At 51.8% G+C, this 68,883-nt stretch overlaps 4 protein-coding genes across 8 annotated transcripts in view; 2 read left to right on the plus strand and 2 right to left on the minus strand.

Annotated features, from left to right (window-relative positions):
- Positions 1–4,269: 4,269 nt before the first annotated feature.
- On the plus strand, positions 4,270–18,037 carry ALAS1 (5'-aminolevulinate synthase 1). Its single transcript, XM_060022626.2, is given in 13 exon segments — positions 4,270–4,383; positions 5,352–5,575; positions 8,730–8,764; positions 8,766–8,817; positions 8,820–8,957; positions 9,725–9,874; positions 10,285–10,507; positions 11,592–11,776; positions 12,601–12,780; positions 13,113–13,277; positions 15,362–15,630; positions 16,348–16,510; positions 17,729–18,037. Coding segments are annotated over 12 exon segments (1,920 nt in total). The 5' UTR covers positions 4,270–4,383; positions 5,352–5,376; the 3' UTR covers positions 17,890–18,037.
- A 5,503-nt stretch (positions 18,038–23,540) lies between these two features.
- On the minus strand, positions 23,541–41,073 carry LOC132432354 (twinfilin-2). Of its 3 annotated transcripts, none has more exons than XM_060022628.1 (9): positions 40,858–41,073; positions 37,071–37,148; positions 34,635–34,813; positions 34,137–34,232; positions 33,799–33,903; positions 33,525–33,650; positions 32,676–32,826; positions 32,438–32,559; positions 23,564–26,708 (listed from the first exon to the last, which is right to left on the minus strand). In XM_060022628.1, the coding sequence occupies exons 1-9, from the start codon at positions 40,880–40,882 to the stop codon at positions 23,619–23,621; spliced, it is 3,972 nt and encodes a 1,323-aa protein (XP_059878611.1). In that variant the 5' UTR covers positions 40,883–41,073; the 3' UTR covers positions 23,564–23,618. The 3 variants fall into 3 exon arrangements, with proteins under 3 accessions (XP_059878612.1, XP_059878611.1, XP_059878613.1); XM_060022630.1 differs by lacking the exon at positions 23,564–26,708 and adding an exon at positions 31,390–31,997 and having other exon boundaries at positions 40,858–41,048; XM_060022629.1 differs by lacking the exons at positions 32,438–32,559; positions 32,676–32,826; positions 33,525–33,650; ... (3 more) ...; positions 37,071–37,148; positions 40,858–41,073 and adding an exon at positions 27,593–27,670 and having other exon boundaries at positions 23,541–26,708.
- A 9,250-nt stretch (positions 41,074–50,323) lies between these two features.
- PPM1M (protein phosphatase, Mg2+/Mn2+ dependent 1M) lies at positions 50,324–55,150 on the plus strand. Of its 3 annotated transcripts, none has more exons than XM_060022631.1 (10): positions 50,324–50,621; positions 51,295–51,418; positions 51,572–51,826; positions 52,283–52,395; positions 52,768–52,852; positions 52,942–53,060; positions 53,225–53,288; positions 53,517–53,624; positions 53,737–53,885; positions 54,231–55,150. In XM_060022631.1, exons 1-10 carry the CDS (start codon positions 50,398–50,400, stop codon positions 54,373–54,375), a joined length of 1,386 nt encoding a protein of 461 aa, XP_059878614.1. In that variant the 5' UTR covers positions 50,324–50,397; the 3' UTR covers positions 54,376–55,150. The 3 variants fall into 3 exon arrangements, with proteins under 3 accessions (XP_059878614.1, XP_059878616.1, XP_059878615.1); XM_060022633.1 differs by having other exon boundaries at positions 54,686–55,150; XM_060022632.1 differs by lacking the exon at positions 53,517–53,624.
- Positions 55,151–57,333: 2,183 nt separating this feature from the next.
- Positions 57,334–68,883, minus strand: part of WDR82 (WD repeat domain 82) — a 19,629-nt gene continuing 8,079 nt past the window's right edge. The window contains exons 4-9 of the mRNA XM_060022634.1: positions 63,463–63,562; positions 62,937–63,053; positions 62,537–62,692; positions 61,653–61,722; positions 60,960–61,102; positions 57,334–59,966 (exon numbers count right to left, since the gene is read on the minus strand). Of these exons, the coding sequence (XP_059878617.1) occupies positions 59,937–59,966; positions 60,960–61,102; positions 61,653–61,722; positions 62,537–62,692; positions 62,937–63,053; positions 63,463–63,562 (616 nt within the window). The 3' untranslated portion in view covers positions 57,334–59,936. The remainder of the gene's footprint in view (positions 59,967–60,959; positions 61,103–61,652; positions 61,723–62,536; positions 62,693–62,936; positions 63,054–63,462; positions 63,563–68,883) is intronic.

Here is a 68,883-nt window from a genome sequence, read left to right on the forward strand (position 1 = left end):
GGGTTAGGGCTACAGACACACACTCAGAGGTCTGCAAGGCCAGACAGTTGTCACTGCTTGGACATCACATGTCCGCAGGGTTGGGGACCCACTGAAGGGAGCGCTGGTGGAGAAGTGGAGAGAGCACGTCCTGCCTGGGCCAGCCCAGGGGCTCCAGGTCTGCTGAGTCCTCAAGAGAAGCTGGAAATCTGAGTTTCAATTTAACGATCTCCTGACTGCAAAATCTTGACAACTAATTCACATGTTTAAAAGCACTGTGTGGGGACTTCCCTGGTGGTGCAATGGATAAGACTCCACGCTCCCAATGCAGGGACCCCGGGTTTGATCCCTGGTCAGGGAACTAGATCCCACATGCATGCCGCAACTAAGAGTTCGCATGCCACAACCAAGGAGCCTGCCTGCCGCAACTAAGACCTGGTGCAACCAAATAAATTAATTAATTAAAAAAATAAAAGCACCGTGTAGGTCAAACAGAACATGTCGTCTGGGCCACAGTCTGTGGGTGGTAGACTAGAAGGCTAGGTTCCAGGGCCCTCTGGGGCTCTCTGGAAGGATAGTGTTTGCTCTGGGGGCATTTCCTGCTCTCATTTGGCAAGAGGGTGGCGTGCTGTTCCTTGTGTACCACCCCAGACCTGCTTCCTGGAGCATTTGATGGCTTTGCTCCACTCTGGCCTCTTTCCCCGACTAGTCAATCGGAGTCCACCCCTTGACCTGTAGATGGCTTCACAAACACAGGCCCAGGCCTGCCCCAGCTAGGCCAGAGCCTGAGAGGGTTCCAAAGGCAGGGCCAGCATAAGGCAGGTGTTGGGGGCCTCAGAACCCTCTTGCCCCGCCCAATCCCCAAATTCCTATCATAACTCCCAGGCCCTATCACTGTAAACCCTGGAGCTCATGTTTCCAACCCTCAGGGCGGACCTGAGCTGTTTCTAGAAACTCTAGCCACTCTGCAAAGCTGGCCCCTCACCCACCACTATTCAGACAGGGACTGACACCCCAAGGAGCACTGCTGGGCCAAGGCCAAGGCCACACTGACCATGAGCAGCACAGGCTGGAGGTTTTGTCTGTCTCTAAAACTGTCTCGTGTCCATTCGGGTCTCCTCGAGGTGAAGGCTAGCAAGATTTCTCAGCTGGCTGGCAGATGTGGAAAATGAGGCCCAGAGGAAAGCAGTAAGCTTGCTCAAGGTCCCTGGGCTGCGTGATCCTTATAGAGGGGAACTGCTAAAAATAGTTCCTGGAACCCAGAGTGGAAAAGGATGAATTCTGGGGCTAGCGTCAACGTTTTTCTTTTGCCTTGATCCCTGGGCAGATGCTGTATGCAGCAGCCCCTGAGGGTGAAGATGATGCAGACGGGGCAGAGAGTGGGGAGGAAGGAGAAAGTCAGGGAGGCCAGATCCCAGCATCATCCCCAGAACGGAGCCTGACCTTGCCTGAACTCCGGAGGCTTGGGCTCCCCTGCCCAGGGCCAGGGTGATAAGATGAGTTTATATCGCAGCTCTGAGGAGGGAGGCAAGACAGGATTGAGGGAGAGAAAAGAGAGGGAAGGAAAAATCACGGGGGAGGGAGAGGGGAGTAAGTATGCTAAACCCAGGAGAGGGACGACAACTTTGCCAGAATGGGGCCCACCCAGACTCATCACTGAGGCAGGAGGGGCACTCCCACTTCACAGATGCAAAATCTGAGGCTTAGGGCATGGGGTAATTTGCCCAAGATCGCAGAATCAGAAAGTAGCACAGTCAAGATTAGAATTCATGGCTTTAGCCTTTGCCCTTCAAGCAAGGTCTCAAACTGGAAACCACTCAGGCAGCATTTCCCAAAATGTGGCCCCAATATACCCTACCCCTGCATTACCAGGAGGGAGCCTGGTTAAAATGCAGATTCCTGGGTCAGAATCAAAGGGGCATGGTCCAGGAATATGCATTTTGACCAGTGCCCTGCTGGTGGTTCTTTGAGACCTAACACTGGGAAGCTCTGTGGCTCTCTTTTGGCTTTTCTGGTCTGACTTCCTAGCCCTACATCCTAGCTGCACCCCTGCAGCCAAGCTATTCAAACTGAGTCACCCTGCCCTCCAGGACAGAACTAGGCCTTTCCCATTCAATGACTCGCCCACCAGTCTCCCAGTCCCATATAGACCCACCCTTCCAGCCAGTACCTCTCTTCTGGAAGCCTTCCTTGTGGTTGGGATTCCCCTCTCCTTCAGCTTGTGTTGAAGTAATATTGGGTTGGCCCAATAGTTCGTTTGGGTTTCCCATAACATCTTACGGAAAAACCCTAACGAACTTTTGGGCCAACCCAATAGCCTCCTCCTCCCTCTGGAATTATTTACAACATCCTATTTTACTTTCCGGGTGGATCTGCTTTGTTTCCCAACCTTTCCCTCTATTAAACAGGAAACTCCCAGAGGACTAGAAACTTATTGGTTTAAACAATAAGCCTCTGAAATCCATGACTTCACTTGCCCCTCTGCCAACCACAAGTGGCAAGGCTGGGAGAGCTTTACAATGAGGAAATGGAGCCTTAGAGAGATTGTAGCCTACCTAAGACCAAATAAGATTGAGCCGGGGTTAGAACCCATGTCCAGCTCCGATGTCCAGTTCTTTCTGCTTCTGCTTTGCCTCTGATCACTCAAACAGCTCTGCGACGCGGGCAGGACAGGGATTATGATCCCATTGCTCAGATAAGGAAAAGTGAGGCCCAGAGATGGACAAAGCACTCAATACCATCTTTACCCTGTTTTGGCTGCACCTGGGTCTGACCTTTTCTCTTACCCTCTCTCCGGCTGTTGGGCACTGCCCAGGGCCCCTCAGCAGGACGGGGCAGAGCTGAACTTTGGGTTCCCAGGCAAAGCCCTCATCCTGGACCCCTGGAATGGTCCCAGTGCCACTCCAGACCCAGGTGCCTCCTCTTCAGGTGGAGACTCGCCTCACCTGCCTTGCAGCTGGCTGGAGATTCAAAGAGAGGGAATTGGGAAATACCTGGACACACCTTGGTCACCATCACTCTAGACTTTGTCCCTCTTATTAATGCCCAGCTGAGGAGGAAGCAACCTGGGTGGTCCTTTCCTGAAGAGTGGAGGAGGGCAACTCTGAGCCTGGCACGGGCCCAACCCAACCAAGCCCAAGTTAAGCTGGGAAGGGTGTGGAGCAAGGAGGCCAGGCTGGCGTTCCTGAGAGGGGTTTGCCAAGCTGAACTCCACAGGTGTGGTCTAGGGGAGACTCAAAGGAGGTGAGGGCAACTCTGAACTTTGGGAGAGAGTACTGAGTCACCCAGCTGGTGCCCGGCCAGGGTGGCCAGCAGGGACTTTGGACAGCCCACAATGGAAAATAAAAATAATAATTGGGCTTCCCTGGTGGCGCAGTGGTTGAGAGTCTGCCTGCCGATGCAGCGGACACGGGTTCGTGCCCCGGTCCGGGAAGATCCCACATGCCGCGGAGCGGCTGGGCCCGTGAGCCATGGCCGCTGACCCTGCGCTTCCGAAGCCTGTGCTCTGCAACGGGAGAGGCCACAACAATAAGAGGCCCGCGTACCGCAAAAAAAAAAAAGTAATAATAATAATAATTAATATATGTCAACCCCCAACTATGTGTCAGGCCCCATGCCTCCACCCTCACCTCCCACCCAGTGTGTAGTGTGTGGGTTCCATCCAGCCCTGTTCCTTGTGCTCCTTCTCTGCATCAGGTTAAGTCCCTTTATTTCGGACCAGAAAAATGCCACGGCTGGGTCTCCGTCTGCTTCTCCTCGTCCTCCTCACTACGGATCCCTCCCTCCAGCTCCCTGGTCATCACCCCCAGGACCACTCCATCCTTGGTCAATCCAGCCCCATCTCCTCCGGGAAGCCCTCCGCCATGAAAAAAGCCCCGGGTGGGTCAGATCCTGCTTAAGACCCTGGTCCGGAACTCCTCGTTTCCCCTGCCTCCTCTATATCCAAGGCACCCGTTTTTGCAGCCCTATAACCCCCTGGTTACCCTAGAGGCGCTTCCCCTCCGACTCTGCCCTTTTATGCTCCACAGAGGATTCTGAAGCATAGGGTAGTTAGGGGAAGCGGCAAGGTGGTGCAGCATGAAGTCATCCGTCCCCAGCCTTGTTCTTCGTCCTCCCAGCAGGCCGTCCCGGTAAGCCCAGGTCCCACCAGCACAAACCGAGCCTAAGGAGGAGTGCTTTTACGCCCCGCCCCGCCCTTCCAACTTCTGGAGTGCCCCGCGGCACGCCTGCGCGGAGGACGCCCCGGCCCATGGCGCATGCGCAGCTGTCTATCTGTGTATATTAGGAAGACTGGGTTCGCGGCCTGAGGATTCTCGCGGATAAGGGCAAGGGTTTGTTTCTACCCTTGTTTGGGTACACGCCGCCGACGCCGCCGACGCCGCCTCCGCCGAGTCTCCCGCGCAGGTGAGGGCCCCGCGCTCTGGATGCGGCGCGGCCGGGGACAACCCCCGCGTGTCCTGCTTGCCTGCGCCCCGCTACTCCGGCCATTGGGACCCCATCCCCCACCGCTCCAATCACCCGCCGCCTCGGGGTCAACTTTCATATGCCCGATCTTCTACCTGATCGGCCCCCCCACGGCGTTCCCCGTTTAATTGACCGCTTTCGAATTCCCTTCTTAGACACCTCCCGTTATTCTCGAGCTCTCGACGCCCCGGGTAACCACAGACCTCCCCTGCCCAGGACCACCACTTTCCACCAGACCCACGGCCCTCATTTTTTAGCCCTTGTCTCTTCCCAGTTAGCCCCAGCGGCGCTTCCCCTCGTATCCCTGGCCTTCTTTATGCCCCCTCCTTTCTCAGTTATGCCCAGTTCACGGAGCTGTAGGGGCATAACCTCGGGGAAATCATGGCCTCAGGAACCCAGGGCCGGACTGGATGCCTTCTTGGGGTCTGGGAGTGTAGGGACCCGGAGAAGATCAGGATCCCTAAGAGTCTTCTCTGCCTTGATGGATGACAGTGGCTTCTTCCCTGGCCTCACTTCTTCACCTGGGTGGGTGCCAAGGTGTGTTATCTGCACTTCTGCACTGTGTATCTTCCTCAAGGAGCCTCTGACCTCCTAAACCTGTTCCTGACTTGTCCCTCCTGTCCCACCCCCTTGGTTATTGATCATCAGTATTTACCGTATTTGGTAAAGTAGTTTTGCAGGTGCCTTTGTATGGAGCTGGGGAATGAAGGTGATCTGGGTAGAGTGTGGTCACCACTTCTTAGTTGAGTCCCTCATCAGTGCTGTCCTTAGACATTTTTGAGTGAGACTTGTTAGTATCCCACAGTACCCTTGCTATAAATTTCAGGTGACACCTGAACCCAGTGACCTTGGAGTGGTATTTGCGTGATTATTAACAAGTGTTGGTATCACTCCTCATCTTTGTACAGGATCAGTGCACCTCCGGGACGGGACATGGAGACTGTTGTTCGCCGCTGCCCATTCTTATCCCGAGTGCCTCAGGCCTTTCTGCAGAAGGCAGGCAAATCTCTATTGTTCTATGCCCAAAACTGCCCTAAGATGATGGAAGTTGGGGCCAAGCCAGCCCCTCGGGCCCTGTCCGCTTCAGCAGTACTCTGCCAGCAGGTCAAAGAAACCCCTCCGGCCAACGAGAGTAAGTGTCCTTAGCAATGAAGTAGAGAGTGGTGATGTTTGCATTCATTACAAGACCCTGGAAGCAATTCTCACGCACAGTGCTGATGAGGGTCACGCGAGGCGGTTACTTGGTGCCAGGGTCAGTTCTCTGCATAGATTGTCTCATGGAATTGTCATCCTAACCCCACAAAGTAGGCAGTTTTAGTTTTCACATCTTTAAAGGTGAAACAGTGGCCAGCATTCCACCTTGTGGATTGCGTGTCAGTGTCTGTTGGAGTTTGTGAGTTGTCAGTTCCTCGTTCATGTAAATGTAAAGTTGGAATCTTTATGTAAAGTTGGAATGTAGATGCTTGTAGCTTTTAAAGTTGTGATTTTTTTTCTTCTTTTTTTTTTTTTTCCTTGCCTTTGCTATGTTGCCTGACCTGTGCCTTTTGCCCTCAATTCCTTTCTGTGCTATGCCTTCCCAAATTCCTGGTAGTTTCTTATGCAGTCACTTATCATACCTTATCTCTTTGTCTGGCTCCAGACCACATAGGCTATTCCAGGCTAAACCATCTTCAAAGTCAACTCTACCTGTGAGTTTTTCAGTTAGGTTAGGCTACACTGAGGTATCAAGCAACCCCCAAATCTCAGGGCTTAACACATAAAGATTTCTGTCTTGTTCACGCAAGGTCCACTTTGGGTCATCAGGGCAATTCTGTTCTAAGCAGTGACCTGGGGTTCCACACTCTGGTGTCCTACAGCTTTAACTCTGAAATAGGTGGCTTTTGGGTCACTATTGCATAAGGGGAAAGTGAGAGGGTCTCAAACCAGCTCATCTTTTTAAAACTTTTCATAACAGTAAATTTCAATTATGAACAACAATAATCAATCCAGGGCCAATTTTGCTTCACTTGTGTCCCCATTCACCCCGCCTGCTCCCACTGGATTAACTTGAAACTGATTCCAGAAATTTCCTCTGTAAATATCAGTATGCACCTTTAAAAGATATGACTTCTTTCTTTTTTTTGCGGGCGGGAGCACACCACGTGGCATGTGGGATCCTAGTTCCTTAACCAGGGATCGAACCAGTGGAAGCGCGGATTCTTAACCACTGGACCGCCAGGGAAGTCCCTATGAGTTCTTTCTAAAAGCACCATCACAATACCATTATCACACCTAAAAAATGATGCAATTTCCTAATATCATCAAATACTCAGCCCCACCAGCTCTCGGATATTTTAGCCAGGAAGCAACACACAACATCCATTGGCCAGAACTCGTCACACGGCTCCAACTAAATGCACGGATGCTAGTTTTCTCTTTTTTTAATTATGTTTTTTACTGTGGCAAAATGCATATAACATAAAACTTACCATCTCAGCCATTTTTAAGTGTACAGTGGTATTAAGTACATTCATATTGTTCTGCAGCCATCACCACCATCCAGTGTCCAGAACTCTTTTCATTGTCCCAAACTGAAACTCTGAGCCAACTAAATACTAACTCCCCATCCTCCTCCCCCAGATCCTAGCAAACATTATTCTACTTCCTCTCTATGAATTTGACTACTCTAGAAACCTCACATAAGTGGAATCATACAAAATTTGTTAAAATAGTGATTTTTTTGACACATGTGTCTTTTTTTTGTTGTTGGCACGGCTTGCGGGATTTTAGTTCCCCGACCAGGGATCAAACCCAAGCCCCCTGCAGTGGAAGTGCTGAGTCCTAACTACTGGACCACCAGGGAATTCCCTTAACACATGTATCTTTATTTTGTATATGAATTTTTAAATTTTGCTTTTAATAAAGACATCAGAGATTTGGTTTTGGTCTGTCTTTGCCAGGAAAGAACGAAGCTTTTCAGATACCACTTAATTCTAGGGAATAATTTACCTTACAGGCTCTGTTAGTTGTGTTTTCTGGATGTGGACTTGTAAGAAAAGAATGTTTTTTACTAGAAAGCATTTAATCCTTTCTAGGATTTCTTTCCCTCTTTACCATTGTTTAGGAGTTAGTTATGTTTTTTACCATTCTGTCCCTAGCAGTAGATTCCTCTTCTGTTCCTGGTTGAGTAAAATGTGACTTATCCACTTGATAGACTGCCATGCATCCATCACAAATGATATTCACAAACTATTTACTAGCTTATGTAGATCTTTATAATGAAAAGGGCAGAATAAACAAGCATATACAGAATAAGTACAACTTTTTCTAAATCTACACATAAGGGGTAAAGAAAGATAATATGCCAAGTTGTCTGCAATGGTTATGTTTTGAATAATAGAACTCTATTTTTCTAGACTTCCTACAATGAATATGTATTTACTGACTTTTATAGTGAGTGAAATGAACTTGAAAGCAGGTTTTTTTAAAATTTTATTTTTTCGCCGCACAGCATGCGGGATCTTAGTTCCCACACCAGGGATTGAACCCCTGCCCCCTGCAGTGGAAGGGTGGAGTCCTAACAACTGAACTGCTGGGGAATTCCCCAAGGCAATTTTTTTGCTTTCCTTTATAGATTTTAATACAAACTGTATTGAGACACTGCCCAAGTTGTAGGAGAGCCTAGCCTATGACTCACAGGAGGATTCCAGAATGATGAAGAAAGACTTCTCTGGAAGGAAGATGAATGCATTTGCTCAAGGGGAGAGGGAAGTCTAGAAGCTTACCAGCCAACTGCATTAAGTCATGAACTTCTTTGAGGCATTTAGAGAAAACTGGTAGTTTATCTGTTAAGCAATGGCAAGCTTTTTTTTGTCAAGAATCTGTTTAGAAAATATTAGCAGAGAAAAAAACCGTATGACCACTTCCAGTTACCTTCAAGAGTGTGTCCTCGCATGAAATATGCTGAGTGTACTTGGGGTAGATTTACTGGAAATAATTCAACTCAAGAATGCTGGGCTGTCTAGAACTAGAAAATACTACTTTGGGGATTTATAAGTGAGAAATACTATGGGTTAGAGAGGTAGGTGAACTGTGCCGGTTAACTCTTCACAGGAACATTGTGTCCAGTGAGGCAGATGAGAAAACAGTTGATTTAGCAGAACCTAATAAGAATAAACTTGTCTTTGGATCATGGGATAGAGTAAGTATAAGGTTTGTCTTTGAGGCAACAAGAGAAAGAAACAAGTGGGCTTCTGTGTACCGTGCAACCAGATCTGATGCTTCCGTTTTAACATTTCCCCCCTCAGAGGACAAAACTGCCAAAGCCAAGGTGCAGCAGGCTCCTGATGGATCCCAGCAGACTCCAGATGGCACGCAGCTTCCGTCTGGACACGCCTCCCTTGCCGCGAGCCAGGGCAGTGCGAGCAAATGCCCTTTCCTGGCAGCCCAGATGAGCCAGGGCGGCAGCAGCGTCTTCTGCAAAGCCAGCCTAGAGCTTCAGGAGGATGTGCAGGAAATGCATGCCGTGAGGGAAGGTAAACAGATGACATGAGCCATCAGAAGAGCGAAGAGGTTCTGTGGCTCTTTCAGACCCTCAGATTTATGTGTGAACTATTATTAGGGTAGTATTTGTGTCAGCACCTTCCTGTTTTAGGGCCGAGGAGGAAGGTCATCAAGATAGAGGACTGTATGGCAAAATGTGGGAGTTCTTTTTCTGTGTGTGTGTGTGTAGGATGTAACCAGCTTTTACAGTAATTCTTTAATTTCTGAAAATACCCCTCAGGCATAAACTATTACCAGTGCCCTTTGTTTCTTTCCCACCATTTGGTTGGATAAAAGGTAAAAAACAGTGTTACTGCAGTGAGTGCTAGTTTTAGGACTCCCAAGCTGTGTGTCTTAGTGGTGGTCATTGAGTGGCAACCTGAATTCCACTTGTGGCCGTATCCATGGAACACATAAGGTCCCCAGAAATTCTCCCCAGCAGAAATGATACAAGTGGCTGAAATTGTTTTCTGTGAAGAAAATCAGGGTAGGGGGGGTGTGATGGGGAAGGCAAACCAGCCAGAAAAGAAAAGCTTTGGACTTTAATGTTCCTCAAAGCTGACTGGTAGCTCTGAAAACAAAACCAAACAGTAACTAAAGAAGAAGAAAAGCTTCATACACTCAGTTACATCTCACTTTCGTTATGATGGGCTATTTTTGTGAACTAGGCAGTAAGCCATTTTTAACAGTATGTCTGGAAGGTATTGTAGACTCAGAATAGAACACTGGTCCCCTTTGCCTCTTGTTACTTTTGTTACAGAGGTTGCCCAAACCTCAGTGAATCCCAGTGTGATTAGTGTGAAGACCGATGGAGGGGAGCTGAGTGGTTTGCTGAAGAACTTTCAGGACATCATGCGAAAGCAACGACCAGAAGGAGTGTCCCACCTTCTTCAAGATAACTTGCCAAAATGTGAGTCTTCTTGTTATTTGCCTGATGCAGGAGAGTTTATAACTTAAACATACATCAGATTAAACGTATAATTGCATGGTGAGTTGTGGATTAAAAGCCATGTCTCTTGCTTGATGCAAGTAGATGCTCTTGGCTACAGTGAATGCCAGTCCTATTGATAGCCTGCCTCATCTCTCTTAATACCTACTGTCTGCTCACGGGGTCAGACATTGTCATTTGAGACATACACAGACTCAAGATAAGGATGTCAAGGAACTTGCCCAGATGAGTACTTAGTACTTAGTACGTTAGTTTGTCCAGAATCTCCTTGCTCCCGAATGGCCAAGCCGGGATTGGAACCTAGGTCTTACACCAAAGCCTAGATGTGCTTTTTAACCGTCAAACTGTACCATCTTTTGTTCGGTTTTTAGCTGTTTCCACTTTTCAATATGATCATTTCTTTGAGAAGAAAATTGACGAGAAAAAAAATGACCATACCTATCGAGTTTTCAAAACTGTGAACCGGAGGGCGCAGCTCTTCCCCATGGCAGATGACTACTCAGACTCTCTCGTCACCAAAAAGCAGGTGTCCGTCTGGTGTAGCAATGACTACCTAGGAATGAGTTGCCACCCACGGGTGTGTGGAGCCGTCATGTAAGTAGCCTTCAGTTTTCAGATGTCACTGGCACGTCACTGGCATGACTTAGCAAGACACTGATGATTTATAGAAATTGGATCTTTTATGGGGGGGATATTCAGCAGCTGAGAGTGTGCCATAGCAAAATGCTCTTCTTAGCCTTTAAAAATATGTACAGGTTACTTTCAGAGAAACTCTGATGTGTAAGTAGTTGGTGGAGCCCCTTTGTGAGAGTTTTTTCTGGGCTCATTGACTACACATGTCCACTTACTACCCCTCCACAGGCAAGTCTTGCACAGAGGCTTCCTGGCTTGTGGCTGTGGGTGGAGAAATACAAATCGAGCAGCACTGGATGGTAGAGGGATTGCCCTGGTGGTACAGTGGTTAGGACTTCACGCTCCCAGTGCAGGGGGCCCGGGTTCAGTCCCTGGTCAGGGAACTAGATCCCACATGCATGCTGCACGTAGGGAACTAGATCCCACATGCATGCTGTAACTAAGAGTTCACACACGACAACTAAGGAGGCTGCTTGCTGCAACTAAGACCCAGTGCAACCAAATAAATAAATATTAAAAAAAAAAAAAAAAAGGGCTGGTAGAGCCTGTCGTTCATGTCCTTCAGGAGGTTTGCCATGGCTAGGAACACTTGAGAGAGTTGCTGGTCAAACTCTCCAAGCAGGCTTGCTAGAGAGAGCCCAGTCTGAGGTTTAGTAATAGAGATAGCCTAACATCACGGGACTGGTTCACAAAGAGTTTAGGTAGCCACCATTCAAGATGTCCCTCTAGAGCCTGAGGTCGTGTTATTGGAGAAAAAGCTGTTTGTCAGAGAAAAGAAATCTCAGTAAGTTAACTAAAACTCAACTAAGATTGTTAACACTTGCTCTTGATGTTCCCTAGAGGCCTCATCACCCTGGTGTTGAGACCTTCTCCCGCCCAGTCTAGAGATGAAGTGGGTTGAAACTTGTGTGAACTTCTGGTTCACAGGGAGAGAGGTGCTACAACAACATCAGTTTCAGTCTCCTGGATCCTGGAGGGAGGAATGTTCACGTCGTATTCAGAACCATGAGATTTATTTTCTGTCTGCTCTTTTTTTTTTTAAAAGGGACACTTTGAAACAGCATGGTACTGGAGCAGGGGGTACTAGAAATATTTCTGGAACTAGTAAATTCCACGTGGACCTGGAGCAGGAGCTGGCTGACCTCCACGGGAAAGATGCAGCACTCCTGTTTTCCTCGTGCTTTGTGGCCAACGACTCGACCCTCTTCACTCTGGCTAAGATGATGCCAGGTAGGAAGCTGTCATGGGCGCCTTAGAGTTTTCTGGCTTTCTTAGTAGTAACAGGAATATTGACAACAAAGAAAGCTTACCAGAACCACTCAAGAGTTATGATGGTAACTGGAAGCATTTGTTCTTGAACTGAGCATAAAGTGTTAACTGTACATTATAAATGCCAGTAGAACATGATAACGATAAAGAATCAGATTTGCAGGGCTTGTCTTTAAGCTAATTGCTTCCAGTGTGCTTTGTACTCTAAGAAAATCCTTTGGAGAATTCTCTTAATTATGTGTAGTTATCTTTCTTTCTTAAAAAAAATTAATTTATTTTTGGCTGCATTGGGTCTTCGTTGCTGCGCGCGGGCTTCTCATTGTCGTGGCTTCTCTTATGGTGGAGCATGGGCTCTAGGCGCACGGGCTTCAGTAGTTGTGGCTCGCTGGCTTCAGTAGTTGTGGCATGCAGGCTCTAGAGCACAGGCTCAGTAGTTGTGGCACACAGGCTTAGCTGCTCCGCAGCATGTAGGATCTTCCCAAACCAGGGATCGAACCCATGTCCCCTGCAATGGCAAGCCCTGTAGTTATCTTCCATTGAGTTTGGAGTGAGACAGCCAGATTTAAAAGCCGATTAGTTGCATGCCACTGGGTTATTTTATACCTATGGGCCTTCTCAGAGGAGAAGCACTAGTTAGTTATTTTTCCAGGAAGAAACTGCCACACAGGGTCTTTTTCCTACTGGGCAAAGCAACATTTTCAGGTCAAAGTCTGTTGTCCTTGACTGTCGAGGAAATAATTTGTCTTTGGTGCAGATGACAATAAATAGCATTTTTGTGTTGTTAGGCTGTGAGATTTACTCTGATTCTGGGAACCATGCCTCCATGATCCAAGGGATTTGGAACAGCCGAGTGCCAAAGTACATCTACCGCCACAATGATGTCAACCACCTCCGAGAACTGCTGCAGAGGTCTGACCCTGCCGTCCCCAAGATTGTCGCATTTGAAACTGTCCACTCAATGGACGGTAAGTCTAGGTAGAGGCCAATCTGAAATCTTAAATGAAAACAAGGCCTGAACTTCTTAAAAGTGTGATATTTATTTCATTTTTGTAGTTTCTTTTCACTTTGCCAGGATTTTGTAGTTGCGGGACACTGTATAGATTGGGATGAATGTAGATATTCTACTCTGGCTTTTACCAGACTCCAAACCCCAAGGTAATCCAGAAACTGGGGGAAGTTAATTGGTTTCCCCAATGTTAAAAATATCTTATAACGTACGTTCTTGTGTTGTAACTCTTACCAAAACAGAAATTCGTGAAATAGCAAGCACTTCAACGCGGTCTGTGGTCTCTCCTAGGGGCAGTGTGCCCACTGGAAGAGCTGTGTGACGTGGCCCACGAGTTTGGAGCAATCACCTTTGTGGATGAGGTCCATGCGGTTGGGCTGTACGGGGCTCAAGGAGGAGGGATTGGCGATCGGGATGGAGTTATGCCAAAAATGGACATCATTTCTGGAACACTTGGTATGTACACTCTGCATAGTCTGTAATCTGCACTAAAATTACATTCTTCTAACAAGGCCAAGGACTACTGGTCTAACAGGTCAGGTGAGGAGATGGTCTGATAGCATCTAAAGCCTGGGTCACTTTTTTGAGTGAGTTTTTCTTTCCTCAGTGAGTGGTGGCACAGCTTATCAGAATCCCTTGAGTCATGGCATGGCCCCCAGAATCAAAGTAAACCTCACAGCCTAACATGATAGAAGTACCATTTGTTGCCATCTGAGCTCATTCCAAACTTAGTTGTGGCTTTAGGTATACGCCGTGGCAACAGCCTTTACTCTCTGTGCGTCAGATTTTTCCCTTATATTAAAAAAAAATAAAAAAGAAGAATTTTAGTGCTTTTCTCCTAGAGCTGCAGGTAAGGCATTGTGCTGTGAAGCACTGAGCTCTGTGCCTACCGGGTGGGAACATTCCAGTTCACCTGGCTACTTTGTATTTCCTCTGCTCCTCCCAATAGAGAGGCCGTGTCTCTTGGAGCAACTCCAGACTCTTCCAGACTCCATAGCCATGCTGCCTGCTGGGTGTAAATCTTGCATGCTTAATAACTCACTAGCTGTGTGACCTTGGGTTTGTGGTTAACTTCTCTGTGCCTCAGTTTCCTCATCAATATGATGGAGGTAACAATAGAACCCACCTCAGCTTGGAGAAGATAAATGAACTGTATACAAACAATTACTGTAGACGTTCTTTTGTCTATGAGGTAAAAATGTAAACTGTACAAATTTTTTTGGCTGCATTGGGTCTTTGTTGCTGCACACAGGCTTTCTCTAGTTGCGGCGAGTGGGGGCTACTCTTCATTGCGGTGGGCATGCTTCTCATTGAGGTGGCTTCTCTTGTTGCAGAGCACGGGCTCTAGGCACACGGGCTTCAGTAGTTGTGGCACGAGGGCTCAGTAGTTGTGGCGTGCAGGCTCAGTAGTTGTGGCACACGGGCTTAGTTGCTCCACAGCATGTGGGATCTTCCCGGACCAGGGCTCGAACCCGTGTCCCCTGCATTGGCAGGCGGATTCTTAACCATTGCACCACCAGGCAAGTCCAACTGTACAAATCTGAGGATTTCAAAAGTTAGTAAGGCAGCTGGAGACCATGTAGTGTTTAGCTAAAGTGCCACTTTACAGCCTGCAGTTGGTAAAGGAAGGGCAGGCAAAAAAGAGCGTCCTTCAGTACCGTGAAGGGGCGTGAGAACGTCGTGCAGACCAGTAGAGCCTGGGGCCTCGCAGGGCAGAGCCTTGCCAAGAGGAAAGCTCTTGTTCATGCGTCCTAATTCCAGCAGCCCTTTTCTTGTAAAGAGCTCTTATGACGTGGGCTCTTTGAAGGTATGGTCACTGGGAGATGAAAAGGGCTGGAGAGAGAGATTTTCCACTGTCAGAGACTATATCAACCCAGCAGTGCGTGGGGCTCAAGCAAGACTGTTAATTACAGAACATAATGTTAAGATCAAGGAGGACTCTTCTGGAGTCATTAATCCTGAAACCCGAGATACCGATTATACAAGGGGACTTAACAAGAATTGAAAAACGAGGCCGGCCCTAAATCAACCCTAACAGGGTCTGAGTTTCCATATTTATCCAGCAAACACTCCTTCTCAGAGTTTTGTGGTTACTTAAGTAGAAATTAATACCAGCCCTGCCAAAACAGTTAATGTCTTAGCTGGGTGACATTCCGGCCTCAGGGGTAATTCTCACAGTGAGCCCCCTGCTCAGACCCTGTCCTGGAGCAGGCGCAATGCAGCGCGAGGGGGAATGCAGCCAGCCTGGGTGAGAAGGGAGGTGGCACGTGGGGTTCAGGCACGCTGTGATCAGTCGCCGGTGCCAGGCCTGGTCTGGAGGCCTGTGCTTTGATCCTGGTCGGACACCAGCTTCGTCTTGTGACTTTGGTCAAGACCCTTTCATAACGTTCTCAGCTTTTTCCTGTTTGGAAATGGGCTTGATTTGAGTCTTAGGGCAAACAAAGATGAGGAAGAGAAGAGTGAGTGCTCTGAGGCTCTGCAGCACCTGGCTGTGCACACTTAGGGCAGTTGCTGTAATAAATGAGCCTGTCTCCTCCCAGGCAAAGCCTTTGGCTGTGTTGGAGGGTACATCGCCAGTACGAGTTCCCTGATCGACACCATCCGGTCCTATGCGGCGGGCTTCATCTTCACCACCTCCCTGCCGCCCATGCTGCTGGCTGGAGCGCTGGAGTCTGTGCGGATCCTGAAGAGCACCGAGGGCCGGGTGCTTCGGCGCCAACACCAGCGCAACGTCAAGCTCATGAGGCAGATGCTGATGGACGCCAGCCTCCCAGTCGTCCACTGCCCCAGTCACATCATCCCCGTCCGGGTAATGAGCGGCCTGTGATTGGACTCGCTGGGGGCCGGGGCTCCGCACTCAACGGGAGATGTCCCGGTTCATGCCTTCCTGAAGTTGGGCTGCGGCGGGGTGACTGCCAGGGCGAGGGACTGTAGCCAGTGGCCCTCTGCCGTGTTTCTGCCTTTGGTTGACTTCACAATGAGAATGAAGCCTTTGAACCCAGCAGGCTGGAACAGAGGTTCCTCCTCCAGAGCACTAGCCTTGACAGGGTAAACACAGAGCTCGTATCTGGAAAGCTCCGGAAGCCTGAGCTTGGCTAGCTTTGAAGTATGGCTTTCTATTCATTTAATTTTGAAATGGGTCTTGCTTTGCCTGCTACAAAGGGTAGCCCTGTTGGTGTCACAGTTGAATTCATCTGAGTAGTGGAGCTGGTATAAAAGCTGCCTTATCCCCAGGATGCACACGTCCAACTACCATCATACTGGGGTCACAGAAGCTCCCGTTTTCCCCATTCGGGGTCTGGGTGGGAGATCAGTGTGAAATTTACTTCTAATATGGTTTCAGTTCTCTGGTCTGTAGTGAACAACACTGGACGCTTTAAGTCGCAGGTGTCTGGGCAGCGCTTTACCCCTGTGCCAGGCTTGCATACGCGGCTCCAGCCTGAGCCACGTGGGCACGCGTGTCACTAGCCTGCTAAGAGGTGGTCCATCCGGTTCTGGTCTTACCTTCTGTTATCATCAAACTTAGGTTGCAGATGCTGCTAAAAACACGGAGGTCTGTAATGAGCTAATGAGCAGACATAACATCTATGTCCAAGCGATCAATTACCCCACGGTGCGCCGGGGGGAGGAGCTGCTGCGCATCGCCCCCACGCCCCACCACACACCACAGATGATGAACTACTTCGTGGGTGAGTAGCCAGGGAGCCGCCAGCACCTCATGGGAGAGTGGCATGAAGCTGTCTTTTCAGTGTCTATAATTGAAGCCATTCAGAGTCGTTCAGATTTGTCTCTTCTTTTTCCAAGTAATTCAGAATGTTCTCAGATGGTATAAAACTGTAAAAGACACTTAGTCGTTTGCATTCACTTTGGGAGGGTGCAGTCATTTGGGAAGTGCTGAGGGAGGCTGCTAATCCACCCACTGTTCCCATGCCCCTGTCTGTGTGACTCAAGGATGCCCGGTCACGGCTGTTGCAGGAGAGATGCCTCTGAAGGCCTAAGTCTGCCCAGGCCTCCAGAGCTCAGCTCTGTACTTCTCTCTGTTCTCTGAACCAACTCCACACAAACCCCTTCTGATGCGAGTCATTGTTCAGCATTTTATATTCTCATAGTTCTGTAGAAGCCAGTCCTTCACCCCCCCGCATCCACCTAAAGGCAGAGACCAACGGGCTGCTCCTGGTTGCCTCTGCCTCAAAGGTGCGTTCTGCTCCTGAGCCGCCACCCCTGTCCGAGGTGTTTCCCCTGCCTGGAGCCTTTAGGGCTGCTCTGCTAGGAGTGCTCAGCCCGACACAGTGGAGCCATGTGGGAGCAACTTCTTTCCTGAAGGCATGTAAAGGAAAGCCAGAGTCGGGTTTTGTTTCTCTCTTTTTTTTTTTTTTATAACAGCCTATTAAGATGGAATTCACATACCGCAAATTCCACCCTTTCAACATATGAAATTCAGTGGTTTTTAGGTAATGTGGTGCAACTGTCACCACTCTGATTCCAGAACATTTTCATCACCTCAAAGAGAAACTGCACACCCCTTAGCAGCCCCTCCCCATCCCCAGCCCCCGTCAGCCATCAGCCCTGATTCACTTTCTGCCTATACATTACATTTTATGTAAGTGGAATATATGGCCCTTTATGCCTGGCTTCTTTCACAGCACAGTGCTTTCAAGGTTCAGCCATGTTGTAGCATGAATCAGCACTTCATTTCTTTTTATTACCAAATAATCTTCCTTGGCACAGATCTACCACATTTTGTTTATCCATCAATTGACGGATGTTTGGGTTATTTCCACTTTTTGACTATTACGAAAATAATGCTGCTGTGAACATTTGTGTGCAAGTTTTTGTTGGGGGCATGTGTTTCCATTTGTCTTGGGTACGTACTGCCTTTAATTTTTAAAAGCTGTTCCTCCTCACAGAGAATCTGCTGGCCACGTGGAAGCGAGTTGGGCTGGAGCTCAAGCCACATTCCTCAGCCGAGTGCAACTTCTGCAGGAGGCCGCTGCATTTCGAAGTGATGAGCGAAAGAGAGAAATCCTACTTCTTTGGTATGAGCAAGCTGGTGTCTGCTCAGGCCTGAGTGTGTCGCGCCCTCAATCACTCCACCTAACCCCAGGCCACATTGTATCCAGGTAGTCAGTTCTCCAGAATTGTCTTTGTATGTGAATTAAATTATATTAAATTTTAATCTGTAGTAAACGTGTAGTCCTGAAAATAAATTCTTGTCTAAATCATGGGTCCTCTTTTCATTGGCTCCTGAATCAAAAAATCATTCATCCCTTTAAACGTGGTCTGTATTGTTGAGATGTATGAAGTATATAAAAACATCCTGGTCCTCTGGGAGTGGCTCCAGACCCTGCTGGGATAGCAGGACCTCCCAGTCCGCAGGAAGCTAGCAGGTCTTTAATGCGAGCCAGGTGGTGGCGCAGCTGCGCCCCAGCCTGAGCAGTTCTGAGAGCAGTCACCACAGGGCACCACACGGCGGCTGTTTCACTCCGAGCCTCTCCCCACACCTTACGTGCAGTCCGCGCTGCGGCGGCTTCTCCCCTTCCGCTTTCCCTTCCCAGCCACTGCCTCCCTCTCACACTTCCCTGTGAAAGTTGGGCAGTCGGGCTTGTCTGTCACCAGCAGGTCCTCCAGCGCCAGCTGCACCTGTGATCGCGCCCCTCCCCTCAAAGTGGAGGCGTTTGTGCTCCTTCCCCTGACTCGTGCCCCTCGTGTTCTGGGTCCCCTGGCTTCTCGTGCATTCCTGCAACTATCTCTTGCCTTCTCCCCATTGGCCTGCAGCAGGCTCTCACCCATCCTAAAAATAAAACAGGCTCTCCCTCAGTCTTGACCCCCATCTAGCTGCTGCCTCTGTTCTGCTCCTTTTCTGTTTAGCCCTCCCCACTTGGTCTTTTAGCCTGTTCCTTGTGGAGGCTGCTCTTTTCTTGCCACGTCTTGCTTCTTCTTGCCAAATCCAGTGGCCTCCTGTTTTCCTTTCATTGGATCTCCCAGTAGTGTTTGAGGTGGTTGTCCTTGGCCTTTTTACAGCTTCCTCTAAGCTTCCGTGCCACTGACCTCTCCTGATTGCCCTCCTCCTTCCTGAACTGGTCCTTCTCTGAACATTGAGGACCCCCTGGGTTCATCTCTAACTGCATGTAACCCTTCCCCTCCCTGCACAGGATCTCCCCCAGCCCTGGGTTTCCAGTTCCAGCTGTACGTCACTGAGGGCCAGCAAACAAGCACCTGAACCACGCAGCTCCTGAGGGCGCCCTGGGTCTGCCCACTCCTCCCCTTCCTGCCTTTCTCCTCATCTTCCCACATCTACCCAGTTACTCCCGCCTCTCATGTGGAAAACAACTCTGTCTTGCCCACGCGTGACACTGTTAGCAAGTCGTGTACGTCTTACCTCAAAGATACACCTCAGGCCAGGCCACTTCCTGTCACCTCCCACTGCTACCATCCTGCTCGTGCCACCATCATCCTGGCACCCGCCCCAGCCTCTACCCCACACAGCAGCCTGAGAGAGCTTTTTAAAAAAAATGGAGTTCCGTGGCGGTCCAGTGGTTAGGACTTGGCGCTTACACTGACGGAGCCCGGGTTTGATCCCTAGTTGGGGAACTAGGATCCCGTGCAGTACAGCCTAAAAAACATATATATCACATCCTGACCCTCCCCTGTAGAAATTTTTTCTGGGTCTTCGAATTGCACTCATTAAATTCTAGATTGTCACACAGACTGATGACATTCTCTGGGATCAGGATCCCATCCAGCTCTGCAGCCTCATCTCCCACCCCACCCCAATCTGTTCACTCTGCCTCACGTGTGGAAGCATACTCCTGGGCCTCAAATACCCACGGACGTTCTCACCAGCTTCCAGACCTCGGTGTTGTTAGCCATTGTTTCTCTCCTGGATTTCTCTTCCCTGGATCGTGGTGTGGATGCCTCTCTTCACACAGGACAAGGGTCCGCGAGGAGACCTTCCCTGAGCCCCCGGACTAAGGCAGCCCCCTCCTGTGTCCTCACCATCACTTGGCCTCCCCCCGGGCTGCCCTTCAAAGCCTTGGTCACCACCCCTGTTGACCGTTTCCCTGTCGTTCTCCTTGCTTCTCTCTCTCCAATGCCGTGCACTGTACCTGACACACACAGTGGACATTGAGCAAATGTGTTGCGTGAACGAAAGGGGACTGTCTCAGGTGTAACGAAACACCACAGACTGCGGGGCTTAAACAACAAACATTTGTTTCTCACCATTCTGGAGACTGGAAGTCGCGGTCAAGGTGCCAGCAGATTCAGTTCCTGGTGACAGCCCTCTCCCTGGCCTGCACGCAGCTGCTTTCTCGCTATAAATGTACGTGACCTTTCCCTCTTCCTCTTCTTATAAGACGACTAACCCCACCACAAGGGGCCCACCTGCTGCCCTAATTTAAATCTAATTACCTTCCAAAGGCCCCACCTCCAAACGCCATCACCTGGGGGTTATTGTTTCAACCCATGGGAGGACAAACATTCAGCCCATAATAGGGACCAGTGAGAACACCCAAGGCTACTTTACCAGAAAGAATAGGTGAGCCGAAGATGGAGGACACAGAGCCTCCTGGCCTCGCTGGCCTGTCTCAGCTCCAGGGGTAACTGGGGGTGGCGCCATGCCCCTAATCAGCCCAGGCACTGAGAGAGCTCGCTGAGCCCTGGTCCCATCAGATAAAGCCACACACCTGGGCAGGCCGCTGGGCGTGATGGAAGTCACGTCCCCTTGGAAAAACCATGCGGTCCTTTCTGCTCAGGAAACACGCCTCACTCAGCCTTCCCAGCTCTGTTCCCTCATGAAAGCCTTCAGGGCCTTTCCATTGTCCTACACATTCCCACGCCTGGAACTCCCTCCACCTCCTTTCCGCCCAGTGTGGTTTCCCCTCTACCTTGGGTGGTGTTTCTCTCTGAATGCTTAATGAGACCCACCTTCCTTCTCATTAAGACTCAGAGCCAGCTGGGTCAACAAGGTCATGAGCTCAACTTCTCCTTGCTGCTGGTGGTTATGAGAACAAAGGATGATGGAATGTTCTGGAGGGCGTGGATGGATTTATCAACTGCTTACACAGGAGAAGCTTGGCTTTAATAAGAATCCAAGTGTGAAAATGTATGATGTCATGGAAGTTTCCCAAGAATATTTAGAAGCCTAGGGTGTTAAATAAAATGTATTAGAGGGGAAAGGGAGAACTGTAGCTTAGAACCTTAGCAGGTAGCATTTCCTTACATTTACATTTCTTCACGTCAAGTTGTCCTAAGTCTCATGCCCTCTACTTGTCTAGCACACACTGCTCCCCAACAACAAAGAAGCACAAGGAGGCAACACCAGGGTCCGCAGGCACCCCAGTCCTCCTCCCAGCTTCACGAGCCTCTGATTCAACCACATTTACCTCCAAACCCCGTTCAGTGCTCTGGGCAGGGGCCCTGATTCAGGAGGGTCCATCTCTGGGTGGAGAGAGAAAATCTCGAAGCCACATCAGCCAGTTGTCCTCAGCGTAAGTCCCTTACCTAATAAGGACCACCAAGGACCCGCTAGGTTTCCCAGACTTTACACACATTACCACAAACCCTTGTAACAGCCTGCAGAGTAACTCTGGCCATCCCCATTTTCAGATGAGCAAACAGACTCTGCACGGTAGGTCACCTGCACAGGATAACCCAAATGGCAGAGCTGGTGATCGCCCCAGGTAATCTGACCTGAGGCCCATCTCTTCCACAGCCTTGCAGAGCTGCGTTGTGGGCAGTGTCGAGGATGTCCAGCAGTGTGGAGGAGAGGGCTGGGAGCCAGCCACGAGCACCCTTCCCGACCACCGTATATCCCTCCCAGCTCCTAGCGCCCCCTGTGGGGCCTGGGTTAGTGGCTCTGTCCCCGACGCCATAGACAGCAGCAGAGCCTTTCCCTGCAGATTGAATCAAGCACCATGGACCCGTAGACTCACTTAAGCGGAGCCCAACAGTGTTCCTACCATAGCCCCCATGCTTCATCTCCTCTTCTTCTGAATCCTCAGCCCCAAAAGAACCAGGTCTGGGAGCGTGAGCGAGTGACCGTGTATGTGGAGGCTCTAGCTGGGAACTACCCAAGGGCAGACTCTGCTGGTCTGAGACAGGCAAATCGTGCTTCCCACATGCAAAATGTGGTGCCCTGGACAGGGCCCTGCCTCCTGCTCCAGATGTTGCCAGAGCGGTCTCAGAGCCACTCAGCAGGGGCCTCCCCCAAGACTCCAGCCTGGGGGAAGGATGGTTTCTGTTTTCTTTTCTCCCCAGGCATGGGCCACGGAAGCTCATGGGGCCACGCTATAACTTCAGCCTGCCCTTCCAGAAGCCGGATTGGGTCAGGGCCCTGGTGGGGCTTCTGATAGGTGGGTCAGAGATCCTCCTCTCTCTTTCTTTCAGGCAGGCAGATAATAGGGGATGCCAGCCCCCTGCAGGAACCCCTATACCCAGGTCAGAAAGGAGAAGGAAACCTATATTTCTCTCCCAGCTGTGGCCTGGAGGGAGGGAAAAAGCAGCCTCCCAGCCCCACCAGGGCTGCAAAATTAGCCAAGTCTGCATGAGCTCCAACCTTCCAGCCCAGAGGCCCTGAGCTGCCCCAAACTGGCCTGGGCCAGCCGGTTCCACTCTCCCACCGCCCCAGGCCCCAGCTCTGACTGAGAGGCTGCAAGTGTCTCCTCTGCTCCTCGAAGGGCAGATTTACTTGTGGGGATGGTGAGGCAGCCGGCCTGGGCAAAGCACCACAAGAACTGTGGGCCTGACAGAACCCACAACTCCCCAAACACTTGTGGAGACCGTGAACAGGTTGTCTCCAAACACTGGGCATGTGGGCATCAAGGCTCCTGGCAGTATCCCAAAATCTATACTGAAATCTAGTATCAAAACTAGAAACACACACACATACTCCATCCTGGCTGCAACTCTCACCTAAGTGCAGTCAGCTGTGAGAGGTGGCGGCTCATCTAGGTGTCCATTTGATGTCAGAACAGAGAGACTCAGCATGTGCTCTAGGTGGAAACAGAAAGGGATGGATTGTGAGCTCACCCTAGAATCTTCCCTGACTCTCAGCTCGCTGCTGCCAGGATTCACCCGCAGGCCTTCCTCTCCCCAGCCTGGACCAGCCTCCTGGGTGCAGCACAGAAATGGCCACCAGAGGGCGCAATCACCCCTCTGAACTTGCCTCAAATCTTCCCTATCTCCTTAGGAATGGACATTCCCCAGGGCCGCTGCCTCCAAGGAATCTGGCACCAGTCAGAAATGAAGGGGGCCTGCAGGTTCTCTGCCCTTGAGGCAGCTTCAGTTCCATCTGGTGAGGGAGGCAGATCCTGAGACCAGTTCCAGAGGAATGCTGAGCTCGGTAGGCCTGGGCATCTGGGGAGGGGTTGACAGGGGCAGAAGACCCAGCCTGCTCTCTGGGAAAGACCAAGGCCGCACTCGGTGACCTTCCTCAGACTCCCCTGAAAAGATGCCAGTGAACACAATTGCCCTTAGCATCTTCCCTCCCCTGCGGACCCATGCCCCGTGGGCCCTCCCTTTTTCTCCATGACAATTACCCCCAAATCACCTCCTGCTCCCCTTCATTTTAGGAAGGCCTGGAGAATTCTCCCCTTTTCCTCCCACTCACACCTCCAGTGAGCTCAGGGTTAGGGGTTGGCCCTCCGGTAGCATTTATTAAGTGCCTGCTATATGCCAGGGGGCTGGGGGGAGGGGGAGGCAGAGCAGTGGTCTCGCCGAGCAAGGCAGGTTGGGGCATCCCAGGCAGAGGGGCAAGTAGAGGTGGGGTGATGAGGCACGCTGGGCTGTTGCTCTGTGCTATTCGGCTGTCGTGGGGCCCCGGCAGAAGTTCCGGTTGTAGAAATGGCGGTTGTCCCTGGTCAGGGCTGTGCCCAGCTGGGCCCAGAAGCTGCCCTGGCCACTGGGCTGGTGGGGCCAGAGGAGGACGCTCTGGCGGCACAGGCGCTGGCGCAGCCGCACGTAGCGGGAGCGGTAGGCTTCGGGGCGCAGGATCACCAGCACCACGACGTCCTTGCGGTCCTCCAGCAGGCGCTGCTGGGCCAGCAGGAAGCTGGCACGCAAGAGGCTGCTGACCCGGTCCGTGTGGGCCAGCACAAACAGGGTCTTGCGGCTGCTGTAGACCGAGGCCCACAGGTTCTCAAAGAGCGTCTTGCCGGGTAGCCAGTCACGCTCCTCCAGGCACAGGCGGAGTGCCCGGCGCCCACGGCGCTCCTCCAGCTGTACCCGCAGCTCGTTGTACACCCAGTCGGCCACTGCGCTCTGTGCCTTGTCGAAGACCACGAAGGCATCGTAGAACAGGGCGTCTGCGCCCCGCCGCTGCCCCCACCGGGGCAGCCAGGCCAGGCACAGGTGGAAGCAGTACCAGAGGTCCCAGCCGCAGAGGTGGTGCAGCATGGGCACAGCCAGGCCCAGGGCCACCACCATCAGGGAGAGGCCAAAACAGTCCCAGGAGAGGGCCTCGTCCAGGCAGAGGCGCAGGTCCTGTGCGAAGATGCTGCGGCCCTGGAGCTGGCGGGGACTGCCACACTTGACTTGGCTGGGCAGCCCGGGCACGGCAGCCTGCACCTCCAGCAGGAAGTCCACGAAGGCCGCCCCACAGGCGCAGTGCAACGGGTTGGTGCTCACGTCTAGGATTTTCAGGGTGCCCGCTACGGAGCCAAACCAGGAGGGCTCCACCGTCTTGAGGGCGTTGGCACTGAGGTTGAGCTCTTCCAGCCGCTTGGCGAGCACAAAGAAGCCGGGGGTCACGAAGCCGATGCTGTTGCCGCTGAGGTCCAACTTCCGGATCCGGGTACCAGACGGCAGGCTGCCATTGCTCAGGGCCTTCAGCTGGTTTCCCGCCAGGTCCAGTGTTTCCAGCTGGGGCAGGAGGGCCAGGCTGCTCCAGTTGAAGAAGCCCAGGTTATTGTCACGGAGACGCAGCAGCTTCAGGCTCTTGGGGAGGTTGTCCAGGGTGCATGGCAGGAGGGTATGCAGGCGGTTCTGGGACAGGTCCAGCAGGACCAGGCTTCTCAGGCCTTGGAAGAAGCGGAGATAGAGATCTCCCTCAGCCCACATCTGGCTCAGGGCATTGCCACTGAAATCCAGGGCCTGCAGCGAGGCGCTGCAGAGCTGCTGGGACACACGGCTACGGATGTCGTTGTGCGCCAGGCTGAGGTAGCGCAGGGAGCGCAGCTGGGCCACGAAGCTGAGATTGTGGCCCACGCCCTGCATGCTGAAAGGCTGGCTGTTGTAGCTGAGGTCCAGTGCCTCCAGTCGTGGCAGCTCCGTGAACGAGCTCCCGTGGTACAGGTCCAGCTTGTTGTGGGACAGGTCCAGCACCCGCAGGCTGGTCAGCGGCACGAACTGGGAGCCATTGACCGCCTGCGAGATGCTGTTGTGGCTCAGGCGCAGGCACTGGAGGCGCGAGAGGCGGGCAAACATCTCTGGCTGGATCGTCACCAGGTTGTTCCGTGACAGGTCCAAGGTGAAGCTGGAGTTCTTGCAGCTTAGCGTGAAGTCCTCCAAGCTGAGGGTGTCCAGTGGGCCTGGAGCGAGGTCCCTGGACGGCAGCCAGATCTTCGGCCCACTGTCCGCCTCCCCCAAGGTAGCTGCCGGCCTTGCAGCTCCACTGATGCGGTTGTCCGACAGGTCCACGTAGAGCAGGCCCGGGAAGGCCCCGAAGATGCTGAGCTGGGCCTGGTTGATGAAGTTCATCTGCAGACGCAGAATCTGTAGCATGGGCAGGTGTGTCAGCGGCTGAAGCGTGGTCTCGCTGAGCGAGCGGAAGAAGATGCCGTGCATGTCTAGCTCCTTCAGGGAGAGCAGGCCCCTGAAGGAGGGCGCCAGGTGCAGGTGGGCGAAGGACACCTTCTTGTGGTAATTGAAGGACAGGTTGAGGCTGCGCAGCCGGGCCAGGCCCCAGAAGGCCGTGGTCTTGGTGATGCAGTCATAGAGGAAGTTCTCACTCAGGTCTAGCACTTGGAGCCTGCCCAGGCCACGGAACCATCTGTTGTCCAGTCTGTAGAGAGAACTGTCCTTCAACACCAGGCCTTCGAGGCGGCTCAGGTGGCTGAAGGTGTCGGGGTGCAGCTTGGGGAAGTGCTTCGGACACTCCATGCAGGGGTTGCGGGCATGGTCACAGCGGCGGCAGTTCCCACCCACGTCGAGCACGCGCAGGGCGGTCAGATTGGCCAGGTCCTCGGGCGCCAGGGTGACAATGTGGTTATAGGACAACAGCAGGGTCTCCAGGCTGGGGGGCAGGAGGCGGGGCACCTCCGTGAGGTTGTTGTACTTGAGCGACAGGTGCGTGAGGTTGCCCAGGCCAAGGAGGGCGCCCGGGGCCACCTCCAGTGTCCGGTGGCAGGGGTTCTTGTAGTAGCAGTTGCCGTCCATGTACAGAAAGCGCAGGGCGTGTAGGCCGGCGAAGTGGGTGGGGTCTAGCACCAGGATGTTAGTGTGGCTCAGCGACAGGGACACGAGGGACCTGGGCAAGGCGGGCACGGTCGTGATGCCGTTGTAGCTCAGGTGCAGCTCCTCGAGGGTGGGCACGGCCAGGAAGGTGTTGGGCTCGATGGTCATGTGGCAGGGGAAGTGCATGGGGCTGAGGCCGGTCGGCGGGCAGTTCCACTTGAGGTTGAGGATCCGCAGGCTGGACAGGTGGGCGAAGTCGGAGTCATGCAGGTGGTGGATGCGGTTGGAGAGCAAAGAGAGGCTGGTGACATTGGCCCGGGGCGCCGCGGCCGAGAAGTGTGGCACAGACTTCAGGAACAACCAGTTGCAGTTCACCAGGCCGTGGGGCTGGAGTTCACAGGGCAGGAAAGCAGGCAGGGTGCCCTGGGCCAGGGCTGCAGCCAGTGCCACCGCCTGCACCAGGAGAGAAAGGGGGTGCCGGGCACGGCAGGGGCCCTGTGGGGTGGGCACCGTGTGAGGGCACGGCCCCAGCTCCACCTCTCCTGCCCCACCCCCCGGGTCTCCCACAGGGCTCCCAGCCCTCTAGGGAGGTTCCTGTTTCTCTGCCCAGTGCCCATCCCACCTCCAAGGCCCACAGGGAACTTGGACTCAGGTCTGAGGCCCAGCCTTTGACTCAGAACGGGGAGTCAGAACTGGTTCTGAGACCTGGAATCCAGACTCATGATCTAGAGCTTTCACTCAACCAAACCCCAACTGGACAGGAGAGCCAGGTAGGTGGTCAACAGGCCCCCCAGGATCTCCCCGACTCTGCCCTTCCGTTCCTCAGAGGTCATTTCTCTTTCCTCCTGAGCAAGGGGGCATCTTCCCTTCCCTCCAGCCCCCTGAAAATCTCCCTCTGCTTTCTACCAGGCTTCTCCCAGCCCTCCCTCTCCGTTTGGCCAAGAGGTGGGAATGAGGGTCTCCTGCTGGGGCTCAGGCTGTCTACCACCCAGGGTCCTGGCCAGAGTGGGCACTGCCCAGCTCTTTCCCCATCTGCCCACCTCACCCAGCCCAAGCACTCAACCTGCTGTGGGTCAGAACGGATTGGAGGGGAGGTTGGGCAGCAAAGGGCAGACAGGGCCCAGCCTGGGTGCTCCCCTTGCTCGCAGCCCAGCACCACCACTGAGCGCAGCCCTAGGCCCCAGCCTCCTCACCCAAGCAATGGGTTTGTGTCTCATGGCTCAGAGAAGGTCTTCCGCTCTGATATCTTCAGGGTTCAGTGAGTTTCCCCAGGGCCACCTGGGTGACTGTCCCTTTCACCATTGCAGCCACCAATCCCACCTTTCTCCCTACCACTTCCCACTGTCCCCTTCCCTGGGGACTGAGGGCTGCTATCCTACCATGACAGGGAATGGGGGCTTCTCCAGAGGGTCTGGCTGGCAGACTAGGCAGCAGCTGCAGGGAAGGATGCTTCGCATTCACAGCCCCTTCCCGTGGTGACGGCTTGGGGAACAGAGGAAGTGAGAATTTCGCAATAACCTAGCCCCCTTCCTTCCCCCACCCCATGCCCAGGGCAGGGGTGTCGGGGCGGGGGGGGGGGGGATGCAATGAGTCAGAGGCTATTTGCATAGTCAGGTGGCAGCCGGCCCCTTCACCTCTTCCTCTTTCTACTCTCCCCCCCACCCCTCTTCTCCACAGCCTGTCCTAAGAACCCTCCACATCCCACACGGGCCTCACACCGGTCCTCTGGGAAGTCTGGGGAGAAACAACCACCAGAGCCCAGTCTAAGGTCAGTGAGAGAGTGGAATTAGGGGCAGTGCCAGACCTGGGTGGGCTACTGACACCCATGCCAGGGCCTGCTCAGCCCCTGCCCCCAGGCAGCACTCTCAGGCCAGCAGCTCCCGCACTGCCCTTTCCTGCCCTGCAGCCCCATCCCCAGGGCTGTGTGCCATGCCAGGCCTGGCATACAGGGTCGGGGGGCAGCACTGGCCTTGCCCAGGCTCACCTGCCCCACTGCAGCTGCCACTTCCTCTAGGAGCAGGGACTCCTCTGCATTCCCAACACACCATCAGAGAACAAACCCCATGGCTGGACCAGCTGAGACCTCCTGGCTCATCCTCCCCTGAGGCTCTTCTCACACGATCCTTCTGACCCAGGTAAGAATCGTAACAGATCCCTCAGGCCCAAAGCCTCAAGGTGACCCGGGACCCTCAGCAAGTCCTGCTGGCTCCAGGTTCAGAATCTGCCCATTGCCCCCCACCTTCACATCCACCAGCCTGGTCTGAGCCGCCATCACCTCTTGCCTAGACCAGTGCAGTCATCGCCTCCTCAGGGTTGTCCTGAATCTGCTCTCAAGCCCCAAAGCTTATTCTCATTAGACCCTTAGGTCACATTAGGTCCCTCCTCTGCTCAGACACCTCCACGGCCCTTTCTGGGGTCAAAGCCAGTCTACATCATAGCCAGCAAGGTCCTATGGTATCTGCCCTCTCACTGCCTCCCTGACCAGTCTCCAGCCATTGGCCTTCTAGCTGTGGCTTGAACACACCCATGTACTCTCCTGCCCCAGGACCTTTGAATGTGCTGTTTGTTTGTTTATTTAGCTGTGCTGGGTCTTAGTTGTGGCATACAGGATCTTCATTGTGGCGTGCGGGATCTTTCAGCTGCGGCATGAGGGATCTAGTTCCCTGACCAGGGATCAATCCTGGGCCCCCTGCATTGGGAGCATGGAGTCTTAACCTCTGGTCCACCAGGGAGTCCCCATTCCCCCTGTCTTGAAGCTTTTTCCAGATACTCACATAGCCCCCTCCCTCACCACCTTTACATCTCTGCTCACACATCACCCTCTCAATGAGGCTTTCTCTGACATTCTTATAAACCCCCTACCCCAGATTGGGTTTTCCTGAGCTCTTTTACGTAATTTGTCCTTAACAGTCTTTACCTGCTAACACACCATAATACTGATTTTTCATGGTTTCTTGTATATTCTCTTATTCCTCTGCTGGAACGTCAGCTACTTGAGGGCAAGGACCTCTTTGTCTGTGTCCCCAGAGCCCAGCACAGTACCCGGCACATAGCAGGTGCTCAATATTTGCTGAATCCATGGGTCTCCAGCACTCAGCCCTGGGCAGGCACAGAGAGTGTTTCTGAGTCATGGTTGAATGAATGAACAAACAAATAGGGCTTCTGCTGGGAGGGGAAGCTTCTCTGTGCTTCTCTGTGCCCACCTCTGGATGGTGTCATGGCAGGCAGGCGCCAAGCTGCCAGGCGTCCAGCTGGTGCACAGGCCCAGGCGGTTTAGCAGTCTGAGGGCGATGGCATTGTCCTCCTGCTCACCTGAGAACCAGTGTTTGGGGTGGGAAAGGACAGGTCTCCTTCTCTGGATTCTGGCTAGGGTTCCAGCTCTCCTCCCTACAATTCTAAGGGCTTCAGGACTTCCCTGGTGGCACAGTGGTTAAGAATCCACCTGCCAATGCAGGAGACATGGGTTTGAGCCCTGGTCCGGGAAGATCCCACATGCCTTGGAGCAACTAAGACCGTGCACCACAACTACTAAGCCTGCGCTCTAGAGCCCATGAGCCACAACTACTGAGCCTGTGTGCTGCAACTACTGAAGCCCGTGAGCCTAGAGCCCAGAGCCCACACTCCGCAACAAGAGAAGCCACTGTAGTGAGAAGCCCATGCACTGCAACGAAGAGTAGCCCCTGCCCACCACAACAAGAGAAAGCCTGCGCGCAGCAACGAAAACCCAATGCGGCCAAAAATAAACTAATTAATTAATTAATTTTAAAAATAAATAAATAAGGGCTTTAGTAGGGGCTGAGAGAGGCCCCAGGGATGGGATACTGCCCTGAGTCCCAGCCCGAGATGCACTCTCAAGAAAAAGGACGGTGCCCATCGAGCAGCTGAATCCATCATCGGCCCCACATGTCCCCACCCCTGCACAACTCCCACCCAGGATGGGAGGGGTCTTCCACCCACTTCTCAGAGGCAGAGAATGAAGTTCTGGTTCCTGCTGAATCCCAAGCCTGAGGGAGATTCTCCCAGACTCCCTGGGACCAGAAACCCAGGCCCTTCGGGGCAGAATGCAGGTACCCAAGAGAGGGCCCATGAGATGACAGTGAAGTCTGCACATGCACACATGGGCTGGAGACACCAAGACCCAGAGGTCCACGGAAACAGCCACCATGCCTCAGGGCCACGGCAGCCGGGAAACCTCGTGGACAGAGCTTACTCAGTGTGGCAGGCCCCCAAGGAGGTCCATGTCCTAATTCCCAGAACCTGTGAATATGTTCCCTTATGTGATAGAGACTTCGCAGGTGGGATTAAGTTAAGGCTCTTGAGATGGGCAGAGTATTCCGGATTATCTGAATACAATCACAATGTCCTTATAAGACAGAGGCAGAGGGGATTTGACTACTGATGGCCATATGATCACGGAAGCAGAATCAGAGATAAGATGCTATGCCCCTGGCTTTTAAGATGGAGGGGCCACAAGCCAAGGAATGCAACCGGCCTCTAGAAGGTGGAAAAGGTGAGGAAATGGATTCCCCCGAGGCCTCCAGAAGGAAACAGCCCTGCTAAAACTGTGACGTTAGCCCTGGAAGACTCATTTCAGACTTAAGAACCGTGAGAGAATAAATGCGTAGTTTTTTTGTTTGTTTGTTTGTTTTTTGTTTGTTTGTTTGTTTTGCGGTGCGCGGGCCTCTCACTGCTGTGGCCTCTCCCGTTGAGGAGCACAGGCTCCGGACGCGCAGGCTCAGCGGCCATGGCTCACGGGCCCAGCCGCTCCGCGGCATGTGGGATCTTCCCGGACCGGGGCACGAACCCATGTCCCCTGCCTCGGCAGGCGGACTCCCAACCACCGCGCCACCAGGGAAGCCCTAAAGGTGTAGTTTTAAGCCACTAAGTTTGTGGTACTTTGTTGCGGCAGCCACAGAAAACGAATCTACCCAGACCCCCTACATCACAGCAGAGGTGTGCCTGCCTCTTGGATGGAGCTCCCATCGACAAGCCGGCCTCTCCACGCTGTGCCCTCGTATACAGGAACACAGATTCTCCCACACATCTGCAGCCGGGAGGGCTGGGGCTCCACCTAGCAGGCCAACAGGCCCCTTCTGCATTGGGAGGGGACAGTTCTATGCTCAGGGCTTCCCCATTCCCGGCGCCAGAGATGGTCCCTCAGGGCCGGACTCAGCTGTTGATTTAAAAATATTTTATTCTTTAAAAAATACAGCATTCAACCATCTCGTCCTGCAATGACCCCCTGCCCCAGCCCCGAATGACCGCACCCCTTGTGGCCAAAGGCTTCTGGGCCATGCTGGGACCCTAGTCTCAGTTCCCCTGGGGGCCAGGTTCATGCCAGGCCCCCCACCCAGCCCCTTGAACCAGCTGGGCAGGGTCCCCAGATGCCCTGGGCACATGGAAGAGAGGCAGGAACAGCAGAGGGGGAGGGTCGCAAAATGCCAGCCCAGTGGTCCTCGGAAGCTGCAAGAATGTTCACTCACCAGCCCTCCTGCCCACAGGAGGTCACCCCAGAGCCCAGGCTGGGAAGGAGGGAGGTGGCCACGGGGATGGGGTCGGGGTCGGGTAGGGGCAGCCCCACAGTTCCACATGCCAGCAGGGCTCGGGTCCCGCCACCTAGCTGTCGTCCCCATTCTCGCCGGGGCCACGGATGAGGCGCTTGTGGCCCCGCTTGCCCCCGGGGCCCTTGGGCTTGGCGAAGGCCTGCTTGAAGGCGTGCTGCTTGGGGTGCACCTCGTCATAGAGGAAGCTGGCCGTCAGCTCCGCCCCGTCGCCAATCTCAATCTGTGCAGGGCAAGGCAGTGGTCGGTCACTCCAAGGGGGGAGGGCCCTAACACACACCACCCTTGGTCACCCCCACTCCTGGGGCACCCCCCTGATCTCTCTCACTCTAGCCCTGGGGTGTCCTCTCAGATCCCCACCTGAAACGCACCTCCAGGAGCACAGAGCCTAGGGCCTGCTGCCCTGTAGGCCTTGTCACCCCCTACCTGCCTTCCAGACCCAGGAAAAGGACAGACATGGGTGTCACAGCTGGGGCTTGTCCAAGACATCAGTTACCTGGGCGGCCTGGGCTATGCACACTACCCCCTGGGCCTCAGTCTCCCCATCCAACCAACAGGGCAACAATGCCCCTGCTCTGCCATTCTCACGGGACCCTGATGCCCCACGTGGAGGGTGGGGTGACAGGGCCCTGGGAGGCGAGGCCCTAGGGAATGGGCACCCACCTTCTTGGCGATCTCCAGCTGGAAGTCCTGCTCCACGGAATCGAGGAGGCGGCTCTTGCAGCTGGAGTAGAGCATGCGCTCCTTGATGCTGCACTTGTAGCCGGGCATCGAGTAGATGAACACTGCAGAGAACAGGGAGGTGAGCCGCAGTGGGCCTGGGACTCCTGCCGCCCCATGGCCCCTGCAGGCGGCCCACCCAGCTGTGGGCCAGCGCGGGAGCCCTGCTGCGGCCACTCACCCACAGACTCCAGGGGGTCACCCTCATGGGTGTGCTTGTAGAGGAAGAAGTGGTAGCGGGCGGCATCTCGGGGCACCCGTGATGGCAGCTGCGCCACGTCCGTTGGCTCTGTGTGCACCAGTTCGATGGTCTCCCGCTCCAGGTCCAGCTTCTGCCGAGGGGCAGGGGGAGACGTGAGGGCACCGCGCGGGGGAGGGCCCAGGCCCACCCTCGCCAACAAGAATTCCCTGAGGTGGGAACCTGCTGTCATCTCTCCCTCTCCCGGGGCTCCCCTCCCCCATCCTGCCATGCGGGTCCCTCTGAAGAGGCCACTCCTGGGCACTGCCCCAACTCTGCCCCTTTGAACACTCTGCTAGAGGAGCAAGTCCCAGCAAGGACAATGGACAGGACAGTGGAGAGGGCCTTCACCTCAAGGAGGCATCACCCTTGGGCCAGCCTATCCTCAGAGCTGAGGACCCATTCTGCTTGAAAGGGGGCAGGCTGCACCACTGGGGCAGAGGGACCCTGGCTGGGGAAAGGGGGTGGTCAGGGGGCTGCAGAGGGAGTCTGGGACAGGAAGGGGCTCAGGGCTGAGGGGTGAACCCAGGGGTGATGTGTGTATGCAGCGTGGAGGGCGGATTGAGGGACAGTGTCTCACAGGAGTCCCTGTGGGTGAGCCGGGCAGGGCAGGGCAGGGGAACAGAGTGCAGCCACCGCACGTGGCTACTGTAGGGAACAGGTAGGGATGGAGGGCAGCGTGTTCCCACCAGTACGTGGGTGAGCTGAAGTGAGCACATGCGTGTGCGCAGGAGCAGGGTGGAGGTGCAGCACACTCTGAGTGTGTGCCTGGGACAGGGGACGGGCACCCACCAGCTGGATGTAGTTGACTGTCTTCTGTCTGAGCTGCTGAAGTGCCCGCTGGGCCTGAGGCTGCAGAGGGAAGGCCAGGCCCTGCAGGGTCTGGTGTTTGCTCTCCACACTGATCTCTGTCTTCACCTGGGGACAGATGAACATTAAGCGAGGCCCTCACATGCCCAAACCAGGGTGTAGCCCACCTGGGGAGCACAGGCTTGGCCAGCAGGGCATGACGTGACCTCGAAGGCCTCGGGCCAGGACTTCTGCCCACCCTGTCCAGCGCACCCACCTCGTTAATACGGATCTGCTGAAGTTCTCTCTCGGCCGAGGTCAGCGGGGCGGGTGCCGCACAGGATGACAGGTGCTTCTGGTACCCAGCAAAGGAGAGGTCATCCTGGCCGGTGGATATAGAGGCATAAGTGAGCACCTTGGGGTGGGCTGGCAGAAGCCCACTAAGTACCCCAGCTTGCAGACCTTGGACCCTCGCAGCCCTCCCTACTCACCCCCAAGCCTGGCACCCACTTACTCTGGACCCTGTATAACACCTCACCCTCTGTGGGTTCATGACCGCAACCTAGCGATCCTGGCCTTGAAGGGGGCGAGGGGCGCCCAGGGGAGGGGGCCTACCTTCACAGTCCCGAAGAGCTCATCCTTGATGTGGCCGCCCCCAAACTCCTTCTTCACTGTGGCCCGTGTGGCTGCATACAGCATCTTCAGCCGCACCTGAAGGGTGGGGGCCAAGCCATGAGACCCCTCCAGGCAGGGCTGCCCGTCCAGGAGCAGACAGGAGCCTCTGGGTGAGGACCTGGTCACTTCATTGTGCCCACACACCCAGCAGAGGGCGCAGCAGAGGGGGCGAGGCTGCAGTAGGGCGGCTCAGACAGCAGGGGGAGCCGCTGTCCAGCCCAACCTCTTGCCTCCTAGAGCCAGGCTGATCTGGCTAGGAGGCTCTCAGAGACCCCAGGCTCCAAGCGCAGGACCTCATCCCTTGCTCTCGTACCCTCTAGAGCAGGATCTGATGTCTCCCCCGTTCAGACTCCCTGGGGCAGGGCCGTGTTATCTCAATCAGACCCAGCTTCCCCCTTCCTCCAATCTGGGGGCTGGGCAGGGGTCCCTAGGACTCACAGGGGAATTATCAGGTGACCAGGCGAGGAAGAGCCACTCGAAGCCCTGGGCGTTCTGCGTGTCCAAGCGGTAGAGCAGGTAGCAAGGCTGCTGGGCATCCAGCAGCGGCAGCACGGCCCCATCATAGTCCTGGTCCCAGCAGCCCACCAGCTCCCTCGAGGCACCCAGCACGAGCTGCTCTGGGGGCAGAGGCCAGGTGAGCCAAGGAGTAGCCATGTCCCACACCCACCTGTGACTGTGGGCCTCGGCCTCTGGCGGTGACTCAGACCCACTGACCACCCACCCCACCTTCCCCTGGAGCCACCACGTCCCTGAAGGCTGTCTGTGTGACTCAGTCATGAGTGAATGAGGACACACAGCCGCCAGCCCGAGGTTGCACCTTCCACACACACACACACACACACACACACAGAAATGGTCTCGAGAACATGTCCACTGCTGACCCAGCACAGGCAACCGCACCAAGACACACAGCCACATGCCCACAGCCATCGACAACGCGACCCCTCACAGACATCCACACACTCAGACCCACCGCACAGCTCCTCAGCACACAGCCCCACTGGGCTACCTACTGCCCCCTCCTCCCTCAGCCTGGGGCTCCAGCAGACCCCCCAGCACACCCTTCTCAGAAAGAATGTGCTATGGGAAGTGGGATCACAGCCTCAGGCCACAGGGATCTGCAGGCACAAAGGCACACGGGCAAGAGGGAGACGGGGCTCTTACCAGACGCTGTATAAACAGCTACCCTGCTGCCCCCGACCAGCTGCAGCTTCCCCAAAAGTAACAAATCAAAAGCAGCCAACCTCTAAATGCCTGGGGCCGAGTGGCTGAATGGCGTATGGAGGCTGGACATACATTTGACCTATCAGCCCACAAGGCCTCAGTGTGGCACCGAACACCAGCCCAGATGTGCACAGGCCCAGGCTAGAGGAAGAACTAGGGCAAGGGGACAATCACCACCTGGCCAGGGGGTACCGGCACCTGACTACCAGGCCCTCCTGATGGGGGCACGGGGCCTGGCTGTCCAGGAGTCCCAACAAGCCAGGTCGCCTCCCTCTGGCCTTGGCCTCCTCACCTATCCTCCCAGAGCTTAGATGGGATCAAGGCTGAAACCCAGCAGTCACAGGCCGACTGGACCCCAACAGCACTGCCCAAGTTGTTTAATGTGTTGCCAACATTTTTCAAACTGGGAACTTTCAAATAAGAAGTGGAATTCATGGCTTCTCTAGAAAAATCAGGAAATCAAGCCACACTCAGTGGGAGCTGGGCAATGGCTGCCTGTCAGCAGGCCTGGACCCTCCTGGGCGCTCCCAGGTGCCCCAACAGCTGTAATGCTGAATGCAGGTAAGGGCTCACCTAGAGACTCCTCCTGGTAAACGTCTACAGGGACGACCTGTCTGGGAGGCGACAGGGAAGGCTGAGGACTGGGGTCCATGAGTCTACTTCTTCGGAGGGGTCCAGGGAGCTGACCTACCCCAATGACCCCAACCCAGCCTCTGAGGGCATCTGAATCTGGGGACCCTGGACAAAGCCCAGCACAACTCTGGCCGTAAAGCCTGGGGTGAATTCTGGGTCTGGGAAGACCCTGCTTTGACCCAATTCAATGTGTGAAAAGTCAGCTGGGCACCAAGCCCATGCGGGGAGCCCCCAGCAGGGCCCACTACTGCATGGCTACCAAGAAGGGCTGGAAGGATTCGTGGCGGCCCGGCTCACCCCCAGTCCTGGAGTCTGCACCCTTTACTTCCAGGGCCAGCCCCTCAGCTGTCCTCTACTCCAGGACTCCTCTACTCCAAGTCCCCCCAAGCCTCAGTCTAATCCTCAACCTCCTCAAAGCCCCTCCCCACTTCAGGCCTCAGCTCAAGCTCACCTGCCCCCCCAACCCCTATATCCCCAGCACCTCCCTTTGTGGAAGCCCCAGGTATCCCGGGTCCAGGTCAAGGCCTAGCCAAGCCCGGAATCCCCTAGTCCTGCTCTCAAAGAGGCTGACACGAGTCCCTTCTCCCCATTGTGAGGGCACTTCCCAAGGTTAGGGCCCTGGCTTCTCCTTAGGAATCTCCCCGAGCCAGTGGCCAAGCGAGGCCAGGCTTGCCGACCACACAGGGAGGTGAGTGGCACTAGCCACACGGGGCAGTGCCTGGCCTCACTCATCCTCTGCCACCCTACCTAACCCAGCCCAGCCCCCTGACTAGGCCAACGGCCAACTACAGAGCCTCTGGGGAGGGCTCTCCTTGCTATCCCCCCAGCTTCAGCCTCCTGCTCAGTGTAACAGGCAGAATGACCATGCCCACCTCCAGCCCTCTCCTACAAGACACCTCCCATTTCCAGATGGGAAACTGAGGTCCTGAGGGGGCTGGAGGCCAATGTCCCCCACCTCTCAGAGAAACAGCGGGGTCCAGCCACCAGCCTGTACCCTCGCCTGTAGGAAGCACTCACCGTCCTCAATGACGACTTTGATGAGCCGCACAGAACCAGCCCGCGCCTTGGCAAAGAACTCCTTCAGCTCCTCGGTAGCTACCAGAACAAGAAACATGGTGGAGGATGAGCAGACAGAGGGAGCACGGTGGGCAGGAACACACTCAGGGCCCACTCTGTCCTGGGGGTCTGGTGGCGGAGCTGGGAGTCGGGTTAAATACGGCCCCCCATGTGACTGGGAACCTGAGACAGCCGCTGAACACAAGCTCCCAAATTTAGCCAGCAGAGGTGGCAGGCGGGCGGCCTGCTGGCTGGGATGGCTCTGTTGACAGGGCACACGGGGATGGGACAGCCCACCCGAGAATGGGGCGGGCTCTGGGACAGGCCAAACCAGCCAGAGTGAACGGCCCCCTCCTGTCCCCTGCCCCCCAAGAAGGCCCAGCACAGAACTGGCCTGGGACACTCCCAGCACCGTCATGTCCACAGACAGAAATACAAGAACAACTGCTCCCAATGCACACTGCCCACTATGTCTACTCACACGTGTACATGCATACACACACACATGCACTGCATGTTGCACGTGCCAATGGGTACATACTCAGTCAGGAATGTGTGAACGAAATATATAAACACTATGTGACAGAGAGAGGAACAGAAATGCAAACGCCCTCATACATGAACACACCACTCAGCTGGTCAAACATAAATGGACGCACACATTTAAACGTGCAAACACACAGACACACACACACAGATACAGTCCCCAGGGTGCTAATAAATTCACACACAGGCAAATGCAGAGCATGGCTAACATGTTTGTACAGGCAAGTGGCTGTACAAAGTGTACACAGAAATACACATGCATGCACACCCAGCCCCAGCCCACCAGCCACACTGCCTAACCCTGAGAGGCCCTGGGGAGCCAGGCCAGCTCTGGCACAGCCCTGCCAGGAGGCGATAAGCCTCCACCCCCAGGCAGCTGGAAAGAGGAGTGACTCTCAGGGTCTCCCCAAAACAGACCCTGTCTTGGTCCCTGAGCCACAGACCTGAAAGGTGACAGCCAGTGACCAAGGACCCAAGTGCAGAAGTGAGGATCATGGTCAGAGCTAGGGAAGATCTAGCTCTGGAAGTCACAGATATACTGGTGGTTCAGAGAGGGAAACCAAGGTCCAAGTTGGGAAGGACCTACTTGGGTCTCTGGGTGCACAGGGCCAGGCCAGCATGACCTTGGGGCTGCCCAGGGGTCAGGAGAATTCTGCAGGAACACAGCTGGACGGCTGAGGTCAGAGAATATTTATAGGGCCCAGACCCGGCAGCTCGAGGGCGGGGTGGGGGTGGGGGCCTTTAGGAAAACAAACTCTGGTCATGTCCTCAGGTGCCCATCATGCAGGGTGACCCTGAGCCTGAGACCTCACGCTGTGTACCACCCTCCAAGGCCACTGGGTGGGCAGGGTCCCAGCTAAGCCTGGCAGGCCCTTGGGGCTGAGAGCAGCATGGCATGGAGACACAGCCCCAATGCACCAGGACAGAGCTGCCCCTCCCCAGACCCCAAGCAGGTCCCTGATGAAGAGCTTTACCTCAGGGGCTCCACCTTTCCCATAGCTATCTGTGACCTCTGACCTCACTGAACCTCAAGCTCATCTATAACATGGAGCTAATACCCCTCACATGGTTAGAGCCTCTCCTAATAACAATTACTAATACTTTTTTAAGATTTTTTTCTGATGTGGACCATTTTTTTAAAGTATTTATTGAATTTGTTACAATATTGTTTCTGTTTTATGTTTTGGTGTTTTGGCCCTGAGGCATGTGGGATCTTAGCTCCCCGACCAGGGAATGAACCTGCACCTTCTGCAGCAGAAGGTGAAGTCTTAACTGGACTGTCAGGGAAGTCCCAGAAATTATTAATTTTTATTACTGTAATGACGGCGGGACAGGCCGTGCTGAGCTGTCACTTCCACCTGCTCAGACCTCTCCCAGGGAGAGGCTGACACGCCCCTTCTAGTGTTACCAGGACAAAGTGACACCCCGGTAGTGGAAGAGACATCCCCCTCCATGCCTCCTCAGCCACCATCAATAATCCAGAGACCAGGCCTGGGACACCTGAGCCTCTATCATCAAAGATTCATGTCCCCCACCCCCACCCCACCCCCGCCTTACCTCCCGCCCCCCTCCCAGTAAGCCTCAGGTTACAGGTCTCTCCCCTGCCCAGCTCTGAGGCAGCAGATCCACACCTATGGCCAGGTCAAGGCTGGCACCTGGGCATCCAGGGTGATCTCTCCTGCGGCCTCCTCAGGACAGAAATGGGAAGGAGTGGGTTGCTCCCAGGCAGAAGGAGGGCTGGGAGGGGGGCTCGGCCCTCAGATTCCCCTAGGCAGGCCCATTGCAGCATATGGGAAATGAGGAAGTGAGGAAAGGCCCAGGCCACAGGACAGGTCAGCCTACAGTGGGGAGGAGGAGCCCTAACTTCTGATCCCCTCTCAGTTGGAGGCAGCAGCAATGATCAGACAAAGGGGAAGGAAGGGGCAGGTCCGGTGAGGGGCTGTTCCCTTCTGTGGGGCTGAGTCATGAAGCTGCCCCTCCAGCTCTTCTTGGAGAATGGCTGGCCCAGACCCAGGCCCCTGCCTTTTCTGGTCCTGTGGGGTGTGGCCAGGGAAACCCTCTCAGGGCCAGCCACCAAGTGGCCACAACCACAAGCAGAGATCCAGGCGGTCAGGCTGGTTGATGGTGATGGCCCAGGGCAGGGGATCCTGATGTGGTGGGAGGAGTGGCTGACAGCCAAACCACTGGGCTATCTGGGCCTTCCCCACAGGCCAGGCAGCCCTCCCAGGCCAGTGACACAGGAGGACACTGAGGCCCAGGTAGGGTCAGGACACCTGGCTCCTGGCCACTGCTTCTTCCCCATCCTGTATAAGGAGGAAACCGGCCCCTTGGGGGAGGAGGGTGATGCTCTGGGCTGGAGAAGCTTGGGGTGGGGGGAGCTGGCCTAGAATCTCTAGGGTCAAGACCCTCTTCCCTGCCTCCAGCTTGGAGCAGGAGCCTTCCAGCACTGGCTGGGGCAGACTCAGGGGATCAGAGTGGAAAATGGCAGGGAGATCAGAGGTCAAGGTCAGATTGGCGACTCTCCACATCCCACTTAGAAAAAAACCTGTCCCAGGTTTTTCCCAGCCTAGTCTGTGAGGGTCCCAGGAGGAGCCCAAGGTCAGGGCCCCCTCCTCAGACAGACACAAACCAATGCGAGCCATACATGCATCCATGGTAACAAATGAACACTGAAATGCACCCAACTTGTGCACACGCACACAGACACCCACAGACATGTGCACACAGTCACGAAACACTGATGTCTAAAGATGATTCCATGCGACAGTGTCCAATCAGCCATTAGTGCATGTGCACTGGATGTACACAAGCAGTCAGATCCAGATGTGAACACACAGGACTGTACACACAAGACAAATGCACATGCGTGCACACTCCCTCAGATGTGCACATCCGGGTACACCCACCCCCAGAAAGGAACAAAAATACATAGATGGGCACACACAGGCACATCCACCCCCACATGGGAACACCGATACTTCCACCCCAGCTGTGTGCGTACATGTACGCCCACCCTCAACTATGCACAGTAAGTGCGCATCCCACCAAGATGTGCCCACCCCAGGCGACCCGCGGCTGCAAAAGAGAACAGGAAGCTTCCCCAGGCTGGTGCCGAGGAGGAAACAGGGGCCGAGAGCCAGCAAGGGGGCGCAGCCGCGAGCACTGACCCTCGGCCCCCTGCCCGTCCGCCATCCTCCCTCACCGTGGATGCCGGTCTGGTGCGCCATGACTCTGTGCCCCGCTCCGCCCGCGCCGTCGGAGCCCTCGGCTTGGCCCCGGCCCGGCTCGGCTCGCTTGGACTCGTAGAAGGAAAAGAAGTAGGGGGATGTGGTGGCGGCCGCCCAGCCTCGCGCAGCTTCCCGGGCGGTGCCGCAGACCCGCCCCCAGAGCGCCCCGCCCCTGACGGGCGAGACCCGGAGGGGGCGGGGACTCGGGGCCGCGCGTGCGCGTAGTGGGCTCCTGGTTTCGGGTGGGCCCACGACTGAGTTGATCGCCTTGTTCGCGCGCTTGCGCGTGCCCTGTTTGTAGCCGAGAACAGGGCCTGCGTGTGGCCGAGCGTGTGTGGGCGCACGCGTGTTTGAGCCTGTGCACCATGATCCGAGTGGTCTGTGGCTGGGGTGTGTCCGTGAGTTCCGGCCAGGTGGGTTTGTAGGTGGGTGGGATCCACGCATACCCCAACCTGTGGCCTTAAAGCGGGCGGGGGGCGGGTGTGGTCTGTGTGTGGATGGGCGTGCGTGTGTTTGAGTGGCATCCCTTTCCTCGGAGACGTTTCTTGAGCGCCTCCTGGGGGGCCTGGGCTCCTCGAGGCGTCCCGGCCCGCAGGCCCTGCCCTAGCAGTGGGAGCCCAGACCGACTTTCTACTAGGCAGTCAGCAAATGAGCTGTGTCTGTGGCAGCGAGCGCCCTGTGCAGAGTAAGAGACCACTAGGAAGAGGTGATATTTGAGCGGAGACCTGGAGGAAAGCCTGGTAGAGCGAGGGAAAAGTTTTCTGAGAAGAGAGAATTGCGTGTGCAAAAGCGCAAAGGAGGGTCAGAGCTTGGTGAGTCTGAGAAACTTCCAACTCCTAATCAACTTCTGGCTCCATACACAGCAGACTTGCCTTCTCTGGCATCAGCCCCTGCCTGCTGTTACCAACATAATGTATCTTCTAGGCCACCGTGATTGAGTCAGGATGAGCACATGACCCCAGTCTGTCCAGTCAGAGCCTGTCCTGGGACTTTGGATGGGACGATTAGAAAGGAGGTGGGCTTTGGGGGCTGGGGTTGCTGAGAGTTGATGATGGATGATGTGGCCTGCCTGGTATCTAGCCCCAGCTTGAGCTCCCTGCTCCCTGTCCCTCTACCCAACCCTAACTAGGCAGAATTGAGCCCTCCTCTGTGTGCCCCAGACCCTGGGTTTCCTGTCTCCTGAGAGTCCAACTCACACAAAATTGAAAGGTTTTCTTGTTCATCTTCCTGTGCACGCCCTGAGGACTGGGCCTGTGTAGTAGGCTCACCGTGGCCACCCTAGCACTCACAGTGGAACATAAAAACCATGTGTGGCCCTGCAGCCAGCCCTTGGGAGAACGGTTCGTAGGTAAGTGCCCCCAACTCTGAGATCTGTCACAGCCCAGATGAGGCCAGCAACACAGAGCCACTGGTTACATCAACTCTCAGACCTGGCCACCTCCACAAGAACACCTGGCAATTCCACAGAACCATAAGAACCTTGACCTCTTGGAAACAGGACTTAACCAAGAAAACAGATTGATGAAAAATAATAAGGTTATGTTCCCTATTAAAATGTCCATCACTGGGTGAACTACATGGCATCCTTAACATCAAGGTCTCCCCTGATACCTGGTCGGCCCCACCCTGTGTCATTCTCTGTTTTTATCACTACCTGATTCATATATTTACTTGCTTATTTGTTTATTGTCTTTCCCCCCACCAGTCATTAAATTTTTGCCCCTGCTCTATCCCCAACACCTAGAACAGTGCCCAGGATTAGTAGGTGCTCAATAATATTTGCCAAATAAAAAAAGTATCTGAATGAACTATGAGTCTTTGTGTTGCACACTAACTATGACTGGGCACCTTTACTTAATCCTCATGACAGCCCTACAGGGTAGGTGTTATTGTCTCCTTACAGATGAAGAATATGAGGTTTGGAGAGAGAAAGTGATTTGATCAAAGTCACAAGGTAGTGAGTGTCCCCAGGAACCTTAGTTTCCTTTACTCAAATTGGAACAAAGGATGAGAAATCCTGCTGGGCAGTGGCCCTCATCGCCTCCATCACTGTCTCACACCTGAGTGATGAGGGTTTAACCAGAGAAAGGAACTTCCTGGGAGACTGGGATTGGGGCCCAGTCCTGCGCAGTTTCAGAGCCTAGGATGCAAGCGAGGAGCCTAAGGACCAGTGGAATATCCAAACAGACAGCATCTCTGGCTGAGATCTGGTTTCAGGCAGAAAGATGAGAAAGCTGCACACAGCTCCTCAAATGAGTCTAGGGATGATCAGAGTGTCCAGGAGCAGGTTGGTTGCTCCTTTCTTGCTGATGTTTCTCAACAAAGAGTCAGCCATTGAAATTATTGAAACATACATATTTTTTTTCAGGTGGATCAAATATTTAAATGTTTTTTTAAGTGAACTATAAAAATACTGAAGAAACAAAGGGAGAAGTTTGTAAAATCTTAGAGTAGAGAAGTCCTTCTGAGTATGTCACCAAACCCAGAAACCATAAGAGAAAAAAACATTTATTTACATTAAAAATAAAAAGTCTATGTGGAGTAATATTCCATTGCATATGTGTATTACTCAGCCATAAAAAGAAACAAAATTGAGCTATTTGTAATGAGGTGGATAGACCTAGAGTCTGTCATACAGAGTGAAGTAAGTCAGAAAGAGAAAAACAAATACCATATGCTAACACATATATATGGAATTTAAGAAAAAAAATGTCATGAAGAACCTAGGGGTAAGACAGGAGTAAAGACACAGACCTACTAGAGAATGGACTTGAGGATATGGGAAGGGGGAAGGGTAAGCTGTGACAAAGCGAGAGAGAGGCATGGACATATATACACTACCAAATGTAAGGTAGATAGCTAGTGGGAAGCAGCCACATAGCACAGGGAGATCAGCTCGGTGCTTTGTGACCACCTGGAGGGGTGGGATAGGGAGGGTGGGAGGGAGGGAGACGCAAGAGGGAAAAGATATGGGAACATATGTATATGTATAACTGATTCACTCTGTTATGAAGCAGAAACTAACACACCATTGAAAAGCAATTATACTCCAATAAAGATGTAAAAAAAAAAAAGTCTATGTGGAAAAACCCACGATCAAAACCAAAACACAAACATAAAACTGTAACTGGCTACAAACAATGTACTTGCAAGTCATTTCAAAATAAAGAGCTGATTTCCCTAATATATAAAGAGCTCTCATAAATCAATAAGAAAAAGACCAATGGCCCAGTAGAAAACTGGGCACAAGATACAAAAAGACCATCTACAGAAAAGGAACTACAAATAATGTCTCTCAAACCTGTGAAAAGTTGGTTATCCTCTCCTATTAAGATAAATGGAAATCAGAGACTTCCATGGTGGCACAGTGGTTAAGAATCTTCCTGACAATGCAGGGGACATGTATTCGAGCCCTGGTCCGGGAAGATCCTACATGCCTCAGAGCAACTAAGCCCATGCACCACAACTGCTGAGCCTGTGCTCTAAAGCCCACGAGCCACAGCTGCTGGGCCCACATGCCACAGCTGCTGAGGCCCACCTGCCTAGAGCCTGTGCTCCACAACAGGAGAGGCTACTGCAATGAGAAGCCTGCATGTGGCAACGAAGAGTAGCCCCCACTCGCCTCAACTAGAGAAAGCCCACGCACAGCAACGAAGACCCAACGCAGCCAAAAATAAATAAATAAATAAATAATAATTAATTCATTTTAAAGAAGATAAATGGAAATCAAACTAAACTTGCATATTTTTTACTTATAGGTAAAGATTAAAAACTTTAATAATGGGCTTCCATGGTGGCGCAGTGGTTGAGAGTCTGCCTGCCGATGCAGGGGACACGGGTTCGTGCCCTGATCCGGGAAGATCCCACATGCCGCGGAGCGGATAGGCCCGTGAGCCATGGCCGCTGGGACTGCGCGTCCGGAGCCTGTGCTCTGCAACGGGAAAGGGCACATCAGTGAGAAGCCCGCATACCGCAAAAAAAAAAAGAAAAACAAACAAAACTTTAATAAAAAATTGCAATGGTCAAAGGATGGGGAAATAGACTGGTGCAAACTTCATGTAGGACAATATCTACAAAATTATTAATGTGTATTCCCTCCCCCTTTTAAATTGAGGTGAAATTCACATAACATAAAATTAACCATTTTAAAGTGAACAATTCAGTTCATTCACTATGTTGTACAACCACCACCTCTGTCTAGTTCCAAAACATTCTTTTTTTAAAAAATTATTTATTTATTTATTTTTGGCTGAATTGGGTCTTTGTTGCTGCACGTGGGCTTTCTCTAGTTGAGGCGAGCAGGGGCTACTCTTCTTTTTCTATGGATTTACTTATTTTGGATATTTAATATGAATGGAAGCTTAGAATATGTGACCTTTTGTGTATGGCTTCTTTTTTTTAATATTTATTTATTTATTTGGCTGCACCAGGTCTTAGTTGCAGCATGTGAACTCTCAGTTGCAGCATCTGGGATCTAGTTCCCTGGCCAGGGATCGAACCTGCGCCCCCTGCATTTACAGCATGGAGTCTTAGCCACTGGACTACCAGGAGAGTCCTGCATATGGCTTCTTAATATAACGTTTTGGAGGTTCATCTACCTTGTAGCATGTATCAGCATTCCATTCCTTTTTATGGCTGAATAGTATTCCATTGTGCATATATGCTACAATTTGTTTATCCATTCATCCAGTTGATGGATATTTGGGTTGTTTCCATCTTTTTTTTTTTTTTTTTTTTGCGGTTTGCGGGCCTCTCACTGTTGTGGCCTCTCCCGTTGCGGAGCACAGGCTCCAGATGCGCAGGCTCAGCAGCCATGGCTCACGGGCCCAGCCGCTCTGCAGCATGTGGGATCTTCCCGGACCGGGGCACGAACCCGTGTACCCTGCATCGGCAGGCGGACTCTCAACCACTGCACCACCAGGGAAGCCCCTGTTTCCATCTTTTGACTATTATGAATAGTGTTGCTATGAACAATGAATGCCTTTGACACAACAGTTCCATTACTAGGCTGATCCTACTAATATGCCCACACAAAAAATTATATGCCCACGCAAAAAATTGAAAACAATCTAAATGTTCATCATTGGGGGGCTAGCTACATAAAGTCTGCATATTTGCAGAGACTGCTCTGCAGCCCTCACAAGGAACAAGGCAGCTCTTCAAGGACTGATACAAAAAGATAGAGGTATCTTATGTGAAAACTTCAGGTGCAGTATACAGTGTAGAGTATGCTATCATTTGGGTAAAGAAAAGGAGGGGAAGAGGAAAGATTTAACATATATATCTATATAATTTTTATTTATCCATTTATTTAAAGTGAGATATAATTGGCATATAACATTGCATTAGTCCAAGGTGTACAACATGATTTGATATATGTATATATTGTGAAAGGATTACCACAATAAGTTTAGTTAATATCCATCACCACAGAGTTACAAGTTTTCTTCCTTGTGATAACTTTTAAGATCTATTCTCTTAGCAGCTTTCAAATATACAATGCAGTATTTTTTTTTTTTTTTTTTTTTTTTTTAGCTGCATTGGGTCTTTGTTGCTGCACGCGGGCTTTTCTCTGGTTGTGGCGAGCAGGGGCTACTCTTTGTTGCAGTGCGCAGGCTTCTCATTGCAGTGGCTTCTCTTGTGGAGCATGGGCTCAGTAGTTGTGGCTCGCGGGCTCTAGAGTGCAGGCTCAGTAGTTGTGGTGCACGGGCTTAGTTGCTCCGCAGCATGTGGGATCTCCCCGGACCAGGGCTCGAACCCATGTCCCCTGCATTGGCAGGTGGATTACTAACCACTGCGCCACCAGGGAAGCCCTACAATACAGTATTGTTAACTATAGTCATCATGCTGTACAGTACATCTCCAGGACTTACGTATCTTATAACTGGAAGTTTGTACCTTTTGACCCCCTTCATTCATTTTGCCTCCACCTCCCACCACCTCCTGCCCCACCACCTCTGGCAACCACCAATCTATTCTCTGTATCTATGAGTTTGGGTTTTGTTTTTTGTTTCGTAGATTCCACGTATAAGAGAAATCAAGCAGTATTTTTCTTTCTCTGACTTATTTCACTTGGCATAATGCCCTCAGGGTCCATCCACATTGTTACAAATGGCCGAATTTCTTTTTTTATGGCTGAAAATATAAAATATATAGAATATATATAATAAATTAAACATGTATTCTATATAGTGTATAGAATATATAATAAATATATTCTATATAATATATAGATTCTATATTTTTTATATATATATATATACACACACACATATATAAACTTTCTTTACCCATTTATTCATTGATGGACACACAGGTTGTTTCCATGTCTTGGCTATTGTAAATAATGCTGCAGTAAACATGGTGGAGGCAGATATCTTTGAGGTAGTGATTTTGCTTTCTTCAGATAAATATCAAGAAGTGGAATTGCTGGATCATATAGTAGTTCTATTTTTAACTTTTTGAGGAACCTCCATACTGTTTTCCATAGTGGCTACACCAATTTACATCCCCGCAACAATACACAACATTTCCCTTTTCTCCACATTCTTTTGCCAGCACATGTTATTTCTGGTCTTACATGTTTCTGTTTTTGTTTTTGTTTTTTTGCTTGAACTTGCACAGAATACCCCTGACATCTCTGGAAGGATCCACAAGAAACTAGTAATATTGGTTGTCTTCAGAGGGAGGAACTGTTTGAGCCATAGTGAAATGTATTAAATTTTTTGAATTAAATCTAAAATAAATCTTGTCAAGAACAGATATGGGACTCAACAAAAGCTATTTTCACGGTGCATGAAAAAAACGTAGCATAAAAATCTTTTTCCTTTTTCTAAGCTTGCTCCTTCCCCCGCCTCCATCCCTCACATGCTGACTGAGTTAGCTGAGGCAAGGTCTCCGGCCAGGAGGGGGCAGGCTTGGGTTCCTTCGAGCAGTTGAGAGAAGGGTGTCAGGATAAGGGTATAACTGGAAAGTGAGGAGTTGCATGGCCTCCAGGGAGGACTCTACCCAGAAATGAAGACAGACCCACCCCAAGGAACCTCACCTACAACTTCAGGCACTGGAGACAGAAGAGCCTGGAGGCTTCTGGAGAGAAAAAAAGGTAAACAGAAGCCAATCCAAAGGCCTGGGAATGACAGGGGCACTGGATTTCAGCAGCAGCAACAGCCAAAAAACAATGAACAGAGCAGTCAGAAAGAATTCTGAGCCAAAATATCAATCAAAAGCAAAGGCAGGGCTTCCCTGTTTGGCGCAGTGGTTGAGAGTCTGCCTGCCGATGCAGGGGACAAGGGTTCGTGCCCTGGTCTGGGAAGATCCCACATGCCGAGGAGCAGCTAGGCCCGTGAGCCATGGCTGCTGAGCCTGCATGTCTGGAGCCTGTGCTCTGCAACAGGAGAGGCCACAACAGTGAGAGGCCCGCGTACCACAAAAAACAAAAAACAAAAACAACAAAAAAAGGCAGAATACAAACCCTTTCAGAATTGCAAGGACCCAGAAAATTACCGGGACCCAGTCATCCTTTCTTGGAAAGTTGTTAGAGGATGTGCTTCAGCAAAATGACAGAGTAAACCAAGAGAGTCAGGCTTGGGATCCAGGCAAGAGCAGAGGCTCCCAGGAGCCTAGGGAGCCAGAGGAGCCTTGGTAGCACTGGAGGAACACTTAGGTCAGCTTGGAACAGGGAGGATGGGATTGCCATAGAGCTCCACATGGCTCTGAAAACTTAAAATAGTTAAGCTGGGCAACAGACCACCTGTGACACCTGGCTGCCAGGAGCTTCTCTGAATACACCTAGAGGACAAGATCTTCATCTACCCAGGGGAGTCCAAGATGGTGAGTTTGGGGAATAAACTGTGTTTGCATTGTTTCCTCTAGTTTTAGACTTTAACAGCTTCTGAGCCATTGGCTGGTGGGATGAGGAGGTTACCCCACTGATAGAATTGGGTTTGCCCCACTCTGGGTCCCTGGTCCATTTCTGTCCTGATGACAGGTTGTAGCTCAGGTGTCCTTTGGAAAGCTTTCTCTGACTTCTCCCCCTCCCCCTTGCCAGCTGGATCAAGCACCATCCACCAGGACTTCCACCATCACTGCAGGGGAGCTCATTTCCATTAGTACTGTACTCCTGTGCCTAGTGCTTGGGGCCTGACACACATGGTGGGGTCAGTAAATTAGCTCCCAGGCTACCCTGGAACTGAGTCATTTGAGGGAGGGGCTGTTGGGCACAGCTCCCTGCCCCAGGAACCTTCTTCCTTGGGTGGAGGGAACTCCCAATGGGGCAAGGCTGGCCTCCTGGAGGAAGTAAGGCCTAGTGAGCATATGCTGGGCTTGGGTGTGGAGGCGAAGGTAGGGACTCCTCCTGCAGCCCTCCCTGGGCCCTGGGCTGTGGGGCCTCAGGGGCTTTGAGTTGTCAAGCCTGCCTTCCTGGAGGAGGGAAGGGGAAGAGAAATACCCTCTGGGGGTTCTGAGTCAGCTGCACTGTCATAATGGAAACAGCACAGCCCTGGGTGTCAGGACACTTCCCCTCTGTGGGCCTCAGAGTCCTCCTCGTTATGAGATGGAAATAACAGTCCTGCATAGGGAGTTGGGCTTCAGTGACAGAGGGTGACAAAGCACTCTGTTAACATGCTGCTGACCCCGCTGACCCAGTGGTGGTAGGTAACCAGGAGTTAAGAGGCTGCAACATCTTGCCTCCAACCCAGATGAAAGTCTTTCACTTCCCTTAGGCGCAAGTCTGAACTCTGACCAGTTGGAGTCTTTTGGGGACCATGGATTCCTTTTGTCCATCAGTCACTTGCACTCTAGTGAGGCCCCTGCTGTCTGTCTAGAGAGGACATCTTGATTGGAGGGGCAGCTGTTTAGGAGACTGGCCTTGAGGGCGGGAGCTGCTTCTCAGGATAAGGAAGGCCAGGGTGACCACCAAGCCCCATCTGGGAGTGGAGGGTGCCAGGCCGAGTGGGTGAGGCATGGAGGTCTCCTGAGGGAACACTGTGCTCTGAGACTCTTACTCAATGTGTCAGTCTGACACCTCCAAGGACATCTTGTTCCCATCTTGCCCTTGCGTAACGTCCGGGCCCAGCAAGAAGAGGCCTGAGGCTCTGCCATGGACACTGATCCAGCCCGGAGGCCCAGGTGTGCTCTCATCGACCCCTACAGCCTCCCTGGGTAGGGAGGAGGGACTTTTCCCTCTCAAAGACTCGTGCCCCTTACGTGTGGGTGAATGTCAGCCTGCTCAGGTTCCTGTGTGAGCCGGGCCAGCGTCTTCGTCTATCTAGGCCTCAGTGTTCTTGCCTGTAAAGTGGGGTTGATAACAGCGTTGGCTGATTAGGAGGCTTGAGGGGCCGGATGACACCCAGGCCGCCCACAGACTCCGGGGCGGCGGGAGGTTGGGGTTTGGGGGCGTCACCGCCCAGCCGGCCCCGCCCCGCCCCGGCCCGCTTCCTCCTCCCGGGTCGGGCGGGCGGTGCCGTCGGCCCAGCCTTCTGCCCGGCGCCCCGCGGGCAGCCCCGGGCCGCTGCGCCATGTCCGCCAACTGGTTCCGGCGCCGCTTCCTGCCGGGGGGTCCGCTCCCCGCGCCGCGGCCGCCCCGGCCCCGCGCCAGCCCCGTGCCCTACCGGCGGCCCCGCTTCCTGCGCGGCTCAGGCTCCAGCTCCAGCACCGCCGACGCCTCGTGCCGCCCGGACGCCCGGCCAGTGCGCAGCCCGGTGCGGGGCCGCGCGCTGCCCTGGAACGCAGGCTACGCCGAGTGAGTGCCCGGCCCCGAGCGGCCCCCCTGCCCCCGACACTCCCCGCTCCCTACGACTTTCAATCCTGAGGCCCCGACCCCCACCCTGTGATCCTGCCTGGGGTCCCGTGCTGACCGAGAAAACAAGCCAAGCTGAGTGAGGGATCCCGCCTCCCCAACCTTGTGGATATCTCCCTCTTGTCGGCACTTCCGCACTCTTGACAACCTCCCCTATTCCACCTCAGGTCGGGAAGGACCTGCCCCCCTGGGGCTTTCAAAAGAGGTAGGGATACTAGGTAGAATTCCAGCGTTCTGGGCTTTGGAGACACCCCCCCCCCCGCACACACATCTCACCCTGGGTTATGGCCTGTGCAGCATTGGACAGGGATTCTGGCTGAGGTGGGACAGGGGGTAGGCAAGGAAGCCCCACACCTCCGCAGGCAGACTTGCCCTTACCTCCCGGCCCAGGTCAGCAGGTAAGCTCCAGATGGGCTGGGCCCTGAGTTTTGCTTTAGCTGTGAGGTTACTGAACAGTTAGCAGATTTCCAGCATTTGTTTGTCCAGGTGTGTGTCAGGGACAGCATGGGGGCTGTTACTCGAGGGAGGGTTCCTCTCTGTGTTCCAAATCTGTTCTCTGTGCCCATGGGGGCATAGGTGTGTCCCTAAAGGGTCACTGATCACTTCCTGGCCTCAGGATCATCAATGCAGAGAAATCTGAATTCAATGAGGATCAGGCGGCCTGTGGAAAGCTGTGCATCCGGAGATTTGAGTTTGGGGTTGAAGAGGACCAGGAACGGCTGACCTTGTGCCCAGAGGAGGTGAGTGCAGCTGGGCCTGAGCCCCTTTTACAGGCTGGGGCCAAGACTGGGGCCAGGACTGTAGACTGAGGTTCTTGCCCTAGTGCCCTACATTCAGCCAGGGGACAACTGGGGAGGCCAGGCAGAGCCTGACGCCAAGCCCTTCCTGTGCAGTTCCTGACAGGTCATTACTGGGCACTGTTTGATGGTCACGGTGGTCCAGCTGCAGCTATCCTGGCTGCCAACACCCTGCACTCCTGCCTACGCCGGCAGCTGGAGGCCGTGGTAGAGGGCATGGTGGCCACTCAGCCCCCCATGCACCTCAGTGGCCACTGCATCCGCCCTAGTGACCCCCAGTTTGTGGAAGAAAAGGGCATTAGGGCAGAAGACTTGGTGGTCGGGGCTCTGGAGAGTGCCTTCCAGGAGTGTGTGAGTGTGACCTTTGGCTGGGAAAGGAGGGCAGGTGTTACCCTCAGGGACCTGAGGGACTCTGGGTTGTGGGGTGTCCCTGCACATGATGGTGATCACCCTGGATCTTTGGATTGGGAGGACAAGATTGGGTTGGTTGGTTTGTTACTAAACAGTTATCATAACCCCACCCATTTATCCAGCGCCTACTATATGCTAGGTGCTTTTACCTGTATCATCTTGTTGCACACCCTGTTGGTCCTTGGTTTCCCTTCCTCACTGTTTTGAATAGGACTTCTCTACCTCCAAAGGGATATGTCTAGATCTCCTGACCACAGGGATCTTGGAGTCATAGCTAGACTTTGCGCTGGGACTGCCACTGCTTGCTAGTGGGGAAGTAAACTGTAGGGTGAGGGTTGGGGACAGTGGTATGCTGGCAGTACAAGCAGCAGCTAAAGTAGCCTTGGTTTGCTCCAGGATGAGGTGATTGGGCGAGAGCTGGAGGCCTCAGGCCAGGTGGGTGGCTGCACAGCCCTGGTGGCTGTGACCCTGCAAGGAAAGCTGTATGTGGCCAATGCTGGGGATAGCAGGTGAGTGAGCCCAGAGGGTGGGTAGGGTGGGGTGGGCAGACAGGCAGCAGAGGCAGTGGGGACAGTGAAAGGGGGAAGTCGAGACAGAATTGGGGAAGATTGGCTGAATTGTGTACTTAGCATGTGTACTTAGCATGTGTTGAGTGTGAGGGCGGACAGCAGATGCCAGGGAGGGCAGAGACCTCAGGGGCCAGGCCAGATGGCTGCGGCTTTACCCTGCAGGCCTTAGGCAGTCATGGGGGCCTTTGAGCAAGGGATTGTTATGGGCAGAACTGGCCCCTGGTGGTTGGAGAAGGGGCCGGCAGGAGGGAGGCTATGGGTAAGGATGGAGGCTGCCCCACAGACTTCTCTCTCCTCTAAAACCTCATCCAGGGCCATCTTGGTGCGGAGGGATGAGGTACGGCCCCTGAGCTCTGAGTTCACCCCGGAGACTGAGCGGCAGCGGATCCAGCAGCTGGTAGGTGCCCTTGGCAGAGGGAGGCTGTGCAGCCCCAACTCCTGGGCCACCAGAGGGAGCCTGATCTGAGCATGGCCTCCCTATTCCAGGCCTTTCTCTACCCTGAGCTTCTGGCTGGTGAGTTCACCAGACTGGAGTTCCCTCGGCGACTGAAGGGGGATGACTTGGGGCAGAAGGTTTTGTTCAGGGATCACCACATGAGCGGCTGGTGAGCGAGGTGGGGTTGGGGGACACAGTGGGGAGAGCCCTGGGGTCCAGGCTCAGCTGTGTGGCCTGGGGCAGTCCCCTTCTACCTGGGCAGGGTGGGCCCTGTGTTGGGGGTGGTGAGGTGGTAAGTAGGGCCTGGGTTGATACTGGGTTTGCTCCTGGTAGGAGCTACAAGTGCGTGGAGCAGTCGGATCTCAAGTACCCACTGATTCATGGACAGGGTAGGCAGGTCAGTGAATGGCGCCTCCAAGAATCTCTCTTAAATTGCCCCCTGTAGAGGTGGGAGCTCCTTTGTCCCTTGTGGGGAGCTTTAGCTGGGGTCCTAGGTACTGCTCCGAGGTCAGAGGGTGTTTCTCCCTCAGCCCAGGCGCCCAGGGCCACAGTCCACCTCTTGTGTGCTTTACTTGTACATTTGCTGGGGCTGTTTGCTGTCACCTCATACCTCCCTTGTCTCCAGGCTCGGTTACTGGGAACACTGGCTGTCTCCCGGGGCCTAGGAGACCATCAGCTCAAAGTCCTGGACACAAATATTCAGCTCAAGCCCTTCTTGCTCTCTGTCCCACAGGTGAGGGGGCAATAGCCTACACCAGCTTCTATCTGCCCAGAAAGGCAGACTACGCAAGGTTGGCTGGAGCTGGGAAGGGAGCCAGTGAGGAAACCTTAGGCTTAACTTGCAGGTGACTGTGCTGGATATGGACCAGCTGGAGCCGCAGGAAGAGGATGTAGTTGTCATGGCGACTGATGGGCTCTGGGATGTCCTGTCCAGTGAGCAGGTGGCACGGCTGGTGCGGAGCTTCCTCCCTGGCAACCGAGAGGACCCACACAGGTACTATAGCTGCTGGGGATCTGCCTGGGCCTGAGTTGGTGCCAGCAGAAACACCAAGAAGTCATGGCTGAGAAGACAACACTGCAGATGAGTCCGGCTAAGAACAGTTGGCCAGGACTAGAGCTATCTCAAGCTTCCTGGGGGTGACTGTGGGTCCCCAAAATCTCTGAGTCCAGACACCCATGGTCCAACCTGTGGCTATCCCAGGCTTGTGGCTTGCTTGGCCCCACAGTTAGACTGCATTGCTTGGGTCCTCAGTGTTCAGCACTGTGCAAGTTCTCCCTGAGGGCTGGCCTTGCCTCTTTGCTCTGGCCCCGAAGTACATCTGCAGGATGGTCCCCACAGGTTCTCGGAGCTGGCCCAAATGCTGATACACAGCACACAGGGGAAGGACGACAGTCCCACACAGGAAGGGCAGGTGTCCTACGACGACGTCTCTGTGTTCGTGATTCCCTTGCACAACCAGGGCCAAGGGCGCAGTAGCCACTGAGGATTCAAACATCGCATCCCAGAACCACTTACGGGCCAGGTGCATTGTGAGCGTCCACCATGGTCAACAGCAGGTCTGCCTGCCCCACCCCCAGACCCAGCCCTGACCCCCCAACCCACTTCAAGGGAAGCATTTCTACGAGGCAGTCAGAACTGGAAGAACGCAGGGAGTCCAGCTCCCCAGGTCCCCCTTTGGCAGGCAGGGAAAGAGCGCTAATATCAATAATGTCTGGCAGAGTCACTTTACAACTTAGGAATCCATGTAAGCCTCCTCAGATAGGATCCTTAACAGCCCACTATATTATTCCCAGATGGGGACAGCTGGACTAAGGGCATTGGCCAAGGATGCCAGGAAGGGCAGACAGCCTGTGCTTGGATCCAGGTCTCTAATGCATGAATGTCAGATTGTCTACTCAAACAACCCCCCAAAGCCCATGCAGTGTCTTATGGGAAGCCTCGTATCTGCTAAACAGCCATCTTGAAGCAGCCCTTGGAGAGAGACCAGTTCAAGTCCTACCCTGCTCCCCTCTGTGCTGGAGGAGAGGCACAGGCCCAGGGGCTAAAGTTGGGGGAGAACTAAGGGCCAAGAAGGAGCCCCAGAGTTGGCTGAGTAGTGAATGCCCCGATTACTGCTGCTGCCTCTAGCCCAGTCTCCCGATTGCTCCTCTCTGGCTCCAGCCCTGCCCTAGGCTGATGCCTCAACAACACCGTTTTGTTGTTCCCCATCACCTTCCTATTAAATGTTTGTGTGCAGAAGAACCCTTGTGAATTGTGAATTGCTGTATAGCTTGACATTACAGTATACCTTTTGCTTTTTCTTGTTCCCTTCTAAAAAAATCACTCTTAGCCTTAGCTCCATCTTACAAGTTTGCCTATAGTCAGCATTGTGTTTTCTCTGGGGCGTCCCCAGTTCGCAGCTTGGGGTGAGCCCCAGTGAGAGAACTGCTGCCCAGGGAACAGAAAGGAGGTCTCCACCACCATCTGTGGGCTCTGGGCTTGAGGTATCGGAAGGGATGCCTTGTTTTTTTAAGGCAAATTATAGTGATTTTAGTATAAAGTTTATAGTAAATTTATAATAAAGCTAGATTTACCAACTGGAGACAGCAAGTCAGTTGGGGCTCCAGAGCTTGCTGTTTGATGAGTAGCTTAGTTCTTCATGTTCCTCACAAGACTGTTTTTATCATCCAGCACTTGCCAAGGCTCAAATGCTCAGTAAGTGTTTGTTGAATTATTTGTTGAATTTCATGACCTCAGCCTTTCCTAACTCTTCCCTGATCTACTCCTACTTTGGTCTACAATTGAGATTAATTCTTACCAGGCAACTCATAGCCCTAAACTGCAGCCAGAAAGGACAAGGGCCAGTAGGCCACAAAACTGATGGTTAAACTTGTTTATTTAACACAATGGGGAGACTTTCAGACCTCCTTTCCTGCCCATTAACTCATTTTAGACTCTACTTCCTGCATGTTCTCTAGGGAAGAGATAGGAAAAACTACGAAACTACTCATTTTTTACCTAGTCATATTCCATAGCCCAGCACTTCTGGGCCTACATCTGTCCGCAGCTGGTCCTGAGAAAATGTGGTTGGCCCCAGAAGCTCTGGGCAGCCTCTCCAGGACTCTAATTAGGCAGCTGGCAAGAACAAGAGTGTGCCCTACCAGCCTGCAGTTTTACTTCCTCTTTCCTCAGCAGTCCCCACCCCCACCACTCACCTTCCTTCCCCCCGCACCCCAGCAAAGCGTAGGCAGTATCCTGAGCCTGCCAACCAATCACCCACATCAACTACTGAGCCTGCTTGCCCCAAGTCTGCTTTGCTTTCCTTCTGATCCGGCCCACTGCCTGGTCTTGCTCCTCACACCACCAAGCTGAAACCCAGGGAGTGGGCAACAGTGGGTCTCTCAACTGCGAACAAGCCAAACTGACAGGAGTGACCACTGCAGGGGCAGCCACTGACTTACGTGTTCATGTCTCTCAGCAGAGCCAAACGCTGCAGTAGCCCTCCCACCAGGCCGTGAGGGGGGGACTCTTCCTGCTTGGGCAGTCGTGTTGAGAGCCTATGCATGGCCTACCACTCACAAGCCGGGACGCTCCCTCTGCTGACCTCCAGAGTCCTTGGCCAACCTCTAATGACCATGCGCAAAGTGGCAGGCCAAAGGTGTTGCAGCTGAGGATGCTACTAGTGAGTTATCAACTCACCGGCCAGGCAATGGGTTTACAAGCAAGTGGCCAGGCCTTCTGCCAGAACTGGTACAGGAGCCTCAAAGGCACCCCACTATCCTTGCCCCCCACAAACCAGGGCCTAGGAGGATGAACCTTATTCCAGCTAGAGGCTGCCAATCTGATCAAGGGTTGAGGTAACAGTGGGGGATGAAAGGCAGCCTGAGGTACATGCCAGATGCAGTCTTTGAGGATCTCAGGCCGGCCTTTTCCTGGTCACTCATTTCTGGCCCTATGGCTGCTTATTAGAACATGGAGTTGAGGAGACCCAGGCTGCTATGCATTGAGAGCTGGATCTAGGGGTTCCTCCCACCAGCCCACAGGCCTTAGTCACCAGAGGCAGTCCCAGGGAGCCCAACAACCCATCCACACAGCATTACAATGAGTCCCAGTGTGAGCTAGGAGGACTAACAGGAGACAACCCACCCCCTCCCTCCAACTCTAGGAACCAGGCAAACAATGCTATGAAAACTCAATGGAAGAGGCTGCAGCCATAAAATTCTGTTTAAGACAGATAACATGGAAAAAACGTTTATATGTTAAGTACAAAAAGGACATAAAATTGTATATACAGTAGAATAACAACTATGTAAACACACCAAAAATCTATGCACAGAAATGTCTAGAGAAACACTAAACACCAAAAGATTAGCAGTGGTAACATTTTGGTGGCAAACTGATTCTTTATAAAGTCCCAGATTTTTCTTAATAAGCATTAATTATGATTGCAACGGTTTTCTTAAAAAAAAAAAAAATACCCCACTGGCTGGTGGTTGAGCAGTGCAATGTCACTGTCACATATAAATCAGAGGCTTTGGCCCTGACTCTTGAGAGCGTGGTGCGCCCCCCACCCCCAGGAGAGCTTAAGCACCTCTGGCTCCTACTGAGGGTGTCCTGGCAGCCCTGGTGCTCCTCAGCCTCTCTGACCCACAGACTCTTTTCTCCCTTAATTCTGCCTTTTCCCACTACCACATCATCTTCGGTCACTTCCAGCTGCATCCTTCCCTCTCCTTCCCAACTCAGGAGCCAGCTCTGCAGCCACAGGTCCCCATAAATAGAAGCAGTGCAGTGCAGTGCATATTTTCAAAGGACATGGTGCCTCAGCTTTGGACACACAGGAACTCAATACAAATCATTTTCCTGCTGATAGACAAGTCATGGTGGCTGCTCTGGGTACAGATATGTTAATTATGCAGGCTTTCTTATTAACCTGTAGCTCCAAGTACTTTCTCTGAACAGTTATTCCTACCATGAATTTTCTATCCTGGAAAGCCAGGGGTGGGCAGTTAACAGCTCAGATCACTTGGTTTCTAAAAGTCCCTCCACGCTGAGAATGCAGAGCTATACGGTGTGTGGCACCTCAGAAGCTGCAGATTCCAGCCTATGTCTGGGAAAGACGTAGGCCCCTTGCTTTTAAGGTTACGGAACAAGCCAAAAAGTAACTGCTAAAAAAGCAAAACAAAACAGTAATTGCTAGCAATTCACAGCCTATTCCTGCTGCTGAACAGAGGCAGTAATGGCTTGCTTTCCCCACTAGCAGCTAGGTACTCTTGGGCAAGTCAAACATAACCTTGTTGAGCCTGTTTCTGGATCTGCAGGGAATGTGTTACTTGCTTAGATGTTTGGGAACTTAGTGAAATAATATGCCACTTGTCCTGCTCTAAGAAGGCCATGCAGGGGAAAAGGCAATGAGCTACGTGCAGCTCACCTCAACCCCGATCAGGAATCCTCCCTCTCCCAGGAGAAGGCAAGGAAAAGAAGTTAAGAAAGCAGACATACCAGGTAAACAGGAATGACCTATAATTGGCAAAGAAGCCTCAGACAAGCTGAAAATGCTCTGGTTCCAGCATCCTGTCCCCAAATGCTGGGAGCCAGACACAAAAGGCATGCAAAAGTGACTGTCACACACATACAGGCGCAGACAGAGCATCACTGGGCAAAAAGGGGGCTAATACTGCAGAGAAGGCCCCAAAGTGCGGCTTGAGGAACACAAGGGAGTCATTCCAAGACCCTCATTTAGCTGCCATGGGGACAGCAAACACTCAAAAGCTTTGCTTTTGTTCAGTCTCCCAAAGGGAAAAAGGTAATAGGGAAGACTAACACTTGTGACAAACACTATTAGCAAGAATGCAGTCTTTCTCCTGGGGCAGAGGACTCTATCTCCTTCAGATACTTTTTAAATGTGTGTGTGTGTGTATACACACACACACACACACACACACACACACACACACACACACACGCATACATACATATATGTATATATGTATGCACACACATGATATATTTAAATGAAGGTGTACACACACTGTGCTAAAATACAAACAACAGAAATTCCAAGTCATATATAAAAAGGCTGAATATAACATATAACATATAACACAAGCCTAGAGCCAGCTCCTGGTTGGGAGCTGGGGAAGGGGTGGTATCATCTGGAGACTATGTACACAACTTGCAGTGGGCAGGGAAGGCATCAGTGTAAACAACTCAGACTCACTCCACAATACTGGCCCACAGAAAAGCGTGATGTATCTCATGTACAAAAATAGACGCCCACCTTGCTTCTGTATACAACCAAACTTGGCAGGCACCCAGAAGGACTGTGTGTTAGTTTTGATGACAGGGCACCACACCAAGCTGCTGCTAAACCTCCCAGCCCTAGGAACTCATCTGCTACCCCTCCTCCCTCACCCAGAGCCTGAGGCACACCCAGATCATCCACCCTCACATGACTAACTTGCAAGGCTTCCTGGCAAGCAAGATCCTTCTGTATCTGTCCCTTTCTGACCCTAAGATATATGGAGACTTATTTCTGTAAATATTTGGCACCTAAGTAACATGATGGTTGTGGATAATGCCACAATGACACAGGGAGAACCAGTAACAAGACATGCAGGGTGAGGGCAAGGGGCACTGAGCTGCCCCAGCATCTCAAAACCAGAACTGTGGCTTCCCACGCATTTATGGGGGTGGGCAAAGGGATGTGCAGAATTAACAACTTCACCGACTCCTCAGCAGCAAATACATTCAAAACTGAAGGTGTCTTGAGGGCCCCACTATACCCTAGTCACGAGTCTGGTCACTCCTCTGGAGGAGCTCGGTGCAGTGACAGCTGGAAAATCTGAGTCCTGATTGAATCTGCCGCACCAAGAGTCCTTTTGAAGAAGCTTGACAAAGTAATTTTTTTCTTTTGAGCAAATGTACAGCACATCCTTGGGAAGGCCATGTGGAAGGATGCTCTCCAGCCCAGTCAAATGATCCAATCTCACTATTATCTTAGTTCCCTCTGAGTTTTTTCCTACTGGCCACCCTCGCTGTACAGAAAACAGCCAAGCACTATGCAGGTCAGTCATCAATGGTGGGCAACCAGAAGGCCTGGATGGAAGGAGAACATAAGTCAACTTTAAAAAGCCAAGCCCCTCTCATTTCTGAGGGTTTTTCTTACCCCTCCCCAACCATCAAGGCACCCAACCCCAAAGTTAGAGGAGTTATGGCTGGTGGCCTTCCCTCCTGACCAGTTGACTCTGGCAATCTGTGGACAAACACTCCCCCATCTATGTGAAAGTAAACATTGTCTAACTTCCACCATAGTGGTCCAGTGGTAAAGAAAAGAAGAAGTGCTATCTGGGGAGGTGGGTGTTTGGCCTCACAGCTAATCTACCAGGTGACCTCAGACAGACCCTCTCATTCATGAGCTGTAAAAAATGTGAGGGACTGGACTGGATGGTTTTGCTGCATTTTTTTCTGACACTGTTTTCTTTGTTTAAAAAACAAAAAAAAAAGAAATGGAGCAATGTGTTTTGGGTAGGCTAGTAATGAAATGCCTCATACCCAAATACCCAGGTAGGTTTAGGAGATGCTAAGAGGAAACTGGAGGCTGAGACTCACTGATGTTTTGTTCTGCTAGTGTTGTCTAGGAAGAGACAGGGGCCTGGAGAAAACTCTAACTGGTGAGTTGTGATCAACTGTAAGAATTTCTGATGAACTCAGCATAACCTGAGAAGAATGGAAAACTGAAAGGGTACAGCCACAAAAGGCTGGTTCAAAGTATTTTAAGAAGCCAAAAAGCTGTGAGGCATAGCCCCAGGTAGTTTGGGCATAAAACCAGGACCAGAGCAAAAAAACTGGCCTAAGATCTCCTGGGAGCTCGCGATCCCAGGTCATGGAAAGAAGAGCAAAAGTGAAAGACCAGCGCAACCAAAGATCAGATAATAGAGGTGAAATAGGGAAGCCACCAGCTGAGAAACATGAACTTGGGTGCTTGTAATTGTACCTATTTAGAACACAGCTCACTGTGCTCATTGAAGGACCCACCACCCCAACTGGAAAGGGCCCCTAGATGAAGGACATCTCCCGTTGTTCACATACCATGTTGGAGCAAGCACTGGCAAAGGTCATGAACTTGGGGTTGAACTGCAAACAGGTAATGGGGCCTGTGTGTTTACCATCCAACACAGCTACTTTTATACCACTCTCTCCATTCCAGACATGGATCTTGCCATCCTCTGAACCTGAAGAGAATGATCAAGGAATATAACAGCTCAAGGCACAATACAAAGACAAGTGGCAAACAGACATGGATTGACATCTGGAGAGAGGCCAAGCTTCAGGACCCAGCCACCAGCAGAAATGGAGAGGGAGTAATGGCAGTGAAGAAAAGACACTTTGGGAACTGATCTAGACCCTAGTTATTTGTTCCTAGGCAAGTCACTTCCCCTCTAACTTCAGTTTTCTCATTTAAAAAGGGGGCTGAATACGACCACCCTACGAACATCTACACTAAGGTGACTGAATGAAGGGTTACATCAGTGCTTGTAGAGTTTAACTCTATGATGGTCCAGGGAAGACCAACATTAACGCCCGTTCCCAGAAAAGAAAGCAAAGTCAGGACAGTTTAAAGACACTATACCTTTGACATAACGTGCTACACAGAAATCTGAGAAACTCTATCTCAAAAGGATAATAAATAATATCTTAAATTAGTTAAAACTAACAGAAATAACATAATGCACAGTACCAGATAAGTAACACCCAAGGGGCGGGGGGATAAAGGAAGCTTACCAATCATAATAAACTGCGAGTCTGGAGTAAACGAGGCCTCCAGTGTGACGGCTTTGCTGTTGGCATAACCCTAAAACAAGCAGAACAATTCTCATTACAGTGCCATTAACAAAAAATAATGGCCTACAAACACTGACCCCAGCACATACATCTTCTTCTTTTTTTTTTGATGAAAAAAAATTTTTACAGTAAAATATAGATAACAATTTACTATTTTAAGTATTTTTAAGTGTACAGTTCAGTGGCACTAAGTATACTTAAAATGCTATGCAACCATTACCATCTTCTGCCTCCAAAACCTCTTCATCATTCTGAACAGAAACTTCATAATCTTTAATAGTAACTCCCCATTTCCCTCTTCCCCTGCTCCCTGGCAATCTCTGTTCTACTATCTATCTCTATTCTAGGAAACTAATATAAAAGTGGAATCGTCCAACAGTTGTCCTTTTGTGTCTGGCTTATTTCACTTAGCATAATGTTTTCAAGGTTCATCCATGTTGTAGTACATACATCACCTTCCTTTCTGTGAAACCCTTTCTTCCTCATGCACAGTGCTATGAAGGTTTCAAATTTGGCTACCACCCTTTACAATTCACCCCCTTATCCCCAACTCCATATTCAAGGGGGTAAGAAAATGTTTATGGTCAGAAGTTTATTATATTATCTAAACACCAAACTTGAGTCACTGGGTGAGAAGTGAATCTCTCAGAATCCAAAAGAAATAATGCCACGTGCAGGAAGAAAATGCAAGTCCATGCCTCGATGAGTGAGCCAAGGACAACTGCCGGTCTCCACTAACTAGCTAACACAATTCTCAGAAGGGATGAGCATGGAAAAAAGGTAGAGTATGGGGAGAAAAACATGGTTAAAAGTTGTCAGCTCACCCCAAACGTATGCATCACCACTCCCTTGAATGCATCGATCAGACGGATGAAGCTGCCATTGGTGGAGATGAGGATGAGTTTGCCATCATTGCTGAACTTAAGCCCTGTCCACTCACAAGTCCGATCATACTGCATCTTAAATGTCGCAAATGGCCCCTGCAAAAGACAGACAGCAGCCCTAGGCCCAAGGCACATCAATAATTCCTTCTGCCAAAGCCAAATCTCATTCTATCCCTTTAGATTCCTTTTTGACTAGGGAAAGCAGAAGATGAAGTACTGCTCTGACACTTTCTAATATCTACCACATACCTCCTCTACTGTAGAAAAAGGCTCTTAAATGTCCATCTCACCCTTCAAAACTTCCATAATATCAAGACGGTTCAAAGATTCAAAGATTTACCTTATCAAAAGAGCGAAGATCATAAAGTTTGACCATTTCAGAATTGACACCTGCAGCAAAAATTAATCCTTCTGGATCAAAAGAACAAACTGGCTTGCCCTGTAAATGCATGAGACCCTGAGAAAAAAGAAATTTTAAAAAAGTTAATGAACCCAGGATCCTACCAAAAGCAAACACAAAACTAACTAAAATGAAGTTAAAAAAAAACCTGGTCTCCATGCAATTGATTTCAGATCAACCCTAACTGTATAATTTTATAGACACTGAATTCAAATAAAAACAAATCCTTGGAGTCTAAAATATATAGCTCAAAGGCTCCAGGAAAACTGCTTTTAAAGCACTAAGCCACAGATCATAATAAGTATGCACCGGATTAAGGTATTAGCTTAATTACCAGCTACCTACCAGTAAAAGATCTTCTCCAAAATTTAAAGACTCTGGGATCCCAGGAAAGAATCACTGCTTTCCCCCTTCCTTGAGAGGGAGAGTTGAAAAAGCTTAAAGTGTAACTGTGAGGCAACATTACCTGGCAGTTAGGAGACCGGAGATCCCAGAGCCGAATGGTCTTATCAAGAGACCCAGAAATGAAAGTGTCATCCACAGGTGACATGGACAAGGCCACCACCCTGCAATGCATCAAGATAAATAGTAGTTGAAGCGAAATATTAACAAGAATTGGATATGAACTCTAAACCACTTTACCTACCTATACATATGTGTTCTCCTAAAAACTCCATTTTAAGAAACACATACACAAGCAATCCGGAACAATCAAAGGCAATTAGTATAAAAAAGCAACTTAAAGCTACAGCATAAAAACATATGATTCCAATGCAAATCAAATCATAATGAAATACCACTTCATACCCACTAGCAAAGCTATAATCAAAAAGAGAGATAACAACTGTTGGTGAGGATGTGGAGAAACTGGAACCCTCATACACTGCCGGTAGGAATGTAAAATGGTACAGTTGCTTTGAATAAGTTTTATACTTCCTCAAAAAGTTAGAGTTACTATATGATCCAAACATTCCACTCTTAGGTATATACCCAAGAAAAATGAAAACATATGTCCAAAAAATCCCCCGTACATGTATGTTCACAACAGCATTATTCATAATTACTAAAAAGTGGAAACAACCCAAATGTCCATCACCTAATGAATGGATAAAGAAAACGTGTTATTGTCATACAAGAATATTATTTGGCAATAAAAAAAAATGAAGTACTGGGGCTTCCCTGGTGGCACAGTGGTTAAGAATCCGCCTGCCAATGCAGGGGACACAGGTTCGAGCCCTGGTCTGGGGAGATCCCACATGCTGCAGAGCAACTAAGCCCGTGCGCCACAACTACTGAACCTGCGCTCTAGAGCCCGCGAGCGACAACTACTGAGCCTGCGAGCCACAACTAGTGAGCCCGCGAGCCTAGAGCCCGTGCTCCGCAACGAGAAGCCACCGCAATGTGAAACCTGCGCACCACAACGAAGAGTAGTCCCCACTCACCGCTACTAAAGCCCGCGCGCAGCAATGAAGACCCAACGCAGCCAAAAATAAATAAATAAAAAAGAAATGAAGTACTGATTCATATTACAACATGTATGAAGTGAAAGAAGTCAGACACAAAAGGCCACATATGATCTGGTTCCATTTATACAAAATATCCAGAATAGGCAAAGTTATAGAGACAGAAAGTAGATTAGTGGTTGCCAGGGGCTGGGAAGAGGGGAAATGGGAAGTGTTAATGGGTACAGGGTTTCTATTTGGGGTGATGAATATGTTCTGGAATTAGACAGTGGTGATGGTTGCCCAATCTGTGAATATACTAAAAACCACTGAATTGTACACTTTAAAAGGATGAATTTATGGTACTGAACTATATCTCAATTAAAAAAAAAAAAAGCATGATTCCTTAACTAGAGGTTTGTGGACTATACTGTTGTTCTCAAACCTGAGTGGCACCAGCATCACCTGGAGGGTGGGTTAAAACAGACTGCTGGGATCCACTGCCAGAATTTCTAATCCAGTAGGTCTGGGGTGAGGTCTGAGAATCTGTGTTTCTAACAAGCTCCTCAGTGATGGTGAGACTGGTGGTTTGGGCCCCACACTTAGAGAGCCACAGCCCTATGCTAATAGCCTATGCTATATTTCTGATATGGGTCCCCTCTTATGGTTACACCAGTCACTCACTGAAAAACACTTCTTCCAAGGCCTCATCCTGAGCTCTCTTGTCCCCTCTGCTCATGTTCTTGCTCTGCCACGCTCTGCGTTGAGGACACCCATCATCTCCCCGGCATTTGGGCCCAGCCCGTGGAGAAGGATGCCATGTGGCTCCACTTTACTTGCCTCTTGGAGCATGCCACGGCCCTAACCAGAGGGATCCTTGAGGTCCGTGGGCTATGACCTGTACAGTGCCTATGAGTCTGTAGTACCATCTACAGAGGAAGCCCTTGTGAAAATGGACACTCAGATGGCTCTTCCTTCTGGGTGTTATGGAAGAGTAGTTCCACATTCTGCCTTGGCTAAAAAACGCTTCACAGACAAAGGAGCTGGTGTCACAGGTGAAGATTACAGAGGAAATATTGGTGCTATACTGTCTCATTTTGACAAAAAAAAAATTGGAGTAAAAAAAGTGGATCAAATTCCACAGCTCATTTGTGAATGGGTTTTTTAAATGTAGAAATAGAAGAAGTTCAAATTTTGGATGACTCTGAAAGGGGTTCAGGAAGTTTTGGTTCCACTAGAAAGAATTAAAATGTATGCCATGAGTAAAAAATGGAAAAATGTACTTTTTCTTAAAGTTTTTGACCAAAAAAAAAAAAAAATTCTTCCAATATAACTAAATTAACATTTGCACTAGATCATCAACTTAAAAATTTAAAAGATACTATAAGCCAAAATTTCCTGGGAATGCTGAGGTGGTAATAAAACGGAGTGAGCAGAATGCATATGAACATGTAATTTTACATCACAGTATTCAGGTCAAAAGTTCAGAGGAAGTCTATCTTGGCACAAGGCTCTACGATGAGAGGTAGAGGGAATACAAGGAGGAACAAGACTTCAACTCTAAGGAAGCTTAACTGTCTAGTCCAGACAACGTCCAAGAGAGGGTCAGAGAAGGCTTTCAGGAAGAAGCAGCACCTGTGGTGAACAGGGTTTCAATGGGAGTGGCCTTTCTGGAAGTTGCCAGATAGGAAGGCATGAGGCAGTTCAGGAACCAGCCCAGAGTTCACTTCAACTGGAGTGGTAGGAGATAACACTGGGAAAATGGGTCAGGCAGAGGGAAAAGAATTTGACTCCAAGGTTTCTTGAGGGAGGCTGTGGTCAGAGCTGTAAAAACAGGGTGCAGAAGCAGGATGCTGAGGGACGGGGAGATTAGGAGTTGACAATAATTTACCTGAGCTAGGACAGAAGCAAAGGAGTATGGAGCACAATGACACATGAGGTTAAACCTAAGTAGAATCAACGGGATTTAACAACTCACCGGATGTGAAGGCAGGGAAAAAGTAGTGAACAGGTAACAAGAGACTTTGAGTCGGGAGAATTGGAAGGGACAGAGGTGAAGAAACATGAGGCAGACAGAGGAGCTGGCCCAAGGAATTTAACGATGGATGGAGTATTGGACCTGTAGGTAGAAGTTGAGTCTGGAAATTATGGGCTGAAAATACTGATTTGGGAAGCTATCTGAGGTGAATGAAATCAGTGATGGCCCAAATACCAAGAGGAGGAGAAAAAAGCTAGGGTAGAACCTTGTTTAGAGTCAAAAAGAGAAAGAGAGGCAAAAAATAGCAAAAACAGAACCAAGATGAGAAGCCAAAGGAAAAAAAGTTTTACTGAGAGGTTAAGCACCAAAGAGTCCCAGGCAGTGGATTTTACCTGGAGGCAGCAGGGAAAGGGGAGTAAACAGCTTGGCTTAGATGAGTGAGTTAAACAGTGAATGAGTATGAGGAGATGGAGAAGGGAATATGCAGATTATTCTTTTATCTTTGATGGCGAAAAGAAGTGGGTGACATGCTCAAGAGATAAATTTAATATAAGGAAGATAAAGAAGACCATAAGGAAGATAAAGAAGACCGAGTAGGTTTCCCCTGGTGAGTAGGGCTTCCCTGGTGGCGCAGTGGTTAAGAATCCGCCTGCCGGGTTCAAGCCCCAGCCCGGGGAAGATCCCACATGCCATGGAGCAACTAAGCCCGTGTGCCGCCAATTACTGAGCCTGCGCTCTAGAGCCCGTGAGCCACAACTACTGAGCCCAGAGTGCCACAACTACTGAAGCCCGTGCACCTAGAGCCCGTGCTCCACAACAAGAAACGTCATCGCAATAAGAAGCCTGCGCACCACAGTGAAGAGTAGCTCCCACTCACCACAACTAGAGAAAGCCCACGTGCAGCAACGAAGACGCAACGGAGCCAAAAATAAAATAAATAAAAGTAAATAAATTTAGAAGACCAACTAAGTTTGTGGGCAGCAAAGTCCAGTAAGGAGACGGAAGTAAAAACAGAGGGGTTGGTTTTCTCAAAGAAGAAAAGGCTACTTCTTTCTCAGGGAAAGTGTTCTAAGGAAGAAAGGAGTTTAGGTGAAAGAGGAGTTGAACTCATTTTGGATGGCCTTGATTTTCTCAAAAAAGGAGGGACAAAGTCATCTATTAAGAATCAGGAGGTCAGGAGGTCAAGAGATTGGGCAACTGGGAAGATTGGAAAGAATTTCAAACAACTGCAATCAACTCTTTTATTTATTTTTTTTTTTTTTTGCGGTACGCGGGCCTCTCACTGTTGTGGTCTCTCCCGTTGCGGAGCACAGGCTCCAGACGTGCAGGCTCAGCAGCCATGGCTCACGGGCCCAGCCGCTCCGCAGCATGCGGGATCTTCCCGGACCGGGGCACGAACCCATGTCCCCTGCATCGGCAGGCGGACTCTCAACCACTGCGCCACCAGGGAAGCCCTGCAATCAACTCTTAATTACAGACAGTATATTTGTGAACATTAATTTGACTATAAACAAGCAAAAACATCTACTTGTCACAAGCCATTCTTTGAACTACACAGTAACCAACAGCTGCCACCTCTTATCTTCAGCAACACAGAAATGCCCTTGCCCAATCAGAAGTGCAGCTGAAAACAGTGCTCTTGGTCTACCTCCTGTCAGGGCTCTGAACCACTCCAAGCTACACAGGGTTACTGTACATTTGCAAAGGAAAGCACCTATGATTAATATATCATCCAAGGGAAAATGTGTTTAACATTCAGCCCAAACTCGAAAAACTGGAGGAAAAATAACAGGGGAATTGGGATGAGACAGAGAGAAGCAACCTGCATTACAGAACAGAATAAGGGGGACTTCCCTGGTGGCTCAGTGGTTAAGAATCTGCCTGCCAATGCAGGGGACTCGGATTCGATCCCTGGTCTGAGAAGATCCAACATACCATGGAGCAACTAAGCCCATGTGCCACAACTACTGAGCCTGCACTCTAGAGCCCGCAAGCCACAACTACTGAGCTTGCACACCACAAATACTGAAGCCCTCGTGCCCTACAGCCCATGCACCGCGACTACTGAAGCCCATGTGCCTAGACCCTGTGCTCCTCAACAAGAGAAGCCACAATGAGAAACCTGCGCACCACAAGGAAGAGTAGCCCCCGAGCGCCGCAAATAGAGACAGCCCGCGCGTAGCAAAGACCCAACGCAGCCAAAAAAAATAAAAATAAATATATACCTTTAAAAAAAATAAGGAAACAAGTTTCTTGACTTTCAAAAAGTACGAAAGGAAAATTTTATTATTTTTTTAAAATAAATTTATTTATTTATTTATTTATTTTTGGCTGCGTTGGGTTTTTGTTGCTGCATGCGGGCTTTCTTTAGCTGCAGTGAGCGGGAGCTACTCTTTGTTGCGGTGTGCGGACTTCTCACTGCGGTGACTTCTGTTTTGCGGAGCATGGGCTCTAGGCACATGCGCTT

Source organism: Delphinus delphis, chromosome 10 (genome assembly GCF_949987515.2).
Source record: "Delphinus delphis chromosome 10, mDelDel1.2, whole genome shotgun sequence".
Classification (NCBI taxonomy): Eukaryota; Metazoa; Chordata; class Mammalia; order Artiodactyla; family Delphinidae; genus Delphinus; species Delphinus delphis.

Bases quoted from the DNA above. Each gene is read 5' to 3' on its own strand.
- LOC132432354 (XM_060022628.1), bottom strand. From the start codon at position 40,882: ATGGCGCACCAGACCGGCATCCACG. The intron at 37,149-40,857 runs GTGAGGGAGGAT...TTGTTCTGGTAG, and splicing joins GCACCAGACCGGCATCCACG to CTACCGAGGAGCTGAAGGAG. The intron at 34,814-37,070 runs GTGAGTGCTTCC...CTCTGCCCCCAG, and splicing joins CAAAGTCGTCATTGAGGACG to AGCAGCTCGTGCTGGGTGCC.
- PPM1M (XM_060022631.1), top strand. From the start codon at position 50,398: ATGTCCGCCAACTGGTTCCGGCGCCGCTTCCTGCCGGGGGGTCCGCTC. The intron at 51,419-51,571 runs GTGAGTGCAGCT...CTTCCTGTGCAG, and splicing joins TGACCTTGTGCCCAGAGGAG to TTCCTGACAGGTCATTACTG. The intron at 52,853-52,941 runs GTAGGTGCCCTT...TCCCTATTCCAG, and splicing joins GGCAGCGGATCCAGCAGCTG to GCCTTTCTCTACCCTGAGCT.